The following is a 71792-nucleotide window of genomic DNA, read 5'->3' as shown; positions in this document are numbered from 1 at the left end:
CTGCTAAGATTTGCTTTCCCAAAATGCAGCACCTCGCATTTATCTGAATTAAACTCCATCTGCCACTTCTCAGCCCACCCATTGGCCCATCTGGTCCAGATCCTGTTGTAATCTGAGGTAACCCTCTTCACTGTCCACTATGCCTCCAATTTCGGTGTCATCTGCAAACTAACTAACTGTACTTCTTATGCTCGCATCCAAATCATTTATGTAAATGACAAAAAGTAGAGGGCCCAGCACCAATCCTTCTGGCACTCCACTGGTCACAGGCCTCCAGTCTGAAAAACAACCCTCCACCACCACCCTCTGTCTTCTACCTTTGAGCCAGATCTGTATCCAAATGACTAGTTCTCCCTGTATTCCGTGAGGTCTACCCTTTCTAATCAGTCTCCCATGGGGAACCTTGTTGAACGCCTTACTGAAGTCCATGTAGATGACATCAACCGCTCCGCCCTCATCAATCCTCTTTGTTACTTCTTCAAAAAACTCAATCAAGTTTGTGAGACATGATTTCCCATACACAAAGCCATGTTTACTGTCCCTAATCAGTCCTTGCCTTTCCAAATACATGTACATCCTGTTCCTCAGGATTCCCTCCAACAACTTGCCCACCACCGACGTCAGGTTCACTGGTCTATAGTTCCCTGGCTTGTCTTTACCACCCTTCTTAAATAGTGGCATCACGTTTGCCAACCTCCAGTCTTCCGGCACCTCACTTGTGACCATCGATGGTACATTCCCACCTCAGGCAACTGTCTGTGTGGAGTTTGCACATTTTTCGCGTGTCTGCGTGGGTTTCCTCCAGGTGCTCCAGTTTCCTCCCACAGTCCAAAAATGTGCAGGTTAGGTGAATTGGCCATGCTAAATTGCCCGCAGTGTTAGGTGAAAGGGTCAATGTAGGGGAATGGGTCTGGGTGTGTTGCTCTTCGGAGGGTCGGAATGGACTTGTTGGGCCGAAGGGCCTGTTTCCACACAGTAAGTAATGTAAAAAAATAGATACAAATATCTCAGCAAAAGGCCCAGCAATCACTTCTCTAGCTTCCCACAGAGTTCTCAGGTACACCTGATGAGGTCCTGGGGATTTATCCACCTTTACCCATTTCAAGACATCTAGCACTTCCTCCACTGTAATCTGAACATTTTTCAAGATGTCACCATCTATTTCCCTACAGTCTATATCTTCCATATCCTTTTCCATATGCAAAATACTCATTTAGTATCTCCGCAATTTTCTGCGACTCCACACAAAGGCCGCCTTGCTGATCTTTGAGGGGCCCTATTCTCTCCCTTGTTACCCTCTTGTCCTTAATGTATTTGTAAAATCCCTTTGGATTCTCCTTGCCCATTCTAAAAGATGAGGGACTTAACAAACAATCCAGGTCTTTTTCAATGTATCATTCCACACTCCAAAAATTTTTAGGCTAGATGAATTGGCCATGCTAAATTGCCTGTAGTGTTAGGTGAAGGGATAAATGTAGGGGAATGGGTCTGGGTGGGTTGCGCTTCGGCGGGTCAGTGTGGACTTGTTGGGCCAAAGGGCCTGTTTCCACACTGTAAATAATCTAATCTAAGTAATCTAATCTAATCTAATTTCAGTTACATCACACTGTAAACTTTTGCTATAAATTCTGTGTCCTATGTTCTTATACTCCACGAACACCTGATGAAGCAGCAGCGCTCCAAAAGCTAGTGCTTCTAAATAAACCTGTTGGATTATAACCTGTGTTGTGTGATTTTTAACTTTGTACATCTAAGTCATGACTACCATAATTGGCGATATAGTCAACAGTGAAGAACGTTATCTAAGATTACAAAGGGATCTTGATCAATTGGGCCAATAGGCTGAGGAGTGGCAAATGGATTTTTATTTGAATAAATGCAAGGCATTGCAGTTTGGTAAAACGAACAAGGGCAGAACTTATACAGTTAATGGTGGGGCCCTGGATAGTTTTGTTGAACAGAGAGACCTATGGAGTCAGGTGTATCGTTCTTTGAGAGTTGTGTTGCAGGTAGACAGGCTGGTTAAGAAGGCAGTTGAAACTTTATTGCTGGAACAGCACAGCAGGTCAGGCAGCATCCAGGGAACAGGAGATTCGACGTTTCGGGCACAGGCCCTTCTTCAGCCGTTTCCTGAAGAAGGGCCTGTGCCCGAAACGTCGAATCTCCTGTTCCCTGGATGCTGCCTGACCTGCTGTGCTGTTCCAGCAATAAAGTTTCAACTTTGATCTCCAGCATCTGCAGACCTCACTTTCTCCTGGTTAAGAAGGCACTTAGCATGCTTGCCTTCATTGGTCAGACCATTGAATATAGGAATTGGGATGTCATGTTGAGGTTGTACAAGATGTAAGTGAGGTCACGTTTGGAGTACTGCATACATTTCTACTGGCCCTGCTATCGGAAGAATGTTATTAAACTGGAGAGGGTTCGAAAAGATTTATCAGGATGCTTCTGGGACTGGAGGGTTTGATTTCTAAGGAGAGTCTGGATAGATTGGAATTTTCCCTGCAGTGTCAGGGGTTGAGGGGTGACCTTATAGAGGTTAATAAGATCATGAGGGGCACAGATAAGATGAATAGCAAAGGTCTTTTGCCTAGGGTAGCATAGTTTTAAGGTGAGTGGAGGAATTGAAAAGGGACTTGATGGGCAACTTCTTCACACAGAGGATGGCTTGTACGTGGAATTAACTGCCAGAGGAAGTGTTAGATGCAGGCACAATTACAATATTTAAAAGACTTTTGGACAGGTACATGATTGAAAAGGTTTAGAGGAATTTAGGCCAAATGCAGGCAAGTGGGACTAGTTCAGTTTAATAAGTGAAGGGGAGTAACGTGTGACTCCAGGGAGTTGCAAACTTCAGTAAAGAACTCCTCTGATCTTCTTCTGAAAACTCTAACTGCCAGAGGAAGTGTTAGATGCAGGCACAATTACAATATTTAAAAGACTTTTGGACAGGTACATGATTGAAAAGGTTTAGAGGAATTTAGGCCAAATGGAGGCAAGTGGGAGTAGTTCAGTTTGGGAAACGTGGTCAATATGGATGGGTTGGACCAAAGGATCTATTTCCGTATGACTCTAAGATTCAAATTAAAATTTAGAAACTATAATAGGAACATCCATAAATTGGTTATGGTTGAACGGAAAGAGATAAATTATTCCTCTATAGGGTTCAATACAGGAATCTTGTAGATAGCATCCATCTAGATACTATGGACCAGTAAGTCCAAATCCTAAGTTAACTGTTTAAGGAAAGTTCAGAAACGGGGCAAGGGATCCAAGACAAGCAATTCATTGCAGACCAAGGCCAGAGTTTTACCACTGTGCTGGAGGATCTTAAGGGCATTATTATCAAATTGATTGGAAAGTATAAGAGCATTTCTGATGAGCAAATTGAAACCATTTTTACAGGACCTACATTTTTTGTATTACACTATGGGGAAGGTGATGGCCTCATGGCATTGTCACTTGATTGTTAACCCAGAGACTCAGATAATATTCTGGGAACATGGGTTCAAATCTGGCCAAGGCAGATGGTGGAATTTGAATTCAATTTAAAAATATCTGGAATTAAGAGTCTAATGATGACCATAACCCAATTGTTGGGGGAAAAACCCACAATGTTTTACTAATGTCCTTTAGAAAAGGAAAGTGCCATGCTTACCTGGTCTGGCCTACATTTAAGTCCAGACCCACAGTAATGTGGTTAACTCTTAACTCCCTCTGAGCAATTAGGGATAGGCAATAAATGTTAGACATCTTCATTCTGGCATTGAATTTTTTTTAAAATTAAAAGAACAGAATTGTCTGGTTGAACCTGGTATACGATAAGACTCAAGGTTAGCAGAATGCTACAGAAAGCCTTTGGGAATCAGAAAGGATTAACAAAGTAGGACATAGAAGGGGGCATAGAATAAACAGATAAAGGTTGAATTACAGTATCAGGGATTGTCAGTCTGGGGTAATTCAAAAGGCTTTTCTTGGGTAAATACACTATGTATCTGAGATTGGTGACATTTTAATGTAATCCAGACTAGATTGGAACTCAAATAATGGAATGATTAAAAGGTATATGTAAATGACGAATTTCAGCAAAGTTTTGTTCTAGCTAGTCTAGAATAGACTCTCCCTCTGTTCTAGCTAGTCTAGAATAGACTCTCCCTCCATACCCTTGAATACACAATCATAAACCAGTACTGAAGACACCTGTGGTTAATCATTAGAAGTTACCAAATCATCAACAAAGCTTGAAGACCATTATGTAAATTGTGACAATGCTGTCACTGTAAAATGGTTTATTTTCTCTTTTTTTCCAAGAGAGGTCGTAAAGGCAGAGGTGCAGAACAAACTAGACTTTAACAGTTTAATAAGTGAAGGGGAGTAACGTGTGACTCCAGGGAGTTGCAAACTTCAGTAAAAAACTCCTCTGATCTTCTTCTGAAAACTCTTTGGATGTTTCCTCCCTGTAAGAATCTGTGTTTGAATTTAAATTTTTGCTAAGGTATATTTGTGGGATGTTACTATATCAGAATAGTTAATAGTTTCTGTATCAGGTTGGTTACATTTCCCAATAGTTAAGTTATTCCAAGTTCCGTTTTTTTTTTGGTTCATGTTTCAACAGTTCTGTTTTGCTTAAAGCTGAGTGGTTTGACCAGCTGCCTCACACTTGGAATATTCACATCACATCTGCCTTTAAAATAAGAAAAAGTTAGGGTCTTGGCTATCTTTTTAAAATATTTTGAGTGGGGTCTAGCCTGGTCCATAACAAAATGTATTGTCAGCAATGACCTGATGATTGGGATTAAGGGATCAATGTTTGCTATCAAAGCTGCTCTTAGAGGTTCTTGTAGTGTAGAGGTAGAGTTCAGACTCCTTAGACTGAGAGGCCCAGGTTCAAGCCCCACCAGCTCTGGAAAGTGAAGAAGTCAATGTTTCAGGAGAAGGTTCTTCACCAGAGATCCTGAAGATGGGTTATCCTGAAAACGTTAACTTCTCGATATCCTGATGCTGCCTGGCTTGCTGTGTTCTTCCAGCCTCCAATTTGTCTATTTCGGATTGCAGCATATGTAGCTTTTTTGTCTCCCAACATAAAACAGGTTGATTAGGAAAAATAGGTTAAATATGTTTAAGAAAGTAAAGATGCTCCTAACGAGTCCCTCATATGTGGTCTTTTTCAACTGGTATATGGACATGACATGAATGGACCACTCAAACTGATTAAAGAAAGAAAATGATAAACCAAGGCTCATTTCCAGACTCAGTTGAGTTTTAAAGAGAAACTAATCAAAGCATTGAAAATCACAAAGCAATAAACAATGAAAACTAAATAAGATAAAAAAGCTAAAGTTTAATGTTTTGTTGCTGGAGACAAGTTAGGTTTTTTTTGTTTACTCATGGGACATGGGCATTGCTTGCTGGGACAGCATTTACTGCACATCTCTAGTTGTTTTTGAATTGCTGCATTCCATGTGCAGTAAGGGTGGAGCCATGATTCTTGGTTTATGGCCCAGTAACTGTAAAGGAACAGTATTACATATTACATATAATTTCCAAGTCAGGATGGTGAATGGCTTGGAGGGGAACGTGCAGGTGGTAGTGCTCCGATGTATTTGCTGCCCTTCTCCTTCTAGATGGAACTAGTCATGGGTTCGGATGGTGCTGTCTCAGGAATTTTAGTGAATTACTGCATTCATTTTGTAGATAGCACACACACTGCTACTGAGCATCAGTGGTGGAGGCTATGGATGCTAGAGACTGTGCCAATCAAGTGGGTTGCTTTGTTCTGGATGGTGTCAAGCTTCATGAGTGCTGTTGGAGTTGCACTCATCCAGGCAAGTTGGGAGTACTGACACTCATGCTTTGTCCATTGTAGGCTTTGGGAATCAGGAAGTGAGTTACTCACTGCAGTATCCCGAGTGTCTGACCTGCATTTGTAGCCATTGTATTTATATGGCGAGTCCAGTTGAGACTCTGGTCAATGGTAACCCCCAGGATGTCGATATTAAGGGATTCAGTGATGATAATACAATTGAACGTCAAGAGGCAATGGTTAGATTGTCTTTAATGAAAATGGTCTTTGCTTGGCATTTGTGGAGTCTGAATGTCAGCGTGCAGGTTGTTGTTAAGCAGGTGCTGCTTGATAGCAATGTTGATGACATCTTCCATCACTTTATTGATGATCAAGAGTAGACTGATGAGGTAGCAATCGGGTAGGTTGGATTTGTTCTGATTTTTGTGTTCAGGACATACCTGTGCAATTTTCCACACTGTCCCCCAATTAGTAGCCAGTATCGTAGCTGAACTGGAACACTTTTGCCAGGGAGGTGGCAAGCTCTGGAACATAAATCTAAAGTACTATTGCTGGAATGTTGTCAGGGCCCATAGCCTTTACAGTATCCAATTCTTCCAACTATATCTTGATATCATGGAGTGAACGGAATTGGTTATAGACTGGTGATACTGGAGACCATTAGAGGAGGCCAAAATGGATCATTCACTCTGTCAGAAGATTGTTGCAAATGCTTCTGCCTTATCTTTTGCACTGATGTGCTGGGTTCTTCCATCCTTGAGGATGGAAATATTGTGGATGTAGGTTTTCTTGCTGAGCTAGAAGTTTAGTTTTCAGATGTTTCATCACATTACTGGGTAACATCATCAGTGAGCCTCCAGATGAAGCATTGGTGGTATGGTCCACTTTCTATTTGTATGTTTAGGGTTTCTTAGGTTGGTGGTGTCACTTCCTGTTCTTTTTCTCAGGAGGTGGTAAATAGGATCCAAGTCAATATGTTTGTTGATAGAGTTCCAATTGGAATGCATGCTTCTAGGAATTCTCATGTGTGTCTCTGTTTGGCGGGTCCTCGGATGGATGTGTTGTCCCAGTCAATAGGGATCTTGCAAGAACTGTAACAAGCACTACATTAGACAAACAGGCAGAAAACTAGCTACCAGGATACATGAACATCAACTAGCCACACAAAAACATGACCCACTCTGACTAGAATTCTTACATACAGATAAGTAAGGACAACACATCCATCCTAGGACAAGCCAAACAGAGACACGCACAAAAATTCCTAGAAGCATGACATTCCAAACAGAACTCTATCAATAAACATATTTACTTGGATCCCACTTACCACCTTCTGAGAAGAACAGGACATGACATCACCGCAGGAAATGACATTACCACAAGAAATGACATCACCAACCCAAGGAAACCTAAATACTTAAATAGAAAGTGGGCCATACCACCAGTGCTTCATCCAGAGGCTCACTGATGATGTTACCTCATATGGTAATGAAACACCTGAAAATGAACCTTCCAGCTCGGCAGGCAAACCTACATTCAGAACCTCAACCTGTGCTACAAATCTTCTCAAAACTCGCTAATGAAAATACTTGTGGAAACTCCTTCTCAAGTGCATTTTAAACGATGGCCAATCACGACTGAATGTAGCAGGACTGCAGATATTAGTTTTGATCTGTTGGTTGTGGGATTGCTTAGCTCTGTCTATCACTTGTTGTTTATACTGGTTCACATGCGAATATTATTTCGGGAATCAGTAAAAGCAAGATTAATTGGATTTTATCAAATCAAAAAGAAACTCAATTATGTACATTATGTAGCGAGCACTCCAGCCAGGAGGAGAAATAAGTATGACATCTTAATAGGTTAAAGAAATTCTATGTCAGGGAGGGTAGTCAGGAGGAAGGTGTAGTTGCAGTAGTAAAAGGTATAGGGAATGAAATGAAAATATCAGTAGTGCTGAAAAATAAATAAAATTAAAAATTAAAAGGTCAATCCTTCAGAAATCAAATTGGATAATATGAAGTTGCTTAAAAGATTAGATGGCATGATATTTTATCTTCCAGATAACTAATGAAATTTCTTACAAACACTATTGTAGGCTCATAGATCGATTTGTGTTAATAGGTCAAGAAAAACTTCTGTGGTTGGCCATGATGTCAATTTACATGTGTGACCTGTAAAACAAGATTTTTACAGACCTCATCCTTAGAAATCAGCTCAAGTAGGCATCAGATTAAATAATAAATTCAAATTCACAGTGATGTTATTGAACTGAGTAGTGATAGCTGAATCTTTCCCATCATGATGGTGCTGAAAGCAGATCAGTTGCAAAGATTTTATTTTGCTTATTGTGAGGTTAAAGTGGTAACAAAAGCAAAATCATATCCTATTCCAAAATTGGAGACTGGGTTGAAAGAATTAGACATGTAATTTGTCACCAAAATTGACTTCCTAAAATTATATTGGCAAGTTTCATTGATAGGGTAAGAGTAATATCAGCTTTTTTAACACTAGATGGACATTATAAATGCAAAGTATTGCTGTTTGGAATGTGAAATACACCAGTAATAGTTCAATAATAAACAATAACAATAAGCAAAAGTATTTTACCTGAGCCACATTGTTGCATATGGCCAATTATCATCTAGAGAAATCTAAAGGGCTATTTTGGATTTTTCCATGCCTTGAACAAAATGCAAAATGTTGTGATTAGATTCCCTACAGTATGGAAACAGGTCCTTCAGCCCAGCAAGCCCACACCGACCCTCCAAAGAGTAACCTACCCAGATCCATTCCCGTACCCTATACTTACCCCTGACCAATGAACCTAACACTATGGGCAATTTAGCATGGCCAATTCACCAGACCTGCATATCTTTAGATTGTGGGAGGAAACCGGAGCACTTGGAAGAATCCCACACAGACACGGGGAGAATGTGCAAACTCCACACAGTCGCTCGAGGCTGGTATCAAAGCTGGGTCCCTGACGCTGTGAGGCTGCAGTGTTAACCACTGAGCCACCATGCCACTCCCTCATATATTGACAGAAGTGGGTATTGTTAGTTTGTTTTGAACTTCAGCACAGTCGATAAATTTGTTAAAGAAAGGCAGAAAATTTGAAATGACACAAGAATGTCAGAGTGTCTTTGGCAAGTTGAAAATTGTGTTGACAGTGACAACCACACCAGTGTAGAAACACTAAATTATGAAAAGCCATTAAAATAGTCTGTGGACGCAGCAACATTAGTGCTAGTGCCATATTAATACAAGACGACAAATGGGGATCGAATGGCCTGCTGGTTATTTCTCAAAGAAACTGGGGTCACAAGTAGTTATAGTGTTTTTTTCCTCATGGAAAGATTTTTTCAGAGCAGTTAAAGGAATAAGCCTGACAAATGAATAGTTTCAAACTAGTGCAAGCCAGTCGAAACTGATGTCAGGAATTTCTATAAGCACCAAATGATTAATACTTAAAATACGCTTAGCAATGGCAATTAAGTGATAAATACTGGCCTAGCCAGTGTCAATCCAAATCCTATGAATAAGAAATTGTAATGTTGATTAATTGTTTGGGAATTGTTGAATGCTACGATGGAAGGAGGATCAATACTGCAAAACACTTCATCTATAATGGGCTGTAATACTAGTATTGTTATTTAAATACATTATAAATTATAGAGATTATTACTGGGTACATTTAGAGTTCATTTAAAATTCTCTTTGTACAAATTTTTTCTTAGATTAGATTACTTAGTGTGGAAACAGGCCCTTCAACCCAACAAGTCCACACCGACCCTCTAAAGAGCAACCCACTCAGATCCATTCCCCTACATTTACCCCTTCACCTAACACTACAGACAATTTAGCATGGCCAATTCACCTAACCTGCACATTTTTTGGACTGTGGGAGGAAACCGGAGAAAACCCACGCAGACACGGGGAGAATGTGCAGACTCCACACAGACAGTTGCCTGAGGCAAGATTTGAACACGAGTCTCTGACGCTGTGAGGCAGCAGTGCTAACCACTGTGCCGCCCATTTCTTAATGCACTTTGATGTATTTACGCAGGAAATTGGTTTGAAACATTTTCAACTTTAACAATATAACTTTTATCGAAATGACATAAAAACACATATGCCCCATGGAGCTTCATAGGGCGTGAAATAATTTATATTGTTGTACACATCATTTGAATCATTGTTCATTTATTTCAGATGGTATTTACAGAAACATTCACTTTAAATGATAAATATAAATTGATCTGAAGGTTGCCACATTGCAGTATATTATCTTCCAAATGGAGTTAAAATATGCAGCACTGTTCATTAAATACTCGACATGAAAGTTCATAGCTAGAAATCACGATAAGAAAAACGGTATTATACTCTTTGTACTATGTTGCAAACACTAAATTTCAAGTGGATTATAAAAGAAAACAGTTCCTTGCTGTTCACTGCATTCAAAGGTCATATATTGTCGTTTGCCAGAAAAATGACAAATGGATGTAATTTTTACCAAGTATGCATGTAGAAATTGTATTCATCTTTTCACATTTCTAAATCGAGCATAAACCCAAGCTTTACATTTTGAACTGCAACAATTTATAAAAACTGTTACCTATTGCAATTTTAAATATCCATCATATCTAGAGCACAACAACATTCAAAAATTTAAAAATGTGGAATTTCACAGCTTTCAAACTGCACATATTTTACTACTGCATTTTTATTCAGACGTAAGCAAACTGAATTTATAAGTCACATCACATAACATTGAAACGGAAAGACTAGCTTCTATTTTACAGCTTTTTAATGGAAAATACATTAAAATGAAATGTTAGCAATACATGGAATCATTAGCATTTCACTTATGGAAGTCTAATGCTTCACTGTATAATAATCCCAGAATAATAGTTTTGTTAAACAGCAGTGTAACAATTAAAATGCTTTCTGAATGTCTCTTTGGGTCAAGGTTCAACTCCTATTGCTGATAATCACTGCAGTCCTTTGACGTGAATATGATTCTGAATATTTCATTGTATTAGACAAGGAAAACTAAAGTACATTTCATCTAAAGACAATTTTTTTTTCTATGTACTGACTACAATAACACATTTCCCTTAATGTATTTTTCTCATCTCCTTGTCCTGCCCTCTTTAAGGAGCATTCATGATAATGAAAACTCAAAGCATTTACATTTAGTTAAGTGGAAATTGGGTATGTATTCAATCACCCTTAAGTCACAATATGTTTCAAAAAACCTCTGGTATTATCACTTTCATCTAGTTCTATGTAGAGCTAGAATTTCCACTAGAGTTCCCAGATTCACCAGTGTAGTTCTGGGGGAAAGAAAACTGAATAAATAGCATCAATGTTGTTGTGATGTTTTCATGGAAGTAATAGCATGAGAATAGAAGAATCCCTATGGAAATTCCAAGCAGTTTCAACTTGATGTAAAGCAGGGTAGTCTTCTCTCTGAGGGAAGGGCAGTAATGGTAGGAATCTGTTATACTCCACTCCCCCCCCGCCCCCACCAGATTTCCTATCCATTAAAGAAAATGGTCAGGCTGAAACTATTTGCCAGAAGCAAAATAACTCACGTTAAAGAAAGTTTTGCCTTTCTTTTATGCAGTTTTATTTCACAGTCTTTTTCTTTTTTTGTTAACGTGCATTAGAACCTATACAAATTTCACAAATATTCGAAAATAATTTCAGTGTATTTTAAGCATTTATAGTTTTAAAATACTAATGCTCAAATAAATACGAACCTTCCACAAATTTGAGCACAAACAAAATGATGCTGTCTTCATCTTAACACCTGGTGTTATTCAGCTGAGACCTTACGGTTCCTGTTCAACATTGGCTAAGTGAGAGGCAAAACCTTGGTTTAAAAACTTTCCACTTTTCAAACCATTCCATAACCTCACCTCTCCCCAATGTGCTCACCAACTGTTTTACAGCTCTTCAAATTTTTTCCATCCTCAATTCTGGCTTTTTACACATCTCTGATTTTCATCATTCCGTCACTGCCTAAGCCCTAAGCTCTGGAATTCTCTCCTTTATGATTCCACTTCTTTGTATTCCTTTAGGAAAGTCCTTAAAAGCTATTTTTAAGTTTCTGGCCACTTGCACTTACGCGTCTTGGTATCAAATTTTGTTTGATAACATCCCTGTGGAGCATTTGGAACACTTTAGTATGTTAAAGATGCTGTATAAATGCAAATTGCTACTGTAATTTGCAAAGAAGTAACACATTACAATTAGATTAATTGAAGTTTTTTAATTGCAACTTTCAGATGATTTTTTCAGGTTTTGAAAAGAAAAACTTTACATTGTTTTACAGTAAATACTGGTGCAGCCTGAAAGACTAGAGGCTCATTAGGATATTTAAGTGCCATTTTCATTGATTATGGTTATGCTGAATAATGGAACTACTCTACTTTTAATTGGTACAAAGAAGAAAGTAAGACGGGGAGAGCTATTTAAAGGTTCACTTGCAAAACTTCACATGCCACAGTCCTGCATGTGGTTTTTTTTGGTATTCTTGGATCTGGGAGATTTTTATGCTATTTTATTCCACAGTTTAATCCTTTCATTTGCAGAAGGAAGTATTTGGAAGAGGAACAAAATAATCCTTGTTATTTATTTGTGGATGGAGGAAGAAAAGAAGGAAAAGATGCAGCAGCAAGAGGAATCTGATGGATACCAATCATTACATCAAGCTTCTCCTTGAGCCAACAGGCAAATGATGTGCGGTTTGCAGCAATTACAGGGTTTCCTGGCTACAGGGAGCCAGTGACACAAATGTGACCATCAAGCTACCAGAAAAGCTAGCTTCATTCCTTAATAGGAAAAGGTACCACTCTTTAAAGAGTAAAAAGTATGCAACAACCATGGGAAAAATCACACTGCTATGTGTCTTGTTCCCTGGAAGCTATGATGCTGCATAGATATAGCCTGCCATACCTAATTGTGTGCAACTGGGAAGCAAAGTACACTATTTACCGACACTTTTCTGATACCTCTGTGGACGAATTGTGTGCTGGTGAACAAAGGGACACAGTGAGCCATGGCAGCACTAAATCAAATTGTTATGCTTAGGTAGGCTTGAAACTCTGGGGAAAATCAAGGTGAATTCCTCCTTTTGAGGCTATAAAGAATGCATTACATTGTTGAGATATCTCTCTAGCCTACACAATTTATCAGTTCACAGAAATCTGAAATAAAGATCCTTCCAACATTTGAAATGAGAGAGTTTGAGGTCAAGTAAGGAATGGGATGAAGTATGAGGAAGGCTGTACCTCACCAACAATAATTAGAGCTATGTTTCAGCTGATTGTACTGTACACCCACTCAAAGCCCATATTGACAATACTTGAACAAATCTATTTATTTGTACTCCATAAAATTAAATCTCCATCCATTAACACTAATGCCATCTATGACTGGTGCACACAGTACAGAACCCAGTGCTGGAATTTCTCTTTCGAAGACATCATCAGACAGGTTCAATTCCAGTTTGTGAAATCGCCTCTGTCATCAGCTTTGAGCAAGAATTTCCAGGGATGGGGTCTTAGTTGGCAGGGAGATGGATCTAGCCCGCAAGGTGGCAGACCCAAAGCTGGAGAGGAGACAGGCCAATTCCAGAGCAAGTAGGTTAAAAAAATTACCTCCATTCTGTTACTTCTCAGAAGAAGAAAATCCAGACCCAAGTCTTGGTTTGCCAGCATCAACATTTTGAAACTGGCAGAGATAATAGAACCAAGGGACTAATTGAAGCTCAAATTGGTGCCAATCAAAGCAACAAAAACTGGTGACACAGAATCCTGCTTATAGGTCTTGGCTGTAGTAACCACAAAGCTGAAAATGTGTTGCTGCAAAAGCGCAGCAGGTCAGGCAGCATCCAAGGAACAGGAGAATCGACGTTTCGGGCATAAGCCCTTCTTCAGGAATCCTTCCTGAAGAAGGGCTTATGCCCGAAACGTCGATTCTCCTGTTCTTTGGATGCTGCCTGACCTGCTGCGCTTTTCCAGCAACACATTTTCAGCTCTGATCTCCAGCATCTGCAGTCCTCACTTTCTCCTGTAGTAACCACAAAGGTAATCACATAGTCCACAGGAACTTGCAGAGTACTAATGTTCTACATGTTACATTTGTATTTCTCTATACTCAAGACATATTTTGGCAGGCTTCTTGTTAAGCACTTTTCTTTCGTTGGTTAAGCCTCTGAAATCAGCATCTTTATCCTTTACAAAAGAGCAAGTATGTGGGCTTCTCCCGTGGTGTGCCATCTCTTGAGGTCTTTTCATTAGAATAGAAGAACTAGGAATCAGCAATTCAACCCCTCAAGCCTGCTCAGTCATTTAATACAATTATGGCTGATCTCATCTCAGCCTCAAAGCCACTTTCTTGCCTGTTTCCCTGAACCTTTAATCCATTCCTAATTAAAAATCTGTCCTCCTTAAATTTATGCAATGTCTCAGTGTCCACTGCACTGGGGAATTCCAGAGTCATGACCCTTTGAGAGAAGTAATTTCTCCTCATCTCCACATCTACCACCCCCTGAGAAAAGGAACAGGAAGTGACTTCACCACAGGAAATAACATCACCAACCCAAAGAAACCCAAACATATAAATAGAAAGCAGGAATTCTCAGCAATGCTTTGCCTGAGGCCCACTGAAGATGTTACCTAGTAGGGTGATGAAACGTCTGGAAATGAGCCTTGCAGCTCAGTGAGCAAACCTACTTCCAAAACCACAACCTGAGCTACAAATCTTCTCAAACCTTGCTCCTTATCTCTGTTTTAAATCTGCCACCACTTAGCCGAAAACTATGACCTCTCATTCCAGATTGCCACAAAATGGAAAACATCCATTCCACATCTACTTTGTGAATCTACTTTAGAATCTTATCTACCTCCATTAGATCTTCTTCATTCTTCCAAGTTCCATTGAGTGTAGGCCTAAACTGCTGAATCTATCCTTTCATTTCTGGAATTCATCTGGTGAAGCTTTTTGTACTGCGTCCAAATCAATTACACCCTTTCTCAAGTAAGTGGACCAAAACTGTGTGTAATACTCCAAATACCGTCTCACCAATGCCTTACAGAGTCACTACAATACTTCCCTACTTTTATACTCCATTCCTTTTGCAATAAATACCAAAATTCTATTTGCTCTCCTCAATGCCTGCTGTACCTACACACTAACCTTCTGCGATTCTTGCTTGAGCATGCCCAGAGTCCACTGCACAAAAGCATTTAAGTTTCTCTCTACTTAGATAACTGCCTTTTTATTCTTCTGACCAAAATGGATAACCTCACACTTACCCACATTAAACTCCATTAGCTCCTGCAATTGCTCAGTTGTTTCATAAATCACCTTGAGCATTCCCTCCCAGCTGACCATTCATCCCAACTGGTGTCAACTTCCACACTGGTGTTTTTTTTTGGGTGGTGGGTTGGAAAGAGAGACTGATGTTGGATGCACTTATACTGGAACACTTATATTCCTTTGTATTCTCTCCTAGAATGTAAATATTAGGAAAACCTACTGATGGAGAGAAGTGTCAGCATCGTGTCAAAAGTTACATGGCAGCTGTATGGCAGCACTGGGCAGCCAGTAGGAAAGAGCTGGGGACCACTGCTTCCAAACCTATCATCACAGGTGTTCTTCAAGCTGTCTTCATTAAAGATTAGCATGGCTTTGTCCAACTGTGTTAAGGGGCTGAATGAAGGCAAATGATCTCTTCTGTGGTGAAGGTCGCTTTCCTTTCTAGCTCCACCTACAAAATGATTTGGAGTAATTTAGTGCGTGTTTTTTGTGAAGAGATGTGCAACCTGTTGAGGCATCTTTATCTCATGTCCCTATTGAAACAGAGAGTTATAGACAAAAGGACGGAGGCATTCATTTGCATGAGAGTAACTGGAGTGAGAAGTGTGGAAGTAACTGGCAGAGGCATGAAAAGCCTATATTTGTGATCAGGTGAACATTGACAGTTGTTTTATGCTATGCCTATTGGGATGGGAGCAGCAGCAGGAAGTGTAAGTATTATAAGGAGAAAGCTGGTATGGTTACCTGCTATAATTGGACAAGCTGCAAATGGAAAAGTAACGAATAACAGCTTGGAGTGCAAAGGACAGGCACAGAAGAATTTGTTACAAGGTCAAAGGAAGTGTAAGTATTATAAGGAGAAAGCTGGTATGGTTACCTGCTATAATTGGACAAGCTGCAAATGGAAAAGTAATGATAACAGCTTGGAGTGCAAAGGACAGGCACAGAAGAATTTGTTACAAGGTCAAATATGAGGAGGTAGGAGAGCATCAATCCCTTCCTAGGGGTCTTCGCCATTTAAATGAACTGTGGTACCAAATCTATATTCATAAGATGATGCTTACAAGCATTTGACAATTTCTGCCAAATAATTGTGGGTTTTTTTCCTGAGTTAGTTACTTGTTTTAAGGACCTTTTTGTCACTTGAAGGAAAGAAAACCTTCTGCCATGTATTCAGCTGCTCCATAAGGACCCCAAAACTGTGTCACTCAACCAGGGGATTCATGACTTTTATATTTTGTTCATTTTTAAAATTCACAGAACCAACCAAGTAAAAGGACATCACCCCTTATGAGGTATTTATTCTTCAAAATACTTTACATCAGTATGGATGTGATTTTTTTTTTTAAACACCCGGGTGGCCAGTGACAAACACTGCCCTTCACATCAAAGGGCAGTGCTGTGTGATCAAAACAGTGAAGGGGAGGGTAGGGACTAAATCAAAATAGAGTTGGAGGGAGAAATGATGCACTCCACTCCCTGCGGCGCCCATCTCTCCCTGAACAACTCCAGGGTGTTGGTCGACACCGCGTGCTCCTTCTCCAAGGACACCCGGGCCAGTACGGATGTGATTTTTTTTTTTCTTTTTCGGGTGGCCAGTGACAAACACTGCCCTTATCTCCTGTTTATTTTTTTTTCTCCTTTTTTTGTTTTGCACGAATCTTTATTCAAATTCCACCACCAGGAAGATAGGAAAACACCCGGGTGGCCAGTGACAAACACTGCCCTTCACATCAAAGGGCAGTGCTGTGTGATCAAAACAGTGAAGGGGAGGGGCGCTCCTGTTTTTTTTTCTTCTCTTTTTTTTAAATTTAGTATAGATGTGATAGCTGCTAATATATTGTTAAACCACTGATTACACATAAGTGGGACATTACCATCACAATTGGCCCAACTTTCTGCTCGAATCAACCGACTTGACCAATCATTATGTTCATCAGCTTTTGTAATCAATGTCTCTATTGGTAGTGCTCCACAGGCCAAATATCCACTACCAGCCTTGAATGCTAATGGAGTAGACCATTTGGTCCTTGAGTCAATCAACAAGATAATAATCTCAACTCCACTTTTCTACCTTTTTCAAATAACCATCAACTCCCTTGCAGATCAAAATTTGTCTAACTCAGCCATGAAAACATTCAATGACCCCCATTTCCATTGGAATTCTCTACTAAGAACAAGGATTAACAACAATCTGAAAGAAGAAATTCCTCCTAATTTCTCTTAAATAGGAGACCCTTCTTTTGAAACGATGCCCTCATTTCCAAATATACTCCTAATATCTATGCAATCAAGCACCCTCATGTTTTAAGACGACCATCATTCACAATTCTAAACTCAAATGGGTGTGAGAGCAGGACCAACTTGCTCAATCAAACCTCAATAGGTCATCCCTTCAACTTAGGGATCAATCTAACAAAGCTTTTCTGAACTGCCTCTAATTCAGAAATAAGTAGGGAAATTCATGTTTCATAATTAGTTTGTTCAGAATATATTAACCAATGAACCTGACAATATGTTATCTTGATTTAATTATAACCAATGTAGGGTTTTAATAATGTGACTGTTTAGTGTCACATCACAGGTTTTACCGAGAATAAACTGACAAACTCTGCAATGATTTAATGAGCAAATGACATTCTTTTAGATTCAAGTTGTTAGTAAGAATCTTGCACGATCAGCAGAGGAAAGAGATAACAGCTGTGATCTAGGTTTTTAATTTGTAGTGTTTGAAGTAGAAAAAAGTGTTGCATATTTTGCTAAACATATTTAGAGTTAACTTTTGTAAAAATGCATGATTAGTTTTGTGAGCAGCATAATTGTTCTGTTATGGAAGTTATATATTGATTTAATGTATGAAAATATTTCACTGTCTTAGTATTTATTCAATGTTTATCGTGCATTTATGTTTTATACACACTTTACATAACTTAAGTGTTACCTACTTTATGACCTTATGTATTAGTACTTAATAATTTTATGTAAGTTTATATTAAATAGTTATAAGCAACTTTTCTACAATGTTCCTTATTTTAAAATAATTTGTTACAAATATACATAACTGGGGAGAAAAAAACATATTAAGCAAATGGCCTCTAAAACAAAATCTTTGACAGGTGCTTGAATTTATGAGTGATTTATATCAGTTAAGCAAGATCTGAGACAATAAATGTGTGATATCATTCATGAGGACATTATAGCATATAACCCTCTATTATAAACAACTGGACAAGGAATGTACCATAAAATGTATTATTATCTCAGTGGTGAGCTACAAACCACATGAAATGATAGGTGAAGGTCTGCTGATTAGGATGACTCCACCACTGAATAAGACCTTAAAAGATCAATCAGTAGATTTTGGAGAATTTTTATGTTACCATTTGGAATATTTGGGATAGTAGTTAATCACGTAAGATGGTACTCCATGCACTTAGCAGACACACAAATTTGATTTACAGATATAATCTTATCCTGTAGAAATTGCTGAAAGGGTAAACGAAGAGGAACAAGCTGTTAATAAAGCGTTGATCTTATAAATTGATTGACATGTGAAAGAATTAAATCTTCAGGTTCTAGGAAGTGATACAACTAAAATGACCACAATTTTTAACGAAACCAATTGGAAATCAAAGATTGGCCATGAACTTTTCATGCATTATGCACATATCACCTAATCAATTATGTATCTAATTATGCAATATTGGAGTTCAGAGTCATTTCTGATATGGATTGTGATTTGGAAGGGATCAATAAGGCTGACTTTTCAATAGCTGTGTATGCAAAAATAAGAAAGTAGAAGAAAGAGGAGACATACTCCAGCCACCTGACAGGGTTGGTATTCATTGTGCAATGGCTGAGTCCATTGTCTGGTTGAGTGTCATTTCTGTTACTTGTTTTGATAACTTAATAAATTTGTAAATCTTATCTAAAGACAATTGTATCTGACATGGTCTCATACTTAGTCAGACCCTGAGTGTTACAGTAAAAATTAAGTTGGATTTTGGAATCCTAGATATATGCCTCCTTAAATAAGGAAACAAAAACAATATAGTTTTAGTTTCATCAATGCCCTGTAAAGCTGTAAAAAGATGTTTCTACATTTATACTTCATCCTCCTTGCAACACAAGACAACTTTCCATTTGATTTCCTTTCTGAACCTGTATGTTTGCATTGTTATTCATAAAGAAGGAGACCCAGATCCCTCTGTATCACAGCACTCTGTTTTCTCTCTGCATTCAAATAATATTCTGCTTACCTATCCTTCTTGACACAGTGAGCACCACCGGTCAAGGGTTTGTCCACTCATTTTAACGTAATTGTTTCTCTTTGCAGATGCACTATATCCTCCTCACAACTTTCTTTCCCACTTGTATTTGTTTCTTGAGCAAATCTGGCTAAAATGGAGTTGGTCCCTTCGTCCAAATCATTACAGACTGGATAGTTGAGGCCTGTGACACTCTACTAATTAGAGTTTGCCAACTGGAAATGACATTTATTCAGTCTCTGTTTCCTATTAGACAGCCATTTTTTTTTATCCATGCTATTATACAACTTCCAACTCCACAAGTTCTTAACGTTGGAGCTAAACATTTAAGTGGTATCTTATCAAATGCCTTTTGGAAATTCAAAATCACTACCTTTACTAGTTCCCTTGTTCCAACATGTTCAGGGAAATCTAATACATTTGTCAAACATTTGTCCTTTTCAGAAAATTATGTTAACTCTGTTTTATACCAAAGACAAAGGATTTGGTTTTGGTCAGTACTGTCGAATTGCTTTTTAACATTCTTTCCACGTTCCCATCTCTCGGGAAGTGAGGTGACACGATTTTAGGGAGAAAATAAATAACTAATTAAATTAAAATCAAATATAAATAATTGGAACTAAATAAAGAGCCAATTATCACCAATCAAAAACAGACATTACAATTAATTTTTCCAGGGATCCCTATTTCTGCTAAATTGAATCACTTGACAGTGAAACTCTGTCAAAGCCTTGGGCATTGGGGATACTTCCTCCCATATCGATCTGCGACTATGGTACACCTGTACCTCATCTGTGATTTCATCAGGAGCATAATCTCCACCTAAAATATAAATTTTGTCTGAAATCCCAACAGCCCCTGCATTAAAGCCGGCACACTCAAATGAGCCCTCACCTTTCCAAACACAAGTTTCTGGACAAAAACTGTAGACTTTGTAAGTAGAAAGGTCACAAATGTACAATGTGGAATTCACTGAGACAGCTTTCACAAGAGTAGCATGAAAAAACTGGCCAAATTCTGCAACAAGTTCTGACCACTGATCAGAGGACACATTGTATTTGAAGAAACAATCTAATGATGGATTGAAGACATCAGCTATTTCTACCTCCGATCCAAGGACATAGATAACGTCGTTGCAGGCACTTGCTTCTGGATAGTAAATTCCTCTTGGCAAGTGGCTCGCTGATCTCCATTCTTTGGTAAGAGGGTTGTAGGATTCAACATTTAAAAGACTTCGCATTTCTTGTGCTCCTCTGGTTTTCCCACCTATTACAAAAAGTTGCTTCATTGCGACAACTGATGAATGCATGGTCCGAGAGTTCTTCATTGATGAAACTGAAGTGAAATTGTTTGTTCTTGGACAGTAACACCATGTCTGGTCAGTCGCATCATGACATCGTTCTGCAATGTGCAATCGTATAGATTTACTGCAACTAATCTGACATCCTCCAGTAATAAATATTTTTTCTCCATAAACAACCAAACTTGACCCTGGAAAATCAATAATATTTGCAGCAGGCAACTCTTTCCAGGTATCAGTTTTAATGTTATAGCAAAAGGTATGCTTTATTGTACTATTTTCTTCTGTTTTATGAACAAATATGTAGCTTTCTATTGTGGATGGTCTTGCATCAGTTAAAAGCCCATTGTGCTCTTCAAATTTATCAAAAACATTACAAATTGATTCCATACATTCAGGATTATTTGCTAGCAAACCTTCAGATCTCATTAAGTTCTCCAGAGTTTCTTTGGATAGCTGATGCAATTTCACAAGATTAATCAGGCAAGGTAAATGTTTTTCTCTTGTCTCCACTTCATATTGAGTCCATTGAAGTACAGCATTCAGAACAGTGTCCTCATCAGGGACGTTCAAGGCATCTGCTTCAAGGCATTTTTCTAGCACTCCAACATTAATTTCTAAGAAATCATTTGACTTTGACAGAAGAAAGAAGTGCTTCACTAAAAATTGCAAAGCATGATTGTACAAATTGGTCGAACCATAACTCTCAGACAGAGACAAAATTTGGAAACAGTTTTTGACATCGATTTTTTTGATGAGATAATCACCGCAGCCTTTAGCTAACAGAGATACTTGAAGAAATGAAGACATCTGAAAATACATTTCAACATTGGTCTCACATATCCGTGCATATCCTTTGTAAGCAAAATCCAGAAATGCCTTCACAGCTTCCGGAGATAAATTAGTGATTTTTACACTTCCATCATCCCTTTCCCTCATGTGAACCTCAAACATGGCTCTGCAAGGAAAACAGCAACAGAACTTGTGTATTAACTAGGATAATAAAGAAACTGAGTCTTAAGTAATTATTGCAAGATTTACTACTGCCATTATTATCTGTGGTCCAGGTTACAATTTGCTAACTTACATTTTAGACAGGCTTTCTGCAAATACACAAATTTGAATGTTTTTGACCTAAAAATTCCAAGTACACTTAAATACACTAACCGTTTTCCTAGTACATGTTTAGAAAATTAAAATTACTGTCAATTCTAGTATGTGGAAAAATCAGATGGGGCCAAAGTAGTTTAGATTTTAGAAATTTATTGATTGTTATTGGGGCAATTTCTTAGACCAGCATGTTAGGGCACTAGCCAGAGAGCAGGCTATACTAGACCTGATTTTGACCAACAAGGTAAGATTAATTATAGACTTGTAGTGACAGTGTCTCTGGGTATCAGTGACTATTGCATAATTGAATTTTACACACAGTTTAAAGGAGAGAAGTTTGGGCCCAATACTGCAGGCAGAGCCAGCATGGGTTTGTCAAAAGAAAATAACGTTTAATTAATTTTTTGGAGATCTTTGAAGAAGTGCTGGGAAACTAGTGGATGCATTGTAATTTGATTTACAGAAGATATTTCATAGGGTCCCACATCAAAGCTTATTTTAGAAAATAAAATCGAATGTTTTTGGAGGTAATATATTGCTGTGAATGCAAGGTTAGCTGGCTAACAGCAAACAGAACATAGGAATAAATGTCTCTATTTCAGTCTGGCAGATGTTATGAGTGGTGTGCCACAGGTGTCGATGCTGGGGCATCAACTCTACATGATCTACATAAATAATTTGGATGAAGGAATTGAAGGTATGGTAGCTAAGTTTTCTGATGAAACAAAGATAGGTAGGAAAGTGAGTCGTGAAGAGGACATTAGGAGTCTACAAAAGGATATAGACAGGTTAAGTGGTTGGACAAACATCTGATAAATTAAGTATAATGTGGGAAAGTGGGAAATTGTCCATTTAAGCAGAAAGGATTTAAAAAAGGAGATAATCAAAATGGTGACAATACAGAACTCTGAATTGCAGAGAGATCTGGGCTTCCTACTGCAAGAATCACTGGAGATTAGTCTGCAGGTACAGTGAGCAATGATGTATTGTAAGGGGAACTGAATGCAACAGTAGGAAGGTTATGCTTCAGTTATACAGGGCATCTGAAGTACAGTACTAATCACCATACTTGCTAAAGAATGTTGATGTGTTGGAAGCAGTTCAGAGATGGTTAACTAGATTAAACCTGGAATGAGTAGATTGACGCATGAGGAAACGCTAAACAGGCTAGCCACGAATCCTCTAAGGTTATGAAGAGTCAGAGGTGACAACTGAAACATATAAGATCCTGAGGGGACCTGACCAGGTGGATGTGGAAAGGATAATTCCTCTTGCAGGAAAATCTAAAATCAGGGGTCACAGTTCAAAAATAGGTGGTCACTTAATTAAGACAGAGATGAGGGAAACAAATTTCTCAGAGGATTATGAGCCTTTGGAATTTCCTTCCTCAAAAGGCAGTGGTGCAGAATCTGTAAAAATGTTTAAGGCAGAGATTAATTGATTTTTGTTTAGAGATGAAAAATTATCAAAGGGTGTGTAGGAATGTAGAGTTGAAATTGAAATCAGAGCAGCCATCATTTTATTAAATGGCACAAGTGGCCCACTCAATCAGGAACTTCATATTCTATGAGGTCCACCTGGTTATAGAGTCATAGAGATGTATAGCATGGAAACAGACCCTTCAGTCCAACTTGTCCATGCCGACCAGATATCCCAACCCAATCTAGTCCCACCTGCCAGCACCTGGCCTATATCCCACCAAACCTTTCCTTTCAAATGCATTTTAAATGTTGCAATTGTACCAGCCTCCACCACTTCCTCTGGCAGCTCATTCCATACCCGTACCACCCTCTGCGTGAAAATGTTGCCCCTTAGGTCTCTTTTATATCTTTCCTCTCTCATCTTAAACCTATGCCTTCTAGTTCTGGACTCCCCGACCCCAGGGAAAAGACTTTGTCTATTTATCCTATCCATGCCCCTCATAATTTTGAAAATCTCGATAAGGTCACCCCTCAGCCTCCGACGCTCCAGAGAAAACAGCCCCAGCCTGTTCAGCCTCTCCCTATAGCTCAAATCCTCCAACCCTGGCAACATCCTTGTAAGTCTTTTCTGAACCCTTTCAAGTTTCATAACATCTTTCCGATAGGAAGGAGACCAGAATTGCACGCAATATTCCAACAGTGGCCTAACCAATGTCCTGTACAGCCGCAACATGACCTCCTAACCACTGTACTCAATACTCTAACCAATAAAGGAAAGCATACCAAATGCCTTCTTCACCATCCTATCTACCTGTGACTCCACTGCACTCCAAGGTCTCTTTGTTCAGCAACACTCCCTAGGACTGTTGTTTGTCACTTCTATAAACGATTTGGATGAGAATTTAGTTTGCAGATGACATCAAAATTACAAACAACTAACTTAATCATGTTCTGCTGAATTCTTATTCCAAAGTCCCTTATTCACTTACAAATTCAAAATTATTCCAAATGTTTGCATGCAAAATAATAATATAAATCAAAACCAAAGTTCAGCACTGTCATCATTCAGATTATCTCCTTTTTTTTTAAACCCTTTCTGCTTAAATGGATAATTTACCATTTTCCCACGTTATTTGTTGTTTGTCATATATGTAAACAATTTAGATGAGAGGTTAGGAGGCATGATTAGTAAGTTTGCAGATGACACCAAAATTAGTGATATAGTTGGTAGTGAAGAAGGTTATGTAAGGTTACAAAGGGATCTTGATCAATTGGGCCAATGGGCTGAGGAGTGGTCAACGGAGTTTAATTTGGATAAATGCGAGATATTGCATTTTGGTCAAACAAACAAGGGCAGGGCAGTAAAACAAATGTAGGACCTGGATAGTGTTATCGAACAGAGACATCTAGGGGTTCACGTGCATAGTTCTTTGGAAGTTGCATCACGGGTAGATAGGGTGATTAAGAAAGTATTTAGTGTGTTTGCCTACATTGCTCAGACTATTGAGTATAGGAGTTGGGATGTCATATTAAGGTTGTACTGGACGTTGGTGAGGCCACATTTGGGGTGCTGTATACAGTTCTAGTCGTCCTGCTATAGAAAGGATATTATAAAATTGGAGAGTGCTCAGAAAAGATTTACAAGGATGTTGCCAGGACTGGGGGGTTTGAATTACAGGGAGGCTGGATGGGCTGGGACTTTTTTTGTTTGAGTGTAGGAGGTTCAGGAATGATCTTATACAGGTTTAAAAAAAATCATGAGGGGCATAGATAAGATGAATAGCAAAGGACTTTTCCCTAGAGGGGACCTTCAAAACTAGGGGGGTGCATATTCTTAAGGTGAGGTGAATGATTTAAAAGAGTCTGAAGGGCAACCTTTTCACACAGAAGGTGGTTCATATGAGGAATATTTCAATGTTTATATGATTTCTTGTCAAAATTAAGGTGTGTGGATGACATTTGGGAAATGGTATGAACGAGGCATCACTGCTGGCTCCCTTTCATTTCAATTTATATTATTACTTTGCATGTAGACATACGGAATAATTTTGAATTTGCAGGTGAATTAGGGATTTTGGAATAAGAATGCAGCAGAACATGACTAAGTTAGTAGGAGTGGGCAGATAGATGACATTCCCTTGAATTCAGAAAAGTGTGAAATAGAATATTTTGGGTAAATTAACTGTGTAAATAAGCTCCACTTCACATCTAAGGAGGCAAGGAATCTAAGGAGGCAAGGGACAGAATAAAAATAAAAAAGGGATTCTAAAAATGCAAAGAAAATTTGGACCCCACAGAATGGGACAAATGCAAAAACCAACAAAGGACCACAAGGTGGTTTATAAGTATGGCTAAAAAGAATTATGGAAGGAAACTTGCAAGGAACATAAAAGAAAATAGGAAGAGATGTTATAGTTATATAACGAGAAAGTGGCTGGTTAAAAGTACAACTGGCCTACTGAAGGCTGCAGGGATATTGTCATGGGGGAAATGGCAGGCATGCTGAATGAATATTTTGATTCATATTCACAACAGTAAAGGAAAAGTGTTGCCGCAAATCCCAAAGAAATTAAGAGAGGATCAGAGACAGGGTCTAAATAAAATTAGCTTAAGTAATCATCAATAGTGGGGAAATTAATGGAACTGAAGAGTGGCAAATCCCCAAGATGTGATGGTTTCTATCCATGGATGTTAAAGGAGGTAGGAGAGTACACTGCTGATGCCCTAACAATAAACTAGCAGAGTTTCCTGGATTCGGGAACTGTACCCCTGGTTTGGAAATTTTCTCATGTCACTCTGCTGTTTAAGAAGGGAAACCAGGGAATTACAGATCAGTTAACTGGGAAATTGTTGGAGATCAAGGGTAGAGTATGTGGTTACCTTGTAAAATCTCCATTAATCAGGGAGATTTCATGGATTCAAGACAAATCTCAGAGTTTTTTTTTAAAGAGGTGATACTGCTGGTGGACAGAACCAAGTTAATGGATGCTGTTTATTGGACTTACATAAAGCTTTTGATAAATTCCTACACAAGAAACTGTTAACTAAAGTGGAAGCCAATGGAATTGGGGATTTACTGACATGGATAGGAAATTGGTTGAATAGCAGGAAATAGATAATGGGATAAGTACTCAATGGCAAGACATGACTAGTGATGTCCCACAGGGATCTGTGTTAGGGGGCTCAATTATTCACAATATTCACTAAATTACTTGGATAAAGAATAAAAAGTCAAATATATCCAAATTTGCTGACAATACAAAATTTGGCAACAATGTTAGATAGTGATGATGACAGCATAAAATTACAACAAGATATTGATAGATGAGGTGAATAGGCAAAGCTGTGACAGATGTATTTTAATATAAGCAAATGTGAGGGTACACAGTAGATCAAGATTTTTAGAATGCACAAAGTTAAATACAGTGGATGTCTAATGAGATTAGGGGTTCACGTACAAAGCTCTTTAAAATGTCAAGAACAGGTGCAGAAAATAGTTAAGAATGCTAATGGAATTTTGATCTTCATATTTAAAAGGATGGAGTACAGGGATGCAGATATTATCCTGCAATTATACAAAACCTTAGTTCGACCCCACCCTAGCACTGTGAGCAGACTTGGTCACCATACCTTGGGAAGGATGTCTTGGGCCTGGAGGGAGTTCAATACAGGTTTACAACTATGGATAGTAACAGGGAAAGACTAGATAGAGAAAGATAAACTATTTCCACTGGTTGACAATTCTACAACCAGGGGACATAGTCTAAGAATAGGGCCAGGCCATTCAGACGAGATGTTAGAAAGACTTTTACAAGTAAAGAGTACTGGAGGTGTGGCACTCTTTTCCTCAAAAATAGCAGTCAATGCTAATTCAATTGTTAAATTTTAATCTGAGATAGACAATTTTTTATTAAGCAAACGTATCAAGGGATATTGAATAGCAGAGCAGACTCGAGGACTGAATAGCCTACTCCTGTTCCTATGTTTCTAAGTTGTTGTCAGATGCCCCTCAGTTTGACATTAATGTCTATGCAAGGTTGTGGGTTTCTGTCAGTTGTCTTACAAAGAAGTGAGTTCTGTATGTGTTTGTCGATGTGTGGAGTCCTACCGGAGCATTCTGACACGGAGTGTCATACACCAAATTGATTGTCATGATCTCTTAAGTAGATTAAGTTAATTAAACGTTAGTTGCCATAATCCTCTGAATAAAAGGACAGCAAAATCATTTTAGTGCAGGGCTTTACTGGGGCTTTTCAAAGGAGAGTGTGATGAATGAATGCATTCTTGTATTCATCAGGGCAATGAAAATTTAGCTAGCATAATCTCCTTTTGGAAAAGAATTTTCTTTGCGCCAATTTCGTAGCTATTACCATTAGTTATTACCATACTGCATTTGAAACAGTGTCTAGCATAGGAGTGGTTAAGGGGAGGAAAAAAACAAGCTATTTTGAAATTATTGAAGTGCAGAAAGCTGGGAAAGGAGTGTTTCATTTGCATCTCCCAACTGAGGATTATTTTCAATCAACATTTGAAGGAAGTGGAGCATACTTAAAGTCTTCTTTCAGATGGTCATGGAGAAAGGCTAAGAAGGTGGAGGAATATCTATGACAACAATCCATGACTGTGCAGCACTGCTGCTTTTGCTAAATGCCTTCTTCCCCACCCTGTCTGCATGTGACACCACTTTCAAAGGCCTGCATCCCTTGGCCTTTCTGTTTGACAACACTCCCCAAGGCTCCACCATTAACTGTGTAAGTCGTGCCCTGGCTTGTCTTACCAAAATGCAACAGCACACATCTATCTGCATAAACTCCACCTGTCATTCCTAAGCCCATTGGCTGAGTTGATCAACATCCTATTGTTCTCTTAGATGACCTTTTTCACTGTTCACCATACCACCAATTTTGGTGTCATCCACAAACTTACTAACCATGCCTCCTGTATTCTCATCCAAATTGTTTCTATAAATGACGAACAACAGTGGACCCAGCACTGATCCTGGCATCACGCCACTGGTCACAGGCCACAGACACAAGCCTCTACCACTATCCTCTGTCACCTACTGTCCCATCAATTTTGTATCCAATTGTCTAGCTCTCCCTGGAATCCGTGTGATCTAACCTTACTAATCAGTCTACCATTGTACCTTGCTGAAGGCCTTGCTAAAGTCACATAATTATTGATGCAAAAGCCCTTGCTTCTTTTTATGGATGTCCAGAAATGTTTTCTATCACGTATAATGGGACTTTGTGCTTCAAAAGCTTGACAGAATGACAACTGTTGACACATCCATCTCTTCATACACAACTTCTGCAGCAAACACCTCCCTTGCATTTCTTTTTCATTATGGGATCTCACAAGGAGCCTCATTCTGCCACCTTGTTTTCACCTGTTACAAAAGCTTGTGGTAGTAGTAGCCATGAAGACAAATTCACCTCTCCATGGAAGACAGGCTGTTGGGACTCTGCACAAAATAATGCCGCATGTTGACACTATATGGGAACAGTCATATTAATTCACTACTTGTCATACTGTTACTATCTGTCATCTTACAAGTGATCAAGGAGTTTGGTCAATTTTCAAGAAATAAAAATGTACCATGTCCCCCACACAAGGAATTTCCACACAAATATACCAATACCGATTAAACAGATAATGATATATAGTAGCCGTTACACAATCACCTCTGTACAATAGCAATTGTTCTTCACTTAATTCATAGCACCTACATATGCTTTTACTTTAACCTGAGCAAATGGGCAGTCTGAAGCAAGTACAACAAAGATGATTGCAATCCTGCACTTCTTGTACCTGTTCCAAATACATTTGAGAACGAGCTTTATTTAGAATATTGCCTAAAAATATTTTGTGGGACCAGAATGCAACATGAGTTGCCAATCCTGTATTGTTTAGAGGAGCTTTAAATGTAGGTTAGGTGCTTGTTTTAAAGAATTCTATTTTCTTCTTTCAATTAATTAACGGGATGTGAGCAATGCAGGCTGGGCCATCACTAATTGCCTGTCTCTTGTTCCTCTTGAGGAGATGGTGGAGGTCTAGATTAGAGTGGTGTTGGAGTCTAATCTAGACTCTGATTTCCAGCATCTGCAGTACCCACTTCTGCCTTGAGAAGATGGTGGTGAACGGATTCTAATACCACTGCAGTCTATATGATGAAGATATATCCATAACGTCGTTTTGGAGGATGTTCCAGAATTCTGACCCAGTGATGGTGAAGGAACAGCAATAGTGTCTTTGAGGGAAACTTGCAATTGGTAGCTTTCCCTAGTAACTGCTGCCTTTCCAAGTGTGAGTGATCCTTGATTTGAAAGGTGCAATGGTAAATTTCTGCAGTGCATTTTGTGGATGGCACAAACTGCTGTCACTTTGCATTAGTGTTGGAGGGACTGAATTTTTGTGATGTCAAACAAGTGGGCTACTTTGTCCTGGATGATCATTGAAGTCTGCAGCATAGAATGTTCTTCTTGAGAGCTGTAAGAGCTGCACTTATCCAGGCAAGTGGGGAGTATTCCTGACGCGCCTTATAGGTGGTGGACAAGCTTGGGAAGTCAGATGGTGAGTAACTCACTACAGTATTCTTAGCCTTTGATCTGTTCTTACAGCCACCGTTTTTACATGGCTAGTCTTATTCAGTTTCTGCGCAATAGTAATGCCATGGATGCTGGTAACTGGGGGAATTCAGTAATGATGCCATTGAATGTCAAGAGACAATGGTTATTTTCTCTCTCATTAGAGATTACCATTGCCTGGCTGTGAAGCAAATGGTTCTTGCTACTTGTCAGTCAAAACCTGAATTATTTGGGAATGGACTATTTCAGTACCTGATAAGTCATGAATCATGCTGAACATTGTGCAATCATCAGCAAACATGTCCGCTTCTGACCTTACAATCATGAACTATTATTTAATCTTCCAGTCACATCCCATTCTTTGATGATGAAAAATGTCTTATTTTTGCTTATCTCTAAAGAGTGGTTTAATACAATCTGACATAAGATACATGTGGTCAGTGAAGGTGGTTGTAAGACTGCAGTGTCGAAGAAGGTGGGCAGAAAGACTATCATAACTTAAGATATCTTTAAGTGGGTAAATAAAATGTGTATTCCATTTACTACTATAATAGTACGCAAACAAAACTGTTCTGGCTATATCAGGTAAATGTCAAAAGCTGCCGAGAGACAGGCTATTTTAGTTTGAGAATTACGTAATACAAACTAATAATCTTGTCATAAAAGATCCTTTTGCATTACTTTTGAAGATAAGGTCATTAAACTTGAAGGAAAAGTGTTAAAATATGGAAAATTATTCAAGCATGAAGTGCAGATGAGCTGAATTGGAAAATACGTTAAAATATACAAGTGTATATGGGCAATGAACAGTAACTACACATTGCTCCAAACTGCAAAAATTCAAAAAGTCAACTGCGGCTGTTATAGGAGGTTAAGGATTGCATCAGATTATAAGAAAAGCTTATAAAGTTGGAGTAGTAAATAGTATAAAATCTGAAGACTGGATAGATTCTACAATACAGCAAAGGAGGACCAACAAAATTAAGGAAGGGAAGATTAGGATACGAATGCAATCAAGTAAAATCCATAAAAATGGGCTGTAAAAGTATCAACAGGTATGTAAAAACGTGTGTCAAGGGTGAATGTGAGTCTATTAAAAGCAGTGTCCGGAAAACTTATAATGGGAGAATAGAGAAATGGCAGAGAAACTAAAATATTACTTTGTGTGATGTTACAGATGTAAAAACTTTAATAACTGTTCATGAATCAAAGATAAACTGTAATATTCAAAAGCAGCAGTAATAATTTTGACTGGAATAAACTATTAAAAACAAGGGCAAACATATACAGGAATTGAAAGGAATTAGCCATGTCTAAAAGAAAGAATAGAGGCTACATGGACAAAGCTGCTTTGACACATGTTTAATAAACTGAATGCTTTATTCTCGCAAAGGACAAATGATTGCCCCACAGAAGAATTTAAAGAGCTAACTACAGGAAAGCTTTGTTTTCACACAGACTGTTAAGCCACGTAAAAAGGAATAAAGGATCTACTTCAAATATGAAGGCAAGCTACAAACCTACAGTAACTTGGATGAAAGGACTTTAAAAGCATCATCAACATATCTTATCACAGATCTGAAGGATGAAAATCTGTATAAGACCGGAACTGCACCAGAGAACTTTTAAGAAAAACATTGCATAAGGATCAAACCCTGGACACTTCCAGAGACAGACACTGCTGAAGAAGTCCTGGCCAGATTTCACCATTAATCAGGTAATAGCTAAATTGTGAGGCTTAACTTGCCTACACTAAGGGTTTTATTTTGATTGCTATATGTAATAACGTTTAAATAATTGTTTCACTACTTATTAATAAGTAGCTGAATTAAAGGTAACTTGTAGTGATTTATCCACAACATTTATGTTTGCATTCATTGAATATGATGCCATTTAATAATAGTAAAATATGAGGCTATCCAATTTGGTTGGATGAACAAATGTGCAGTTTTCTTTAAATGGTGAGATGATGGAAAGTGTAGATGTGTAAAGAGACTTGGGTATCCTTGTCAATAAGTCCCTGAAGGCTAATGTGCAGATGCAGCAAACTATTAAGAAGGCTGATAGAATGTTAGCCTTGATCGAGAGACCATTTGGGCATGTGAGTAGTGAAGTATTGTTTTAATTGTAAAGAAAATTGGTTAGACCACACCTGTGACCAATTTTGGTCTCCTTAACTCAGGAAAGATATTATTGGCACAGAGGGAGTGAAAAAAAGGTTTGCCAAACTTGTTCCCAGGATTGCGTATCTGACCTATGAAGATAGATTAGGTAAACTGGGTCTGTAATCTCTAGGGTTTAGAAGGATGAAAGGTGATTTCACTAAAATGTACAAAATACATAAAGGGACACATATGGTAGATGCAGGCAAGACGCTTCCCCCGGTTGGAGAGTCCACAATCAGGAGGCAGAATTTGAAAATAAATATATGGCATTTAATGCTGAGATGATCAGTTTTTTTTTAATTGAGAGGGTGGTGAATGTTTGAGCATATCTACAGTCTTTGAGTATATTTAAAATAGCAATTGATAGATTTCTGATTATCAATGGTGTAAAGGTTATAAAGATAGTTTGGTAAAAACCATTGAGTGTTCGATCAGCCATTATCATAAAAAATAGCAGAGCAAGCATGATGGGCTGAATGACCAACTCTTGCTCTTATATACCTGTTGCACACAGAATTCTGAACATTTTGTCCGCAATGGAATAAAGTGGTTACAAGCCAAACCAAATGACCTCACATGCTACTAGCTTGGTTCACCTCCAGAGAAGTTAAAGGAATAAATGTACTTAAGACTAATTGATGAGGGAAGTTGAGAAGGGAATTTGATCATTGCATTCATAGGTTACAATCAAGTGTGCAAATCTAAGGCAGTGCGAATTAACATCTATAAAAAGGGAGTCAAACACACAGTTTAAGAGATTGACATGGAATCCAAGGTAAAACTCAATTCAGAATGCTAACTGACAATAAACTTGTGCTTCCCTATCAGATTTTAGATTTTATAAATGATTAAGTACTGGGAGCAGATTAAGAGTATTGTTAAAGAAAGACCCAACTGCAGACAACAGGAATATGTCATTATGCAAATATCATTACAATTAAGAAACTTGTCACTCATAATAGGTTAGACAGACAGGAACTAGACAGTGCAAACATAATATAATCACAAAAGCAGAATTACGAGCAATTTGTTTTACAAATATAAAATACTTAGAATGTGAAATTCTGTGCATCAAACCTTTGTTGCTGCAGAGGTAATTTCTTAATTAATAGAAAATCTGTGATTATTAAAGGGCTAGAGATCAAATGATAAAGTGAAAATGGACTTGAGCTAGTTTGTGGAGAAGAGTCAGCATAAAGCTGTCAGATTTAGTGCTAAACACCCTCTGATTATATCTCACTATTCTACATGTAGTTAATTACATTACAATACCACTACTGGCAAATGATTAGATGAATTTGTTTACAGTCAACTGTATCCTGCACACTTTCCTTTTGAAAGTAACATGATTTTTAACTACCCCACATTCGCATAAGGTATTCACATCATCAACTACTTAATGGATAGCAATTTTATGAAGTTCACTTTAATATTTCAAAATTAATAAACAAGATTGAAAACTTCCATCTTAAAGAATAAGGTTTCTTTCAAATCTTGCTCTATGTCCAAGTAATTGCTTTCTTAAAACCAAATTGTGAAGAGATTTGGTCCTGGATTCTAACAGCATGAAAATGGCAGAAGAGTCCAAAAATCATAAGCCCGTCTCCCAATTACAGCACCTACCACGTTCACAGAGGCATACCATATTTTGTGCATCTACATTTCACTGAGTCAGCTGCTCACAGAAGTCCAGTATGGCTGATTTTGATGACCCAGATGGGTAAAACACAATGCGTACGGATTAGGTCTGGTAGCAGCAGATCTGACTTTTGTGGGTTCATTTGGATAGCAAGGGTATCCCTTAGCAGCCGTATGGTATACCTTCAGATATGGCCCCAGATATGGGAAAAGTAAGCTGCCTTTGGGAGAAGTCATGTACATTTTGGGAGACAGCAGGTGTACGTAAGACCATAAGATATCGGAGCAGAATTAGTCTGCTTTGTCATTCCGTCATGGATCAATGTTTCTCTACCCCATTGTCCTGCCTTCTTCCCATAACCTTTGATCATTTTACTAATCAATAATCTATCTATTTTTGTCTGAGATACACTTGATGACTTGGCCTCCACAGCCTCATGTGGTAATGAGTTCCACTTTCTGGTTGAAGAAATTTCTCCTCATCCCCATTCTGAAAGGGTTGTCTCTTCACTCTGAGGGTGTGCCCTTGATTCCTCATCTCTCCTAGCAGTGGAAATATACGTTCCGTGTCCCCTCTAGCTAGGTCTCTCAATACTCTAAGTTTTAACGAGACTCTCCCCACATCCTTTTAAACTCCATTGAATACAGACCCAGAGTTCCCAACCACTCCATACATGGCTTGCCCTTCATTCCCCGTATTATTCTTGTAAAAGTCCTCTGGACCCCATCAAAGGCCAGCACATCCTTTCAAAGTTATGGACCCAAAATTGCTCACAGTATGCCAAATATGGTCTGACCAGAGCCTGATACAGTTTCAACAGTACATCTCTGCTCTGGTATTCCAGGTCCTTTGAAATGAATGTTAAAATTGCATTTGCCCTCCTAACTGCTAAATGAACCTGCATATTAACCTTAACAGAATCCTGAACGAGGACACTTAAATCTCTTTGTGCTTCAGATTTCAAAAGCTTTCCCCATTTAGAAAAAGCTTATGCCTCCATTCACTTGTATTGGGCAAAATAATGGACTTATTAGGGATAGCCAGCATGGCTTTGTGTGGAGGGGGGTGTCTTGCTTCATAAATGCAATGGAGTACTTTGAGAAAGAGACGAACATAATTGATGAGGGCAAGGCAATCAATGTTGCCTACATGGATTTTACTAAAACATTTGATAGGTCATTTATGGTAGGCTGGTCTAGAAGATCAAATCACATGGAATCCATGGTGAATTGCTAAGTTGCATACAAAATTGGCTTGGTCATAGAGACAGAGGTTACTTGTGGAGGGATGTTTTTATGGCTGGAGCTCTGTGCCAGTGTGTTCCATAACGATCAGTTCTGGGACCTCTGTTTGTAATATAAAAAGATGATTTGGATGAAAATGTCAGTGGTCAGATTCATAAGTTTGCAGACGACATGGAAATTGATGGAGCTATGGTTAGTGAGGAAGGTTGCCAAAGGATACAGATCGGTTGGCGAATGGAGAAATTGATGGAGTGTAATTCAGACAAATTTGAGGTGATGCATTTTGAGGGTCAAATGCAAGAGGAAAGTATACAGTAAATGGCAGGACCCTTAGGAGCATTGATGTACAGTGAGATCTTGGAGTGTCACTCTGAAAGTGACAACACAATGGATAAGGTGGTAATGAAGGGGTACAGGAGGCTTGCCTCCATCAGTCAGGGCACTGAGTATATAAGTTGGCAAGTCATATTATAGCTGTATGAAACTCTAGTTAGGCCAGATTTGGCCGTATTGTGTGCAGTTCTGATCGTCAAGGATGAGGACACTGCAGAGGGTGTAGAAGAGGTTTATCAGGATGTTGCCTGGATTGCAATGTGTTAGCCATAACAGAAGGTTGGACAAACCTGGATTGTTTTCACTATAGCTTAAGAGGTTGAAGAGTTTCTTGATGGAATTATATAAAATTATAAGAGGCATGGATAGGATGGATAGTTGGCATCTTTTTCCCCCAAGGTGAGGGGAAGAGTTTAAAGGAGATACGCAAGGCAGGCTATTTTTACACAGAGGGTAACACATTGCCAGAGGAGGTGGTAGAAGCAGATACAATAGCAAGGTTTAACAGGCATTCAGACAGACACATGAACAGGCAGGAAATAGAGGGATACAGACTATGCACTGCAATTAGAATTAGTGTAGAATGTAATCATGGTCAGCAGAGACATTGTGAGCCAAAGGGCTTGTTCCTGTGTTGTACTATTCTATACTTCCTACCAAAGTACATAACTTCACACTTTCCCATATTGTATTCCATCTGTCACTTCTTTGCCCACTCTCCTACTCTGTCCAAGTCCCTCTGCAGCCTTCCTGTCTCATCAATTTTATCTGTCTCTCACCTATCTTTAAGTCCTTTGGAATTGTTAAAAGTTGGCATGGACATGTGTAAATGTGCATAAAATCACTGGAAGTGTGAAGTTCATTGCAACTATCACAAGTGTTAAGAGGAACAGTGAAAAGAAACTGTCAAATCATTTAAAACTCTTCCCTTGAACTATTTGGACAAACATGTCAGGTAAAGGAAAATCAATGTCTGCTGGTTCACTCTGTGACACAAGACTGGGGATTTCCATTACTAGATTAGTGCTGCATAATTGCTGTCACAACTTTCCAAAAATCACAGATGGGTGCTGTCATTTCAAGAGTTTGATTCACACCTCCAAGTGCTTATGGACAATTCGAAATGGAGCCATTAATTTGAAAGGTTCTTTTTAATGAGCGATTATGCACTTGAATGAATTGTCTGTTGTTATAGGAATATATAGTTGAAGGAACACAGAAATAGATTTCTACAAATGGAAATGTTTTGTTTTAAAAAAATAAAATCTGCAATAGTCACAAAGAACTTTATTTAATCTCAGTATGGAACATGAGCTCTGTCCTCAGTGGATACTGAATGAATCAGAGCTGTACAGCATGGAAACAGACCCTTTTGTCAAACTCATCCATGCCGACCAGATATCCTAAATTAAGCTAGTCCCATTTGCCAGAAATTGGTCCATATCCTTCGAAACCTTTCTTATTCATATACCTATCTAGATGCCTTTTAAATGTTGTAATTTCACCAGCCTCCACCACTTCCTCTGCCGGCTAATTTCGTACATGCACCACCTTCTGCATGAAAAGATTGCCTCTAAGGTCTCTTTTAAATCTTTTCCCTTTCATCTTAAACCTATGGCCTCTAGTTTTGGACTCCCCCACCCTAGAGAAAATACCTTGGCTACTCAACCTATCTATGCCCCTAATGACTTTATAAAACCCTATAAGATCACCCCTCAGCCTCCGATGCTTCAGCCTATTCAACCTCTTCCAATAGCTCAAACCCTCCAACCCTGGCAACATCCTTGTCAATCTTTTCCGATTTTCAATTTTCACAACATCCTTCCTACAGCAGGGAGATCAGAATTGCACACATGTAAGGGCAAATCGTGATGGGGGCCGGGGGGGTGGGGGGGGAAGGCATAGATTGCCAGTAACATAGGATATGAAAGACAAAGGGAGTAGATACAAGGCACAGTTTGATATGGGAGATATGAGGAACTATATGGGAAGAAGGGTATAGGATGGCTCTGAGGCTACGAAGGGTCATTGGGTGGGTGGGGGAGGGGGTGAGGAGGCACATGTGTATGGTTTTTAGGAATGCGAGGAGTGAGAGCTACTTTGTCTGCACACTAGCACCAGCTTCACATGTTCCAGGGTCATGTAATCAAACTCCCTGAGAACCCCTCCACCCTGAAAGAAAATCCCAACTTTTGGGGCATTTTCTCCCCGATTGGACTTGCAGAGCCCCCAACTTACAGCAAACATTCAGACCTGAATTTGCCAGAGTAATGCTTCAGTCCAAGGCAAAACACTTCTTCAATTGGACGTTCTTGTAAAGAGGAAGACTGATAATAAACTTAATTTGCTGAGCATTTTAAATTGTACTTTTGATATTTGGTAGCCTTTTATGATTCATAACAAAGCTAGTGGAATGTCAGAAAATAAATCTAAGTAAATAGAATGCCTGATGTTCCTTCAGGTATGCAATTTTACAAACGCAGGTTACAAAAAAGGTAGTTTCTATATGCTAAGGGGCAAATGCTGCTTATTGAAACCATTGTCATCAAGAGGAAATATGTAACTCCAGGCATCATCCAAATCCACTGAGAATGCAAAGTGCAGCAGAAATAGCCAGAAGAAGCTCCTTTATCTACTACACTAAATTGATGTCGAGAGTGTGGTGGTAGAAAAAAAACAGCAAGTCAGGCAGCATCTGAGGAGCAGGAGAGTCGACGTTTCAGGCAAAAGCCATTCCTGATGAAGGGCTTTTGCCCAAAACATCGACTCTCCTGCTCCTCAGATGCTGCCTGACCTGCTGTGCTTTGCGGGAACCACACTCTCAACTTTAATCTCCAGCATCTACAGTTCTCGTTTTCTCCTATATTAAATCAATGACAGCGCAGCACTACTTCAATTAGCTGGTTATGGCAACTCTAAATTATCCCGCAGTTTATACATTACATCACAAACATACATTCACTTACAATATTTGCTATAATGTTATTGAACCAAAGGGATTCAGAGATGCATACTGTTTTACAGTTGACAATACAAACAATATCTAAAAGCTACCCAGTTAATTGATAGTACCTGAAGAAATCACTGCATGCAGCAAGAATGCACCTATGACATTGAAACTTTTCTTCTTTGACAAATATAGTGAAGTCAAAGAACATGTTTTGCTCCCGGAAGTTCTGAAGTGTATTCAAAACCTGCTCGCCGTGGTTCTCAGACCGTATAAAGACTAGCCTTCTTTCCGCCATTCCATTGAAAGAAATCCTAGAAACTGAATCCATGATTGAATTGGTTCACGTTTCAAATCTGCAAAGACAAAATATTCTGTACATTTTTCTCACAAACACATTTCTTACTTTCAATAGCCGAATACAATTTAAATCTTCAGTCAAATCGTGATACATTTAGTAAAAACAAGGTTATCAAAATAGAAATATTTTACTTAAATTATCCAGATTTTGTGCAAGCAAACATTTTAAAAGGAAATTATAGGAACGTTTACTTACTTTTAAAAAAATTTAGTCTGACCTATATGAGCTGCCAGAGGATGTGGTGGAGGCTGGTACAATTGCAACACTAACTCCCCCTCCCACTCCACCAAGGACATGCAGCTCCTTGGCCTCCTCCATCGCTAGACCCTGACCACACGACCCCTGGAGGAAGAGCGCCTCATCTTCTGCCTAGGAACCCTCCAAACACACGGGATGAATATAGATTTCTCCGGCTTCCTCATTTCCCCTCCCCCCACCTTATCTCAGTCCCAATCCCCGGATTCAGCACCACCCTCTTGATCTGCAATCTTCTTCCCGACTTCTCTGCCCCCACCCCCTCCATTTGGATGGGTATATGAATAGGAAGGGTTTGGAGGGATATGGGCCGGGCGCTGGCAGGTGTGACTAGATTGGGTTGGGATATCTGGTCGGCATGGAAGGGTTGGACCGAAGGGTCTGTTTCCATGCTGTACATCTCTATAACTCTATGTTACAATTATTAGGTTTACAATATTGTTATGTTTTGGGACTGTGTCTTTAAGGTAAAATTAAGGGGCTCATGTGATCTGTTCTGCAGTTTGCCTAACAGCAAGCCTGCGCACTTTGAGATCAAAGTAAGGAATCAAAGACGGCCCAGATTACTGGGACGAATATGCAAAGCATTTATGCTTAGAAACAATTGCAGTAACTTGTGCACTAACTGATCTCCAAAATCCCACAAAATTATTGAGAATGCCAGATTATAAGCAGCTATTAACTTGAAGCTTAAGTATTTTAAAAAAACTATTAGAGACTATGGAGTTTGTAAAACTTCAATTACTTACTTTACTAAATTGTTTATATTGAATATGACTGAGAAAACATACAACACTAAGTTATAGTCCAACAGGTTTATTTGGAAGCACTAGCTTTTGGAACACTGCTCCTTCATCAGGAAGCTGTGCAGGAGGACCATAAGGTACAGAATTTATAGCAAAAGATTACTGTGTCATGCAACTGAAATGATATATTGAACAAACCTAGGTTGGTCCTGCTCTTGTGTGGTTTTTAACTTTGTCCACACCAATCCAACACCAGCTCCTCCACATCGAGAAAATATACAAGGAACCTACTCTTAAACATTGTCATCACAAGCAAGTTTCCAAGATGTTTGTTTATTTTAGACAATTGCCCCTTAGTGATCATTAAAGTGCTACATGGCAACATTAAACATAGTATCACAGTCAACTATTGAAGAAATGCCAGTCACACCCCAAAATGAAGGAACAGTCAGATAATTAAGCTTTTTTTAGACAACTCACATTTCTGTGACTTGAAGAAAGGTCAGGGAAGAGTAGAGGCATAACCCTAGGAGAATCTAAAGGGATAAAACAAAATTAAAAAGTAGTCTGTAAAATATGAATAACCATTTAAATCTATGGAAATGCTTAAAAGATATGCTAGTATTACCCAGTGTTTACTTATGTAGTAAAAGGCTCAATCATCTAAATATTTTGAAGCATACTTCTTGGATAAATAGACTTAAAAATACCATTAACAGACCAACACATTCTATTGAATAGTTCTTCATTGCACTGGCAACAGGTATTCAAGGCAATTAATCAGAAAGTTGCAAATGAATGCTACTTGGATAAACAAAATATCATGTCTGTTGCTATAAACATCTGAAGACACATTACTAATGTGTGGAGCTGCAGAAAGAGGGTATTTTAATTAATATTGATGGACATTTTGTAGTTCAGGAAAACCATGTGAGTGAGTGATATAATCCCAGATGAATCCTCCAAATTTTAATATGGTCCTGCATCAAACTGGCAAATTTATACTATGATCTTAGCTGAGACCATTAAACTGTGTTATGATTTGATTATGGACCAGTAAACTTTATTTTTAAAGTAGTCAAAATGTGAGATTCTGGAGACTCAATAAGTGAATAAAGCCTCAAGATTCCACAGTTTTGAGCAAACAACAATACTATACCAGTTAGAACAGTAATCCAATCTACAATACATATACAGCTTATTTGACACCATGGCAGATTAATTAATAAAGTTACGTCACATGGGATTCAGGGTGAGCTTGCCAATTGGATACATAATTTGCAGGAGACAGCGTGCTGGGCGGGGTTGTTTTACAGACTGGAACACTGTCACCAGTGGTGTTCCACAAGGACTAGTTCTGAGACCTGTTTTGTTTGTCATTTATATAAGTGATTTGAGTGAGAATATAGACAGCACAGTTAATAAGTTTGATGAGGACACCAAAACTGGTTGCATAGTAGAGACTGGAGGTTTTCTAAGATTACAAATGGATCTTAATCAAATAGGTCAATAGGCTGAAAAATGGCAGATGGAGTCATGTTGAGGTTGTACAGGACATTGATGAGGCCTCTTCTGGAGTATTGTGTCCAGTTCTGGTCGTTCAGTTATTAAGTTGGAGAGGTTTCTGAAGAGATTTACCAGGATGCTGGGTATGGAAGGTTTGAGTTATAAAGAAAGGCTGGATAGGCTGAGACTTTTTTCACTGGAGCGTAGGAGGTTGAGAGGTGACCTTATAAAATCATGAGGGGCATAGATCGGGTTAAATGTTACATGTCTTTTCCTTAAGATTGGGGAATTTCAAGAGTCGGGGGTACGTTTTCACGAAGAGGAGAGAGATTTAAAACAGACATAAGGGGCACAGAGGGTGGTTCACATGTGGAATTAACTTCCTGAGGAAGTGGCAGATGTGGGCACAATTATAACATTCAAAACACATTTGGATAAATACATAAATAGGAAAGATTTGGAGAGATATGGGCCAGGAGCAGCTAGGGGCGGGAGGGAGTTTAGTTTGGGATTATGCTTGGCATGGTTTAGTTGTATTGAAGGGTCTGTTTCTGTGCTGTATGACTTTATGATTTTAAGTAATATGCAGTAAACAAGGGTAATGGACTGTGATTGAACCCCCTGCAGTACACATCAATTAGCAGATGGACCATGACAGATCCCACAGATTTCTCAGCAATTCTCCCATATATTAAGGACATGGTGGGTTAGCAAGTCTCACCAAACTTCACCAGGGATTAAGATTCATCACATTTGTTGATCTGGGCCTAAACTTATTTCCATGAGTCACTATTATGGACAGTCTCAATGATTGAGCCTATTCTAGTTGATAACACTCCTTTCCTGTATCTATGCTCATCTCAACTCCAAAACTGCACACTAGTACTTATTCACAAGTATAACTCAAGCTCTTCTCTGAACGCTAGTTTCACCAAGCCAAATAGGTCTGTTGGTTTTCCCTGAGCTCGTAATCTTGCTCAGTTGTATGAAACAAATCTGCTACGAGTTTTTCAAACCCCACTCTCTCAGCTATTGTGAAGTATTAAAGCTCATTGGCTCTTCTGAGCCCCTCAGATCTTTCCTCAACATACAGCCAGTGAACTTTCCACTTTCGTCATACACCTGGGTGTTTTCTGAATTCTGATTCCAATTCTTAGTTAAGTGCTTTTAAAAAATATGTTCATGGGATGTGGGCACTGCCAGAATTTATTGCCTCTCCCTAATTGCCCAGAGGTGGGGGCATTAAGAGTCAACTGTGCACAGGTAGATAAGACCAAGTAAGGATAGAACATTTTGTTCTTTAAAGAGCATTTTTGAACCAGAGGTTTTATTTTACAATAACCAGCAGTGATTGCATGGTCACCTATAGGCTGGCCTTTTATTCTAGTTTCCAAATTCATGATAGGATTCCAACATGTTAGCCTGGAGATCTGGAATACTAGTCCAGTGAGACTCTCTCTACATCACCGCCTCCCCTGCAAATTCCTAGAACTTCTTCCTGAATTTGTTCTAGCAGCTCAAGGCAATCTAACTGCTCTTGACCCCCTTCCCTGAAAGGCAGCTAAACACCAGTAATCCTGGAATGGAATCCATCCCAGTTTGTTGCTTTCTCTAACTTTGTCCCCACAGCAGCTGTTCAGCGACCCCAGAAACATCCTGAGCGACCTACTGAAACACTTGCAATACTCCATCGTGTATCTTATCGTGGTACAGAAGTAAATGGTGCCACCTAACAATCCTGGATTGAGTGTATCATAAAATGATACATTTCACAAAGAAAGCGGTCTTCCTTGGTTACAATTGGACACATGGGAAATGTTTTATTCACTCGTAGGACATAGGTGTTGCTAGCTGAACCAGTATTTATTGCCCATCTCTAGCTGTCCTTGAGGAGGAGGTGATGAGTGGCCTTCTTAAACCGCTGCAATCCATGTGCTATAGGTGAACCCAAAGTGCCATCAGGAAGGGAATTTTAGGATTGTGACCCAGTGATAGTGAAGAAATGGTGATATATTTTGAGGTCTGAATGGTGAGTGGCTGGGAGGGGAACTTGCAGGTGGTGTTCCCATGTATCTACTAGCCTTGTCCTTCTAGTTGGAAGTGATCATGGGTTTGGAAGATGCTGTCTGATCTTTGGCAAATTTCTGCAGGGCATCTTGTACATAGTATACAGTGATGTGACCAAGTGTCAGTGATGGACAAAGTGGGTGCTTGTGGATGTGGTATCAATCAAATAAGCTGCTTTTCTTGGATAGCATCAAGGTTTTTGGCTGTTGTTGGAGCTGCACTCATCCAAGCGAGTGAGGAAAATTCCATCGCATTCCTGACTTGTGCTTTGTAGATGGTGGATTGGTTTTAGGGAGTCAGGAGATGAGTTACACATTGCAGTATTCCTAGCCTCTGACATGCTGTTGTAGCCACTGTGTTTATATGGTGAGTCAAGTTGAGTTTCTGGTCAATGGTAACGTCAAGGAGTTTATGATGGAGAATTCAGTGATGGTAACACTATTGAATATCAAGATGTGGTGATTAGGTCATCTCTTATTGGTGATGTTCAATGCCTCGTATTTGTGTAGTGCAAATGTTAATTGCCACTTGTTAGCCCCAGCCTGGATACTGTCCAGATCCTGTTGCATTTGGAAAGGGACTGCTTCAGTACCTGCAGAGTTAGAAATAGTGCTACATATTTGTGCAAACATCAGTGAACATCCTTATCACTACTCTTACGATGGAAGGAAGATCATAGATGAAGCAGCTGAAGATACTTGGGCCTAGTACACTAGCCTGAGTTAATTCTTGCAGAGACATCCTACAGCTGAGGTGACTGACCTCCAACAACCATAATCATCTTCCTATGGGCCAGGCATGCTCCATCAGTAGAGAGTTTTCCCGCTGACATCCATTGATTCCAGTTTTGCTCAAACTCCTTGATGTCACACTTGGTTAAATGCAGTCTTAATGTTAAGGGCTGTCATTCTTACCTCAACTGTGGAATTCAGCTCTTTTGTCCAATGTTTCTCAGCTATGCTATAATGAGATCATGAGCTGAGCGGCTATTGTGGAACCCAAAATGGATTTCATCATTGAGTAATATCTGGGGAAATACATTTTTTAACTCATTTTACTGCACATGTTGACACTAATAACCGAAATCAACATAAAATCATGACAATGCTCAGAAATATGGAACTATACAAATTAACAGGTGACACAGCACATTTTTGGAAAAGCTAACAACTAGTTAGATTGGTCAACTTAGTTCTTAAAGCAAGTGCAAGGTCAGCAACAGAGCCACATTTGAAATCTTGAATGAGCATGTGACAAAACGATGGCTTTAAGTGTGCTTTGTCCTTTTTTTCTGAAGAGAGGTTGAGATAGAGGTGATGAGCATGCTGCTTCAAGCCAATAAAGTGAACAGTTTGTGAGACTTGGGTTGCTTTTTAAAGTTGGAATCGCAGGAGCAGCCTGAATGGGCTAACTCCGACAGAACCATAATTTTATTTTTAGTTTTATGAAGCACTGGCTGGGGTCTTAAAGCTGGATGTGGAAGCTCTTCTTCCTCTTTCTGTTACAGCTAAAAGCTGGGGTTCTCTTCCTGCTGCTAGAATTGCATGTGAGACAGTTTATTTTTACTGACTTTGCTTTTGCCAAGGGTGTGTTCATGGGATGTCACTATATTTAATTATTAAATAACATCTGTTCCAATAATCTATTATTGTTAAGTTTTTCAACCCTTTACTTTGCTTGTATTTTAACCACAATACGTAAATAAAGTGTGTTTTGCTTCAAGCCTGTATTTTGGCCAACTGAATTGCATCTAGCACACATTGCCTGCCATTTGCCTTTAAAATAAGCCTACACCCCAAGCTTTTCTATCTCCTTGACATGTTTTCAGGGGGTTTGGACTGGTCCATGACAGAGAGCAACCAGTCATATTTCGATAGGTGAATGGCAAATTTGTCAACCTTATCCAAACGCTGTACATCTTCCTCTAATTTATTTTTTTCAGAGTACAACTTTGAAGCACATTTTATTTTAATAGTTAACGTACTGTCACTGGGATTACACAAACAGAACTGAATCTTCTACCCAATTATAAATTCTCTGAAAAATGATTAATCTCAAGCTATGATAACATACTAAATAAGAGCAATTCATGTGGTTTAAATGAAACTTATGTAATTCTTTGGATAGTTGGTCTTGGAATGAATGAAACTTCCAATGCTAACTTAATTGACATAATAGATTTTAAACCATTATAACTTCACTGTCGAGAACAGCCAAAAGCTACTCAATCAAGATACTGATACAGCTGGAAAGCTCCACCCAATCTCGCTGCATTGATGCTGACACTGGTTCATGCAGCTTAATCTGCGTTTACCAACCGATACAAGACATAATGCAGCCCCCACTTTCAGCGGAGCGCAAAATTTACGCTTCGCTTTTATATTTTCGATGAGACACCAAGATGCACGGTGTGCTCCATTCTGATTCCTGAGCTCAACCTAATTCCCCCAATATCTGTATCAGATAGTTTCTCAGGTGATTTTATTCGCAGCATCCATCGGGGTCCCAAACCCAGCCCAACACACTGATCCCACCTTCATTTCCCGCTCATGATACTTTCTCTGAAGAAATGTCAGTTGCACTGTAAAGATAAATCGCGCAACCCAAATCGACCCAAGTATTGCTCATTCTGACAGAAACTCACCGCAGACAATCACCTCACAATACCATGGTGACGAGACAGGAAAGAAGCCCGTATTCTGACGGATGTGACGTTTACGGTCTAGCACCATCTTGAAGACAAATAGAAAGTCCTGGCAAAAGGGCGCTGCCTGTACTGTAATTGAAACAGTTGGCAGCATTGCGCTCCTGGCTTTTATTGAGCTCCGAGTGTTGAAACTTCTGCAACTACATCTTTTTTTTTGCACATACTGCCAATCTCTCATTCCGGGTTGAAATGCAAATGAGATGTTAAAGATAATAATAAACGCTGCTTATTGCATACTTATGAGGTTGAGTGTGACCAAGTGAGCTCCGACATTTACTAACGTGTTCTGAATCTTTCTGACAATGATGTGGCGTTCATTCTTTTATTTATTAATGGGGTGTGAGCATCACTGGTTCGGCTAGAATTAAAAAAGTAAAGACCCCATATTCCTATCAGCTGACACAACTGCTCTCTAATAGAGCCAACTATTGGTTTAACCTGATGGCTCACTACAATTCAGGCAAAGGGAGAGCTTGAGAAAGAATTGTTTATGCATGTTAAAGTTGGCACACATTGCTGCTTCTGTGCACTAGAGGTGGTGAGAGTGAACTTTGAAGGTGTCGCGGATGGTGTTGGGTTCCTTAAGTGTTTTTGGAGCTACACTTATCAAGGCAAGAAACAGAGTATCCCATCACACTCCTCATTTGTGACTTGTTAAGTGGTGAGCAGGCATTGGGGAAACAGGCTGTGACGTGAGTTACTAGCCATAGAAATCCTTGCTTCTGACTTGCTCTTTAGCCACAGTATTATTTATTTGGCTCGTCAGCTCAGTTCCTGGTCAATGGTGTAGCTGCATATTAGGCTGCAAAAGTACAGGTTGCTAACTTGGTCAAATAAGATGGGATGCTGAGTATGCTGGCCAAGTAAAACTCTGAAGTCACAAAACCTAGATACCAGACACAGTGCAAACACAGCACCCAGGTGCTAATGACATTAGCATAATGTAAAAAATATCCTGGACAGACATATTCGCCAACAATTTATTCACCAAACAAAGGAAAGAAAAAAAACAAAGAAACAAACAGTATCAAGCTATCCAAATGATTGTGAATGCTTCAAACTATTAAATGAGCCTCCCTGATTGGCCACAACTATAGACACTTCCAGAAAACCTTCCAAAAAGCTATACATACAGGATTCACCTACAGACCAATCTCTTGGACCATCTGAAGAGATCAGCCATGGCAAAAAAGCAGAGACCTATGTTATGGAGAAAATATAGAGAACCACCAGGAGACGCGGAGAGTTCTTCAAGAAGTAGTTCTTTTATTTGCAAACAAAAAAACGTGACACTGAGAAAGCAGATCCTCAAATGCCCACGAACCTCAGGGTCCGTGGATTTTTATATCTTTTTTAACATGTTTCTGTTAGCATATCAGCATGTCCAATTATATTACTCAAAGTACCTCACTCTAGCTACGCAATAAACCAGTGATGTTAGTTCCCATTATCTCTTTAGTTGTACATTCTAATTGATGTTATTCTAATGCCACGGTTGGATATTTATTGCTAACTTTGCTATAATGGTCTTTCATTGCAGGCTAACCTACCATGATAGATATTTAGCTATTCCATCTATTACAATAGTCTCTTGTCTCAAGCTGACTCTACTAACTATTAATTAGATATTTTAATGTCATGTCCCAAATATTTACGGTCCCAATCCTGTCATAATAACACAACAGAGAAACTTGCTTTATTACTTGTGTTATCTCATCACGCCATAGTGACCTTTCAGCCTTAACCTTACTCTGCTAATTGTTGTAAGAATGTTCCACTATGGCTATCCCATCCTGCTTTCCACAGAACACAGATTCCCAATGGTCTTCATGCTTTAACCCTTTCCATGCTTTCAGGTTCTTTATTTTCCATACCTGCTGATATGGAATATATGGAAGTTAATTTGGCAGTTATGTAGTTAACTTAGTGGTGTGATGCATGCATAGGGTTATGTTACAGGGCTCAGTTAACAGATAATGGTAGCACACTTTGATAGGTTAGTTAAATCACATGATAGATGAGCAATGGTGGTGTAATGTGATAGGTTAAGTGTAAGCAGTAGACTAGGGTGGCAGAAGATGGTTAGTTTAGAAAGACAAAGTAAGGTAGGTTATGCTAATGCTCCCAGATCTTTCCACAACACTGACCATCCAAAGAGACAGAGAGAGAGGAAAAGGGAAAGTAAGTTTGCATGCACAGAGAGAGAGAGTAGCTGTACAAATTTATGAGAGGTTCGGGAAGTATTGTAAGTTTAAGGGGCCGAATAGGATTAGAGATGGTATCGTTTTGAAATAAAAGTTATTGTAACTTGTTTTCTAATAAAGCTGGGACTGTTTTGATATGAAATTTCTATTGGACACTGTTGATGAACTGTTACTAACCCAATCCATGTTAGGATATTGGAAACACATCCCATCAGTACTACCCTACAATTTTCTAACCTTATTGCAAATTTGTTCATCTATACCTTTCTAATTTGTGGCCGAAAGAACACACCCAAGTAATGGAATCTATTGTAAATCTATTCTCTGCAAACTCTATTCAAATAGATTCTGTCTTGGACTTCTCACTGACAACCTTTCTTCCCAGCACTGTAATGCTTTCCTTAATATTTTTTCTTCCTTCCTTATCCTTCCAGACCACTTTTCATTTAGTACACAGTCCTCCCCTTTTTTGGCAATACACATCACAGTCCAGAAGTTTATATGCATGCACAGTAATCTTATTTGAACCTTATTATGTTCCTTCTTGTTCTGACTCCACCCATACTTTATTATTTCCTATTTTAAAACCAGTTCTCCGTTCACTTTGTTTTGTTCCCCCCTCTAATGTGATCTCGCAGATCCCCAACAAATTTATTTGAATTCTCCCCAGTAACATGGGATAGGTATCACCCTGGAAGGAAATTTATCCAGCTTTGTAAGTCTCAAATGGCCATGGGTCTTGACAATATTTGCGAGAGAGTACTACAGACTTGTGCTCCAAAATTTATAGTCCCCTTCGCCAAGCTTATAACGCTGAAGCATTCACAGCAATCCTTAGCCAGAAATACCAAGTGGATGCTCCATCTCAGCCTCCTCCAGTGATCCTCAGCATTACAGATGGCAGTCTTCAGCCAATTTGATTCACTCCACAAGAAATGGTTGGAGGCACTGGATACTGCAAATACTATGGACTCAGATAATACTCTAGCAATATAGGCCTTCATAAAATTAGAGCGAGAGTACTGTCGACATGTTCCCCAGAACTTGCCACTCCCCTAGCCTAGTTCTTCCAATAAAGTTACAACTCTGGCATCTACCTGAAAGTGTGGAAAATTGCCAGGTATATCCTATACTTAAAAAGCAAAACTCCTCCAGCCCAGCCAATTATTGCCCCATCAATCAACTCATGATCATGTGTAAAGTGAAGTGCCATCAAGAGTGCTATCATGTAACATCTGCTCATGGATGTTCAATTTGGGTTCTGCCAGGACTACTCAACCCCGATCTCATTATGGCCTGGGTTCAAACATGGACAAAACAGCTGAATTCCAGAAGTGAGGTGAGAGTGACAGCCCTTGATATCAAGGAGCACCAGCAAAACTGGAATCAATGGGTATTGGGAGTAAACTTACCACTGATTGGAGTTACATCTGGCACACAGAAAAATAGTTGTGGTTTTTGGAGGTCAATCACCTCAGCTCCAGGATATTTCTGCAGGAGTTCCTCAGGGTAGTGTCCTAAGCCCAACCATCTTCATCAATGACGTTCCCTTCATCATAAGGTCAGACGAGGGAATGTTCGCTGATGACTGCACAATGGTCAGCACTTTTGCAACTCCTCAGGTAGTGAAGCAGTTCATGTTCAAACGCAATAAGATCTAGTCAATATCAAGATTTGGGCTATCAAGTGGCAAGTTACATTCGTGCCACACAAATGTGAGGTAATGACTATTTCTGACCCAGGACATCTCTGCAGGAGTTCCTAAGGGGAATGTTCTAGGCCCAACCATCTTCAGCTACTTCATTAATGACCATTACACCATCATAAAATTTAGATGTGGGGATGTTCCCTGATAATTGCACAATGTTCAGCACCATTTGCAATTCCTCAGATATTGAAGCAGTCCATGTCCAAATACACCGAGTTGGATGATTTTCAAACTAGGCCTGACAAGGACCAAGTATCATTTACACTGCCCATGTGCCAAACAATGCCTATCTCCAATGAGAGAATCTAACCATTCGCTCTTCACACTCAATACAATTACAAGTGCCAAATCCTCCACTATCAATATCCTGGAGGTAACTATTGACCAGAATCTGACTGGACTTGCCATATAAATACTCTGGCTAAAAAAGCAGGTCAAAGGCTAGAAATCCTGCTAATTCACCTCTCAACTTCATAATGCCTATTTACACATATTTCATCATCATCATCTCTCAGCATCAACCCTGTCAAGCCCCCTCAGAATCTTATGTTTCAGTAAGGTCATCCTTCATTCTTCGAAACTCCAATTTAGAGTACAAGTCTAACTATTAAACCTTTCCTCATAAATCTCTAACTTTATTATTTCTTTTAGTAACCTTTTGTTTTTTTTAAAAAAAGAAATTGCCCTATCCTCTGTTTTACCACTAATCTTTGGCACTTTGTATTTATTCTTTCCATTTGATACTATTCTTAACCTTCTTGGTAAAGCATAGTTGGTTAATCCAGTTCCTAGAATCTTTCTTCTTCAAAGATGAAAGAACAGAGATGAGTGAAATATACCATTTTAAAAGTTGGTTTCAAGTATTTCACTGGTATAGTTAAGACTTAAAATGCTGCATCAAGCAATCAGACCAGGAGGCATTCGCTTAAAACAAAAGGGACCAACAATGGGGACTGTAAAAGAACTAAACTGGTGGGTGGCACGGTGGCACAGTGGTTAGCACTGTTGCCTCACAGCACCAGAGACACGGGTTCAATTCCCGCCTCAGGTGACTGACTGTGTGGAGTTTGCACATTCTCCCCGTGTCTGCGTGGGTTTCCTCCGGGTGCTCCGGTTTCCTCCCACAATCCAAAAAATGTGCAGGTTAGGCGAATTGGCCATGCTAAATTGCCCGTAGTGTTAGGTGAAGGGGTAAATGTAGGGGAATGGGTCTGGGTGGGTTACGCTTCGGCGGGTCGGTGTGGACTTGTTGGGCCGAAGGGCCTGTTTCCACACTGTAAGTAATCTAACCTAATCTAAATGTGTAGTGAGCATGCTGTCAACATCACTATTCTTTTGGAATAAGGTGGTAGAGCTCTGTAACTTCCTCTGGATGGTGAAAGGATTTGTATTTCATCAGATCTTGCTGTTTAAATAACAAGCATTCTATTTTCAATTTTTAACAATAAAAACAGAAAAAGTCATGTCTAAGTTCTGAACAGAATGTGAAGATACAGCAAGCATAACAGCATTTATTTAGAATTATGCCAGGAAAATTAAAATGTTGAAACATACAATAATATCCATTTAATGTTCAGTAATAAAACAAGTATAACATACCACAGTGTTGCTATGCAGTACATATTTCTCAAAGGCTGTTCTACAATAAGTTTAAATGCCATGAGAAAAATCATAATTTCCAAGTATCAATGATTTTGAATTGGTAGCATTTATACCTTTTTACATATTAACATCCTTCCCTTCATTAGTATTTGTTCAGAATACCCAAATCTTCATTGATTTTGCTGCACATCACCTACTCCAAATCTACACACTTGAACGTCAGTAACATCCTTCAAATAGATATGCATAGACTAAAACATTTAAATTAACTTCATGTCATTGAAGCAACTGTAAATATAGTCTAATAGCTCTGACAGGTAGTGGACAGCAACATTAAATTCTACTATAATTCAATTGAAACTTGAGCTTTCATTTATGAATTGCCCCTCTCAATAGATTATTTTTATTGTGGAAGGGAAGGGGAGTGTAAAGGGGGGAAAAAACAAGTAATTTGCATTAGATAGTACCATTCAAGTTTTACAAATGAATCTTAGTGATTACTACGTAGGCAAACAAGACACCATCTTGAACACAAGATTCCACACACTGCAATATGATTGACAATTGAATCTATTTTGTGGCATTGGATGAAAGAAGAATGTTGCTATGAACAACTTTTCTTTAAAATTGTGTCACAGAGTCTTCAATCATGTAGAAACCACCCAACCAGTCCAAGTGAACCATTGCAACAGAGTGTATTGGATCAACTAAAGATCATAATCCCTAACAAAGAAACATGTCTTCATTACTATATTGGGGTAGAAGCCATAATTATTTTAGAAAAGGAATGTTACCAAATATATGCATCCAAATATCAGAATGCTATCATCTGAATCACATGTTAGCTGTGGTAGAGTATGAAGCAATTCTCTTTGTTTCCCCAGTTGAAGTAAGATAGTAGCAGGAAACATTATACGTAGGCCTTAAAAAAGGGTAAACTGAACGGAAATAAAACCTGTGTAAATGCTGCATAATTTTAATATAATTTAAATATAATGCTATTCATATTTTAATTTAGCATCTTCTAAAAACATCACCATAGAAAATAGGTAGAAAAGCAGGAGGCTGGGAGAACACAGCAAGCTAGGCAGCATTAGGAGGCGAAGTTGACGTTTCGGGTGTAACCCTTCTTCAGGATGGAGCAGGCATATGCCTTGTAATATCATACACCCACACACTCCCCCTATTCTTGGCATCTTTAGCTTCGAGAAATCTATTTCTTCCTAAAACATATTCAGTGACTTGGCACTCCTTGACCAAGGTAAACATCACCCCTATATCCAAGTCTGCCAACCCTGTCAGAATTATAAATGTTTCAATGAAACCCCTTCTCATTCTAATAAATTCCAGTGAATACATACCGAATGCTTTAATCTCTCTTCATATGACAAAGTGCCACTCAAGGAATCAGTCAGTCAGCCTAGTGAACCTTCACTGCACTCCCTCTATGACAAGTATATATTCTCTCATGTAAGGAAACTACATTTCACACAATACTCCAGGTGTGGTCTCTTCATGGACCTGTACAGCTATGGTAGATCTTCCTTGTTATTGTACACAAACCCTCTATCAACAAAGGAGAAAGTGAGGACTGCAGATGCTGGAGATCAGAGTCGAGAGAGTGTGGAGCTGGAAAAGCACAGCTGGTCAGGCAGCATCCAAGGAGCAGGAGAATCGACATTTTGGGCAAAAGCCTTTCATCAGGAATGAGAATTATTCCTGATTCTCATCCTCATTTCTGATGAAGGGCTTTTGCCCAAAACATCGATTCTCCTGCTCCGTGGATGCTCCCTGACCTGCTGAGTTTATCCAGCACCACACTCTTGACTCTGTCAATAGAGACCAACATACCAGTTGCCTTCCTAATTGCTTGTTATTCCAAATAAATCATATATATTGGTTTTCTCTCATCTAATCTGCTGGTTACCTCCTCAAAACACTCCAGTAGGTTTGTCAAACATTATTTTCCTTTCATAAATTCATGTTGTCATGCATCTGGTATTATTTCAATGTTCTGTTATTACATCTTTGACAATAGACTCTTGCATTTTCCATATTATTGATGTCTTGCTAAATAGTCTGTAATTCCTAGTTTCCTTTCTCCCACTGTTTTTAAAAATGTGAGGCTACATTTGGCATCCTCCAAACTGCTATGATTGTTCCAGAAACTGCAGCATTTTACAAACTAATAATTATCACGTTTACTGTTTCGATGCCTATCTCCTGTAATACCTTAGAATGTGGATTATAGGCCTTGAGAATTTATCAACTTCCACTCCCATTAATATTACCAGCACTTTGTAAACAAATACTAATGTTCTTTAATAGCTCATTCCTAAGTGTCACTTCCTTCCTTGGCATCTCTGCGAAGCTGAGTGTAGCTTCTGTAAAGATAGAAGTATAATTGGTCTGTCATTTTCTTGTTCTCCATCATCAAACCTAGGGTTTCAATCTGTAAGGTGTCACACTTGTCTTCACTAATCTTTTACTTTTTACATATTTAACAAAGCTCTTACTGCCACTTTTATGTTTTTTGCAATATTATTGCCATACTCATTTTTTCCCTCTTAATGAACTACTTGGTCTTCCTTTGCTAGATTCCAAAATGCTGCCAGTCCTCAGACTTTCAACCTTTTCTAGCAACTTTGTATAACTCCTCTTTGGATCTAATAAACTTCTTAATATTTTTTTATTAGCCATGATTGGGTCACTTTTCCTGTTGTGTTCTTTCATTTGAAAGAAATGCACAACTGCTGCAATGCATTCATTAGTTCCTTTAATATTAACCATCACCTATCCTTTGTAATGAAGTTAATGAAGTTACTGAGCCTATTGCAACCAATGTATTCCACTTAACTTTGTAGTGCGTTTTGTTTAGATTTAACACCTTAGTTTTGAATTTGAGGGGTACTTCACCTTCTATTAATAAAGAATTCTATCATGTCATGGTCATGTTTTCATAAAGGACCTCTCACAAGAAGATAATTAATTAACCTCTTGTCATTGGACAAAACCAAGTCAAAGAAAGCTTGCCCAGAGTTGGTTCTTCAACATTCAAACAAATATGAACTTAAAACATAGATACTCTGCTGCTAGGCTGATAAGTGGAGAAATATCTATTATGGAAGATAAATGTGAAATTAAATAGTATTTAAAAACAATAAATCTACATTTTTCAAAATTAAAGAAACTGAGATCTGTACATTATACAAGTACCTAAGCATCCAATAAAAGTTATTGCACAACATTGCAAAGTCCAAATTCATACACAAACTGAGTAAAATAATTTAATCTGTACTCTCTTACAAGTCTTAAGGATGATTTTAATTGAATCCACCTAGTGTAAATACATGGGCCCATAACACAGCCAGCTTTTCTCTTTTGAACCCAATGGGTGCCACATAAACATAGTCGACTACTAATGAACAACTGGAGGCCAGGCTCCGCTGTCTGAACCTACAACATTCAAGCATAATACCGGAAGCAAGTGTTCATTTAATATACCACTGGTAATGAAAGACTTTGGAATTAGTACTGGATGCAGAGTATACTTTCACAATTAACAAAACAATGTGTTAAAGAATAATATACCTTATGAACATTAAATGGATGCATATTTTGATGTTGGTCCAACATAACCAGCTATATTTTGATTAAATACTGAGTGGAACATGAAACAAAGACTGCCCATGAGAATTGACAACTAATGAATAAAATTTGAACGATGGTCTTAATGTTTCCAAGGTCATCCCTTGCATTCCACATTAATTGAATTGTAATTTGATGAAATTACTCAAATATATGAATTCAAGTTGTAAGAACATGAATAATCTTTTTGGTAATAACTTAGTTAATTCATTAATTTAAACTTTAGTTTAAGTAATAAAATATAATTGAGAATGACTGACTTTATAATTCAAGAAAACGGGTTTTCTGAATGAAAGACAAAGCCTGATGGTTTGAGGAAAGTTTTACTTGAAAAGATCTAAGAATTCTAACTCCATCTTTTACATTTACTAGAAATCAAATTCTGAGCACTTAAAAACTCAATTCTTCCACTATAATTAATGATAGGAAAGATTGTTAATGTTAATAGGACAGTAGAAACAGAAATATGACTTCATGTAATTGTCCCATTAGCTTTATCGTAAAGTCATAGAACTCCTATTCCCTTAATTCAAATAAATTTAAACAGTGATCTCTCTGTTCCGGCAGCCGGGATGATTTTAATTTTACCCACCCTGTGGAAAATGCAAGTGTTCATATAGATCACCTGCTTTAAATTCAGCTTGATTTTTAAATCCGTTACGATGTAGACCAAATGCCCTAGCAAATTCTTTGCCAGGAAGTGGGCCAAATTAAAATTACATTTCAATAAAAAAACAACTTGACCTATAGCTTACGTTCTTGAAACTCCCTTACCTTCTTACAATATTCCAAACATTTCTCTGTAACATGCTTTAATTTAATATTTTTTCATTTGTTTATAAAAGTACTATTAGAGTTAGATACATCTGCAAATAATAAGTTTTAATACTAAATTCAAGAACAAGGAAACTTAAAAGACGTGCTTACTTCTAGAGTTGAATATGAAGTAGAAATAATATTTTATTGACTTCACATCCACACACTTTCCAATTTCAAGTGTTTTGTTATAAAGGTGAACACATGAGTGGGGGGCACGGTGGCTAGCACTGCTGCCTCACAGCACCAGAGACCTGGGATCAGTTCCCGCCTCAGGTGACTGACTGTGTGGAGTTTGCACATTCTCCCCGTGTCTGCGTGGGTTTCCTCCGGGTGCTCCGGTTTCCTCCCACAATCCAAAGATGTCCAGGTTGGGTGAATTGGCCATGCTAAATTGCCCGTAGTGTTAGGTGAAGGGGTAAATGTAAGGATATGGGTCTGGGTGGGTTGCGCTTCGGCGGATCGGTGTGGACTTGTTGGGCCGAAGGGCCTGTTTCCACACTGTAAGTAATCTAAATAATCTAATCTAAACATACATGTAATAAGAAGAATGAAGTCACTAGAACAAGCACAGCAATGTTTTAAGCATAATTAGATGCAAACTTTATGTAAGAGAAGTTTCATTCAGAATATCTCCTCAGTTAGTACTTAAGCTTTCTGAAATAGTCTCATTTCTGAAGTGACCCCAAAATGAATGACATCATTCTGGAACTAGACAAAACGTGGATAATATATTACCTGTTATGCTGTCATTTAATATAGCAGCAAGTTGAGAGATTCTTTTCCAATGTTTCATCACCGAACCTCCATCACTAAGGCCTCAGTACAAACTCCATATGCATTCATGCATAGATACAAACAATGATGCACATTTCTGAGCATTATTCCCTTTACATACTAAGTGGTGAATTGATCATTTTCAAATCAGCAAATGAAGAGGCTATTGCTTGGTTCTGAAGTTGTGCATTTGCTAAATAAAATAAACTGCAGATTGAAGAGATTTGTTTCGATCATTGTTATTAAATAAAATTCACAGTATCCGCATTATTAATATGGTTATACTCTTAACATTCTACTAAAATATTAATACTGTGGTCCTTACTAATATACTGTAGGCAACAAACAAATTACAATTCCAAAACAAATTATTTTTGAACCATATCAGGAGGATCCAATTATTAACACCTAACTGGATTTAAATACATTTATTTGCACTAGTAAAAACTTACACTTCAATCCCATCTACACAGGGGCTGAGTGTGGGAGTTGTTATTGAGTGAGGTGGAAAGCAATAAATAATAAGCATTAGTACTCCATTAAGAATCTTATATTTAGTATAATGGTGAATGAGATATGAGGGCAAAATGAAGTATGTACAGGCTGCTTCAAAACAAAGCTACAAGCAATTCAACAGCAACATTTTCATTAAAGAGGATTTGTTTTGTAGGAAAGAGGAAAGACAATGTATCATTTCTAATATTATATTCACAGATGAGATGTGGTTGTATTTAAACACATATAATTTTACACCATGATTTTAGAAATAAAAATATTCACGTAACTGATTCCCTATTTAGGAATTTCACAATATTTTAACCAAATGTCCTCCAGCTACTGATTTTTACATAACATTTTTGTTTGTATCTGTATGTTATAATCGGAATAACAATGCTGGAAAAGTTACTTTTTATCCATTCTGACCCAGACATATCTGTTGATTAGATATGGCGCAGAATCACAAAATTTTCCATATTCCAGTTCAGAAAAAAATTAAGCAAACATCCATCGTGCGCACTCTACTGCACATCTGTATGTCCAATAACATTTATTCTGCATATTAATAAAATTATTGTTAACCATTGTCAAATTGTAGAATATATTTTATGCCAAGAGCAGACAAACTACTTGCCATGAAAATTTCAAAACAAAGATGTCAAAATAGCTTATTATTACTCTTCCTAATCTACAGACAACCAAAGTACAATTGTGTAGGTCCTTTAGTTACCCATAATTATTGGGCTATTAAAATTACCAAATATATAGTTTAATCCTATTAAAATGGCATTTGTGCATATGGTTATGAAAAATGCACTATTCGTTTGATCAAAATACATTCTTCCATAGTAAGTAATGCCTGCAAATTTGTTAAGATCATGATAAAAGCTCTGAACAAACATTATTACATAACTACCATCTAACAGCATTACAAAGCACAACAAAAGTACAGCTTATCTGTGCTGATGTAAGAAAACAATAAAAAAATAGAGAAGTCTCTTCCATTGATTAGATTGTAACACTCCACACTGCCACAATATGAGCAAGTGTTTATGGAGAATACTTCCAGTGTTCATGTAATGTTTAGCATGTGTAGTCCTTTTACGGCACCAAATGGAGAACTATTATACTTAAAGTAAAGCATGCATACAGTCACCATGGTCATCAAATATGCTGGTTGTGATCAAGGCTGTGATTTAACTTCAGTTTCTTAAAATCAGTTCACACACAAGTACAGAGATGAAGCAGTGACATGACTTATGGCAAGATCAAGATTTACAGATTAATTAGATTTTCTGAAGCTGCGAAACGGGGGCATAGGATCATGTCTGGGTTCTGAAGCTGCTTTATAATCCGCTTGTGAAACTTTTCTCGAACACGATTAAATTCCATTATATCAAGTGGATCCTCTTCAATCCAAAATTTGTGAAACTGGTGCATCAGATAGCCTGTATGGATCACAGAAAAGACAAATTTTAACATTTAACAGGAAAATTGTGTAATAGCTAAATACTTAATTATATTATAACTTAATTTGTTCAATTAACTGAAAAACAAAAGCAAAGCAAGCTAAATTACAATGCTTCCACTTGAAGGGATTTAGAAAATTACTTTGGACAAGAAAAGGGTGAGTTTTCAACATCTGTAACAGAAGTAAAGGACTCACTTATTCAGTACTGTTGGCTGCTCACAGCACAGAAAAACTGGGATAAATTACAATTAATGCGAGGAAGGAAAACTGTAATTTTTTTGCATTCCAGTACATACACTGGACATTGATTTTGCAAGTGATGGCCAATTTTACGTGAACTTTTGTATATTTTAGGGAATTTGAAGGTAGTGTTGTATTAGAACTGGTAAATCTTTCTCTTCTTTCTCCATTTTAAAAGTTTAAAATTCAGTAGTCTAGTTAAAGATTATTAAGGTTGCTGATTGAGGGACAGTTATCATTAGTCAATCACTTAGAGTCATAGAGATGTACAGCATGGAAACAGACTCTTGGGTTCAACCCATCCAAGCCGACCAGATATCCCAACCCAATCTAGTCCCACCTGCCAGCACCCGGCCCATATCCCTCCAAACCCTTTCTATTCATATACCCATCCAAATGCCTCTTAAATGTTGCAATTGTACCAGCCTCTACCACCTCCTCTGGCAGCTCATTCCATACACGTACCACCCTCTGCGTGAAAATGTTGCCCCTTAAGTCTCTTTTATATCTTTCCCCTCTCACCCAAAACCTATGCCCTCTAGTGCTGGACTTCCTCACCCCAGGGAAAAGACTTTATCTATTTACCCTATCCATGTTCCTCATAATTTTGTAAACCTCTATAAGGTCACCCCTCAGCCTCCGACACTCCAAGGAAAACAGCCCCAGCCTGTTCAGCCTCTCCCTATAGCTTAAATCCTCCAATCCTGGCAACATCCTTGTAATTCTTTTCTGAACCCTTTCAACTTTCACAACGTCTTTCCGATAGGAAGGAGACCAGAATTGCAATATTCCAACAGTGGCCTAACCAATATCCTGTACAGCTGCAACATGAAATCCCAACTCCTGGACTCAATACTTGAAGCCTGAACAGGGCCTCAAAAGATGTTGATTACTTTTCAAGCCTAACTAATGAGAGACATCTGAGCTCACCTCAGCTCTGCCTGGTGAAAGTGCATGACCTATAAGCTGTGCACAACCAGGAAGGAGAGATAACATCTGGAATGAAACATAGTCCAAGTGAATTGGAGGTAGTGTGGGAATTTGGTACAAATGGAAAGAGGTGCTTTAGGATCACTTTTTTGGAAAGTACTTATAAGAACGATTCAACAGGATAAATTGAAGCCCAGGATCACGGCCCAGCATACAAAGAAGAGTGACATCACAGGAAGACTGTACATTTATTGGTTGGCAATAGCTACAAATTTGACTAGTATAGATTACTTTCAGATTTAATGTAAATAAAGGAAATATTTACAGGTTATAAAGGAAATATTTACAGGTTATACATGACAATACCAGGAGGAAATTTTTAAAAACCTAGTTAAAAATGACAAAAACAAAATGGTGATACAAGGCCAGGTGACATCTCGTACCTGCATAATGTGGGATATGGTGGACCCCATTGTGGTTCGCAGTGACCACATCTGTACCAAGTGTTGGTTGTTTGGGTAACTGGCTCAAAGTTGTTGAGCAGTGGTCTGAACTTCAAACACTGCATTACATTGGGGAGAGGAAACAGTTACCTCGACAGTGTTTCAAGAAACAGTCCCATTCCTTAGATTAACTACCATGAATTGGGTTAGTGGTTGGGGCAGTAGAATGTGACTACTGGCAAGGCAGGTAGAGGGCTCCAGGAGGCAGTGCAGAAGGAGTCTCAGCCCTTGAGGTTGCCTAACAAGTTTGGGATTCTTGCTCCGTGTGTTAATGAGAGCAAGTCTATAGGGAGAATGAATAAACTGACCATACCACCATGGTACAAGGAAAAGATGAAATATGAGACCAAGCTAGCTAGTAATAAAAGATGATTGCAAGAGTGTTTTTAGTTATGTTAAAAATAAGAGAGAGTAAAGACTGGACATTGGGCTGTTGGAAAAAGAGGCTAGAGAAGTCGTAATGCGGAACAAAGAAATAGCTAAGGAACTGGATAGGTACTTGGTATCAATTTTCACAGTGGAAGACACCAGCAGCATAACAGTTTATGTTAAGAAAAGTCAGGGGCAGAGGTGAGTGTAGCGATCATCATGAAGGAGGAAATGTTGGGAGATAAATCACATGGACCACACCCCAGAGTTCTGAAGTAAAGAGCTCAGGAGTTAGAGGCATTGCTGCTAATCTTTCAGGAATCACTGGAGTGAGGGAGAGTCCCAGAGGATTGGAAACCAGCTGATTGAACACCTCTTATTAAGGAGGCAGAATAAAAGAAATTTTAGGCTATTTAATCCTGGTCATTGGTAACATTTTAGAGCCCATTATTAAGAATAAGATTGCAGAGTACTTGGAAGTGCATGGTAAAAAGAACTGAGTCGGCATGGATTCATCAAGGGGAGGTCATGTCTGACAGATGTCAAAGTGCTTTGAGAAGGTAATGAGCAAGTTAAACAAAAGAGAGCTAGTGGACAAAGACTTCCATAAGGTCTGTGCCAAGGTGCTGCATAGTAGGATGCCACAGTGTTTGGGGCAATGTACTGGCAGATAGACGATTGACTGACTGGCAGAAAGTGGGGAAAAGGGTCTTATCTAAGAATGGCAGCCGGTGACCAGTGGAGTTCCACAGGGGTCAGTGTGGGACCACAGCAATTCACGTTATACATTAACAATCCGGACAAAGGGACTGTGGGGAGTGTTGCCAAGTTTACTAATGACCACAAATATAAGTGGAGGGAGTAGTAGTGTTGAGTAAATGGTGAGGCTGCAGAAGGACATGGACAGGCCAGGAGAGCGGGCAAAGAAATGGCAGATGCAAAACAGTATAGGAAAGTGTGAGCTTATGTACTTGGCAGGAGGAATAGAGGCGTAGGCTATTTTCTAAATGGGGAAAGGCTTCAGAAATCTGAAGCATAAAGTGACTTAGGAGTCCTAGTTCAGGATTCGCTTAAGGTTAACAAGTAGGTTCAGTTGGCAGTTAGGAAAGCAAATATGATCTTAATGGTCATTTCAAGAGGGTGAGAATCCAAGAGCAGAGATGTAGTACTGAGGCTGTATAAAGCTTTGGTCAGACCGCTTGTAAGACCAAAATACATAGGAGCAGAAATTAAGCCATTCAGCCCATTGAGCCTGCTCTGCCATTCAATCGTGGCTGAAAAGTTTCTCAACACCCATTCTCCAGCTTTGTCGCTATAATGCTTGACAATCAAGAACCTAACTATCTCCATCTTAAATATATTCAATGACCTGGCCTCCACAGCCTTCTGTGGCAGCAAATTCCATAGATTCACCACTCTCTGGCTGTAGAAGTTTCTCTTTATCGCCGTTCTAAAACGCCTTCCCTTAACTATAAGCCTGTGCCCTCAGGTCCTTGTCTCTCCTATCACTGGAAACCTCTTCCCAACATCCACTTTGTCCAGGCCATTCAGTATTCTGTAAGTTTCAATTAGATTCCACTACCCCCCCCACCCCCAACCCTTCTAAACTCCATTGAGCATAGACACAGAATCCTCAAACATTCTTCATATGTTAAGCTTTTTATTCCTAGAACCATTCTTGTGAACTTCCTCTGAACACGCTCCAGGGCCAGTACATCCTTCCTGAGATATGGGGCCCAAAACTGCACTCAATACTCCAAATGTGGTCTGACCAGACCCTTCGAAGTATATCCCAGCTTTTAAATTCAAGTCCTCTCAAAATGAATGCCAACATTGCATTTGCCTTCCTAATTACTGACTCAACCGACAAGATCACCTTGAGAGAATCCTGGACTAGAACTCCCAAGTCTCCTTGCACTTCAGATTTCTGAATTTTCTTCCCATTTAGAAAATAGTCCATGCCTCTATTCTTCCTACCAAAGTGCATGACCTCACGCTTTTCCACACTGTACTCAACTGCTACTTCTTTGCCCATTCTCCTAACCTGTCCAAATCCTTCTGCAGTCTCCCTGCCTCCTCAATACTACCTGTCCCTCTCTCTTTCTTTGTATCATCTGCAAACTTGGCCAGAATGCCCATAGTTCCTTCATCTAGATTATTCATGTATAAAGTGAAAAATTGTCGTCTCAACACTGAGCCTTGTGGAACACCATTTGTCACCGGCTGCCATCCTGAGAAAAACCCTTTTATCCCCATTCTCTACTTTCTGCTAGACAGCCAATCTTCTATCCCTGCTAGCAACTTGTCTCTAACCCCATGGGCCCTTATCTTATTCAGCAGCCTCCTGTGCGGCCCCTTGTCAAAGGCCTTCTTGAAGTCCAGGTAGATAACATTTGAATTAGTGAGAGCAGTCATGGACCATATATTTAAGGAAGGATGTGCTGTCATTGGAGGGGGTCCACAGCAGGTTTGCAAGAATGATCCCAGGGATGAAGGGCTTGTCACATGTTTCAGGACTCTGGGTCTGTACTTGAAGTTTAGAAGAATGAGAAGGAGAACATGATTGAAACTGACAAAATACTGAGAGGCCTTGATTAAATGGATATGGAGAAGATGTTTCCTTTAGAAGGAGAGACTAGGATGTGGGGGGGTCAGCCTCAGTGAAGGGTGACCCTTACAGCCGAGATAAAGATGAATTTCTTCAGCCAGACAGTAGTGAATCGGTGGAACTCATTGCCACAGAAGGCTGTGGAGGCCAAGTCATTGAATGTATTCAAAACAGAGAAAGACAAGCTCTTCATTATTTAGGGGATCAAGTGTTATGGGGAGAAAGGAGGAAAACGGGTTTGGGAAACATCAACCATGTTTGAACGGCGTAGCCGACTCGATGCGTCCAATGGCCCAATTCTGCTCTGATGTCTTATGATCTTCTACAATAGTCACAGGTTCCCAGACTTTACATATCTGGACCAGAGTTTGAAATGATAGTTGAACAGCAAAATATTATGAACTATTACAAATTGTTCATGCCCATATTTGAAGTTAAGATTGATGCATATTAAAATGTTTATGTCTGGAAGATCACCATTTCAATACAAATTTTTCAAAAACGTGTCTGGAAGCTACTTACAGAAGATTTTGTGGAAATGAAAAAGTGATGGTGCTTCAGGGGCAACATTGTACAAATGGGTTTTCAATGCCCCACTTACTAGCAGAGTATATGAAAGGTCAGTGATGTTAATTCCCACTATAGCAAAGGAGAATCTGTAATTGAGAGAGTAAATCAAAATAAAAACAAGTAAGATTTGAATATTCTTCTGCATATTTAGAACTGTAATAAAATTAATGGCTTTAGAATGTGCAAAAAAACCTCAGTAGAGAGACTATTAACACACAAAATATCATTTGAACACTTAGCAATTAGCTGGAAGAACTATGCCATGAGGCAAAAAAAAGCAAATTTAATGTATTAAATAACAAAACAAGCAATTCTAACTTAACACTTGTTTCTCAAAACTTGGAATATAAATCCTGATCTCCTTCTCCTTAATTCCAACCAATTTTTTCCTTATATATTCAGTGAAACATTTATTGAGGGTTCACTTACTTCTTTTGGAATTAAACCAAGTATGGCATAGTTCTCCAGAATTCACTATGATTCCTCCTCAGGGGATCCAGCTAATCAGTTACGTGATTCTACAACTTCTTTTGCTCATAAATGAAAACTTTGTTGCTTGAACTTAGGCCACACTGCATTCATGCTGAATAATTTAAAACTCAGGAACATCGCTAGGTTCGTAGTTGCCACTATACCGATTATACTGAACAGACAGAAAAAAACTGCTTTTCAGTGCCTTGCATTTTTTTCCTCTCTCCCTCTTTCTCCAGATGTTCTCAAATTGAACTGCTTGTAAAAATGTGAAAAACACCATATTACATTAAATATACAAAGGACTCCTTCCCCTGTATAACTGATCTCCATAGATATATGGCATTTATGAGATACTCAAATTCAAAAGTAAATTATCTTTTATCTCCTTAACAGTTTGATTCTGTGGGTGTGGGTGGCACAAATAATTTACATTTTATGGAGTTAACGACCCATTTACTAGAATCCCCTTGTATACAACAGTTCTTCTTTGATCTGGGAGCCACTTTAATATTCTAATCCTTACTGAAATAATTGTAGATCTCTTGTCCATACCAAAAGCTCAGAGGTGGTTCACCAGTTGCTTAAGTTTCCTCACTCCTAACCATGACTTCATTACATGAACATAGTTTATTCTTTGAATTGTAATTACGTTGGATTTGTTATCAGTTCTGCCACCATTGTCTCAATTTATCTACCTTTTTAAATCTAAGTTTGAAATTAAAAGGTCATTTATTAAAACAATTGAATTATGAAATGAGTCATGAGCAATAATTTTCCTCAGTTAAACAGGTTTGCCAAATAAATGCAGCAAATGAGGCAATGGGAAAAAAGAATGACATCATCCAAGAATTATCACATATGTCATGTGGGTTTCAGAATGCTAGAGTTAACACTAAGATGATATTAATATTCTTTGCATTGGAAATATACATTCCAAGGAGCCAAGAAATGTCAGAAATGTGCATAACAGACTGGCAACAACTCCCAATTTTCTTTGACTGGACCAGATATTAATGATGAGATATAGCAATTACCTTATAAAATGTCTGCTCCTGGGAGAAAGAAAACTAGCAGATCATCATGGTAATTAGCGATCATTAAAAGATCACTTACATAAATTTGAATTAGAGGTAATTTTTTGATCTGCATGTGATGTAAGCATTGTTGGGAAAGGTCAGCATTAACTGCCCTCAAAGTCATGGACAATGTTCTTGAACTGTTGCAGTCACTGTGATGTAGATACGCCATAACTGCAGTTCAGAAGCAAGTACCAGGATTTAAATCTGTCGAATATGGCGAAGAAACAGATATTTCCAAGTTAGGCTGCTATGTGATTCAGAGGGGTATTTGGAGTTGTATATTCCCATGTACTTGCTGTCCTTCTTTTCTCAGCAGAGGTCACAGGTTTAAAATGTGCTGTAAAAGAAGCCATGAAGAGTTGTTGCAGTGCATCTTGTAGATAGTACACACTACTATCATGGTGTACCAGTTCTGGAGGAAAGCAAATGATTAAGGAAGTGGACAGATGCCAGTCAAGAGGAATATTTTGCCCTTGTGGCTGTCAAGTTTCTTATTGGCGATACAGTCATTCAAGCCAGTGAAGACTACTACATCACATGTCCAACTTATGCCACCTACAATGCAAAAAGTCTCAGATTCAGAGGTGAATGACTCACTGTAGCATGCAGCCTCAGACCGCAGGTAGCTCCATTAACTGGATTTCTGGTCAACAGTGACTCCCAGGATGTTGATGTGGGGAAGTTCAATAATGGCAATCCCATTGAAGATCAAGAAGACGTGGTTAGAATCTCTCTTAATAGGGATGATCATTAGCTAAACTTGTGTTATCTACTATTTATCAACCTAAACCTGAATGGTGTCCCAGTCTTAATTGAAGCAGTCCATGTCTGTATGTAGCATCCAACAAATTGTGAATGGAACTGAACAGTGTAGTAATTGTCAATAAATATTCCCAGTTATGATATAATAATGAAGGAAAAATCATTATTGAAACATCTGAAGATAGTGGAGCCTGGAAGATTGCCTTGAAGAATTCTAGCAGTGATGTCCTGGAACTAAGATGATTGGCCTTCAACAATTACAATTATCTTTCTCTGTTGTAGATTTTACTTTAGTTAATAGAGAGATTTCCATTCAATTCCATTGACTTGAAATTTGCAGACGTTGGTGCTATTCCTGAAAAGGGCTTATGCCCGAAACGTCGATTCTCTTGTTCCTTTGACGCTGCCTGACCTGCTGCGATTTTCCAGCTACACATTTTTAAGCTCTGATCTCCAGCATCTGCAGTCCTCCCTTTCTCCCAGATGTTGGTGCTAGGCTTGCCAAATGTTACCTCTATGTCAGGGCTTGATGGTACTCTCTAACACTTTGAGTGATGATTGAAAGTAGAGTGTTGGGGTAGTAATTCGTCTGACTAGATTTGGCAATACTTTTTGTGCTCACAATGCATTGGGCAATTTTCCATTTTGCCAGTTAGGTGAGTGTGTTGAAATTGTACTGGAACATCTTGGTTTAAGGCAGACTACTTCTGAAGTGCACATCTTCAATGACACAGCTAGGATATTATCATGGCAGTGACGGTAGCCAGTGCTTTCAAACTTTTTATGATGTCAGGTAGAATATTCAAAAGAAGATCATTTCTGCAGATTATTGTTGCCAGAAGAGACAGTTTTTCAAAGTTTTGCTCAATGCATAGCACAAATTTCACAGATCTAATTTTCTTTTCAATAAAAACTCAAAAATAAAATTCTAACAATAAAAAGAAGTCCAAAAAAAAACATTTTTGAAGCAAGTATGTCAATTCTGAATCAACAGATTGAAATGAATTGATGAAAAATTCTTAAAAGCTGACTGTATATTTTGTGGAGAAAGTGAGGTCTGCAGATGCTGGAGATCAGAGCTGAAAATGTGTTGCTGGAAAAGCGCAGCAGGTCAGGCAGCATCCAGGGAACAGGAGAATCGACGTTTCGGGCATAAGCCCTTCTTCAGGGCTTATGCCCGAAACGTCGATTCTCCTGTTCCCTGGATGCTGCCTGATCTGTATATTTTGTGGAACTTACATGGTAGAAAAGAGCTCAAAAGTGTTGTACCTTCTGGGTCCAAAAAAAGACTGCTACTTTAGTTTGGGTTCCTACACAACAGCATTGCAATTTGCTTTACTTTGAGAAAGGGATCATTTTTGCTGCCATGGAGTTGTTCTTAAAAGCCAAATTTTCTAAGCAGTGATCACACGTTTCCAAACAAATGACCTTCTCTCAAAGTCTAAGTGGGGTCAAGGGAGACAATTATAGGATTGAGTTAATTTTCAATAATTAATAACTTTGATTTCATCATGCAAGTGAATTATATATTACTGAATCGTGGTTAGTTCTACACTGTTCCATATGGAAGAAAGCCTAGGTCAAAAGTCAGGTTTGTAGTTCTATTGCTGTTTTATGACTCAATCTAATGTAATGCAAACTCGGCTAACGTGTGGAAATGTTTTTGGGTGAAATGTTTTTACACAAAGACACAGCTGTTGCAAAGCTAAATGATTTTAAAATAAAGTATGCAAAAAGCCTCTGGGTATATATGTGTTATGTTGGAATTAGATTCTGAATTTTCTAGTCTTGTAGTCATTTGACCTTTTGAGATACAAGTTTCAACATTTGGGATATTAGTTAATCACTAGGAGGTGGCACTATGTAGTCTAAGCAGGCACAATGGCCTCATTGGTGCTATCTTGTCTTGGATAAGATCTATGGAGTGGGTAAACTATGAGGGACAAGCTGTTATGCAAGGGATGATCTTATAAAATGATTGGCATGTCAGATTGAACTAGGAGTCAGCAGAAACAATATCACAAAGGTGGCCATTATTTTTAAAGAAACCAATCTGAATTAGGCACATATTATTCATGTAATCAAAGACTGACAATGAACTGTCCGTGCACTAATAAGCCAATTAGAATTAGAATTTGATCATAAAAAGGGGATAGCAGCAAGAATGGGTTGAATGATTAAGTTTTTAGTGGTTTGATCAACAAGAATGAAAGCTGAAGTGAGAGAGACCATAGCCTCAATCTTATTGTTTTTTGACAAAGTGCAATTTGCTTTGGGTTTTTTTTGGATGGTGATAGAGTCAGAGTCACACAGCACAGATACAGGTCCTTCAGTTTACCATGTCCATGCCAACCAACAAACATCAAACTACGGTTATACCATTTACCTGCATTTGTTTCATAGCATATATGCCCTGGCATTTAAATGCTCATCCAAGAGAGTACTTGCCTCCACCACCCCCTCAGGAAGCACGTTCCATACATCTATGACCCTCTCGTTGAAAAAGAATTTCCTGAGATCTCCTCTAATCTACTTTCTCCTCACCTTAAAGTTACACCATTGGGTCTTAGACATGTCTGCCATGGGAAGAGATTTTTATGATGTCCTCTGTCTATGCCTCTCAATTTATACTTCAAAAAGATCCCCCCCTTAGTCTCCTCTGCTCGAAGAAAAACAATCCCAGCCTATCCACTCTCTCCTCATAATGGAGATTCTTCCATCATGGCAAAATCATGGTGAATCTCCTCTTCACTCTCTCCGGTGCAATCACATTCTTTCGATAATATGGCGAACAAAAGTGCGCACAGCATTCCATCAGTGGCCTAACACGTTTTATAAAGTTGTGCCAAGACATTCGTGCTCCGATACATTTTGCCCTGGCTAATGAAGACAAGCATCCTGCAAGCCGCCTTGACCATCATGTCTAGCTGTCCTGGTACCTTCATGAATCTATGGGCATGTACACTAAGATCCCTTTATTCCTCAGTCCTCCCTAAGGGGCTGCAATATAGATTTTGTATATCCTTCCCCTATTATACCTCCCAAAATGCTTCACCTTACATTTACTGAACTTAGTAATGAAGTGGGAGATGGCACGGGGCAGGGTGACACGAGGCACACAGACACACAAGATGGCCACTGAACCATAATTTGGCAGCCAGATCACAAGACGGAGAGAGACAGCAGAGCAAACAGATACTGCTAGGGGGCACCAGAATGCCAGCACAATGCACTCAACCTAGTTGATTAGATTAAGGCAGGTGGGGGAGAGAATATACATGAGTAGCATATGCTGCCTTCTGAAGTGTCTGGGTCCAGCCAGCACCTTTGATGGAAATGCTAACAGTTTGATACAGACCCAATACAAAGTGCTAATAGCCAGGGCTGCAGTAATCACCCTCCTCATTGAAATGGAATGTCTGCGCTGAAACTGACATCGACTGTGCTGAAATTAACAAAGGCTGCGCTGGAACTGACAATGACTGCACCAAAACTATCAACGATTCTGCAATGTTTACAACAAACAAAATTTATAACAGAGACAATAACCTCATCACTGATCTATTATATCACACAATGTATAAGAATAACTTGACAATGCTCTGGGTTGAGAGAAGAATCACAGTTGACCACTGTGCTGTTGGTGTCTTTCTCTCCCTGGAGCTCTGGTATTTCCTCGTATAATGACTCTGACTTTGAACCCTGACTCCAAGGTTGGTGATTTGCCTCACAGCAGTAATTCTACCTTCTACATTTGCATCTGAGTCATTAATGTACATAACAACCAGAGAGTGTCCCAGCACCAAATTCTGTGGCTTCTAATTACAAAAACAACCTCCATCATCACTCTTTGCCTCCAATTTGTAAGCCATTTTTGGATGCAGTTTGCCAACTTACCTTGGATTCCATAGGTTCTTCCCTTTTGGACCAGCCTTCTATGTGGGACCTTGTCAAAGGCTCTCCTTAAGTCCATGTAAATCATACCCCCTCCTCATCAATATATATTTGTCACCTTTTCAAAAAAACTTAATTAAATTAGTCAGACAGGAACTCCCTCTAACAAATCTATTCTAAAAATCCCTGATCAATCCCTACCTTTCCAAGTATTGAATAACTCTGTCCTTCAGAATGTTTCCCAATACTTGCACTACCATGGATGTTAGACTAACTGGTCTGTAATCACCTGGTCTATCCCTACTGCCCTTCTTGAACAAAGCAGCATTAACTGTCCTCCAGTCATCTGGCACTTCACCTGTGGCCAGTATTAAAGCAATATTAAATGTATCTACCAAGATCCCAACAATCTCCTCCCTTGCCTCCCATAGAAGCCTGGGATACATCTCATCAAGGCCTGGGAATTTACACATCTGATGCTCACTAAAATATCCAAACTTCCTGCTTATTAATCTGGTGTTCGAGAACCTCACCATCCCAACTGAAATCCCCAGCTACAACATCCTTTTTTGTGAATACAGATGAGGAGTATTCATTTGAGATCTCACCCATGATCATTGGTTCCATGCAGAGGTTGCCCTTTTGGACTCTAATAGGTACCACTCTTTCCCTGGTAATCCTCTTACTCATAATACAGAGGAACCTTGATTATCCGAATAGCAATTATCCGAATTTTGGATTATCCGAAGAAGATCTCAAGGTCCCACAGAAACGTTACATCAATGAGGTAAGTGTATTCGGATTACCTGTATTGGTGAACATGCTAAAATAATGGCAAAAACAAAAGCACAAGCACCTCAAGCATCAGCGACTGGATACTGTTTAGGTAAGGGTTAGTTACACAGCGCTTACCAAAAGTAATTGCTTTACAGGGTATTCCTGTCACTTTACTGGGCCGGTCATGAAAAGAATGGCTGAGAAAGTAAATGCATATACGAGGTGGTGCTTCCGTCTTTGAGATAAGGGAGGACAATTGAGTTGCACATCAACTTTCTCTGTTCTTTTATAAGTTCTCTGTGAATGTCAGTCTGTAGAAGTTTCATACCTTTTTAAAAAAGATATGAAAAAAATGGCCGAGCAAGTAAATGCATGCGTGAGGCGGTGCTTCTGTCTTTCTGTTGTGACACTGAGTTCACAGAAACTGACAAATGCTCGTGATCATAGAAGCTGTTCGGGACTTTGCTTAATGCTTGGATTTCATATATTTTTGTGACGGTAAGGGTTTAGATCTTCTCAATTTAATCTGCAATTTGGCGAATGCAAAGATTAATTTGTTTAAATAGCAGACTCATCTAAATTATAGATTTAAACAAACTCTCCAGTAGAGCACAGCGTTACATCAGTATGGTTTCCCTTATTTAAGGTCAAATTGATTATCCAAATAATCAATTATCCAAACGAAATAGTGCCCACCCATCTTGTTCAGATAATCGAGTTTTCTATGTATAATTAGAAAAAGCCTTGGGCTTCCTTGATTCCAACCCCCAAAGATATTTTGGGGCCCATCTTTGCCATCCTAAACTCCTTTCTAAGCAATCTTCTACACACTCTATACTTTTGAAGAACCTTCCCAGCTATGAAGCCTCAAGATTTCTCACCATCTCTTACCCAACTCATTTTGCCCACCATTTGCCCAACCAGTGGCGATCTTCATGTTCAAATCTAGCCGTGGAATGGCTTGCCACTAAGTAGATACTTGCTGAAATCCCTTGCATCCATGCAACTCTTAAAAGCCTGTTGTGCACCCAGATAGGCACCATTAGTCCAGAGCTACTCTGTGTGGTTTC

General features: G+C 38.8%; 2 protein-coding genes across 4 annotated transcripts in view; both read right to left on the bottom strand.

Moving 5' to 3' along the window:
• Positions 1-16878: 16878 nt before the first annotated feature.
• On the bottom strand, positions 16879-45832 carry kbtbd3 (kelch repeat and BTB (POZ) domain containing 3). Of its 2 annotated transcripts, XM_043691837.1 has the most exons (5): positions 45730-45777; positions 44000-44112; positions 39993-40048; positions 38276-38506; positions 16879-21662 (listed from the first exon to the last, which is right to left on the bottom strand). In XM_043691837.1, the coding sequence occupies exons 4-5, from the start codon at positions 38479-38481 to the stop codon at positions 20069-20071; spliced, it is 1800 nt and encodes a 599-aa protein (XP_043547772.1). In that variant the 5' UTR covers positions 38482-38506; positions 39993-40048; positions 44000-44112; positions 45730-45777; the 3' UTR covers positions 16879-20068. The 2 variants fall into 2 exon arrangements, with proteins under 2 accessions (XP_043547772.1, XP_043547773.1); XM_043691838.1 differs by lacking the exon at positions 44000-44112 and having other exon boundaries at positions 45730-45832.
• A 10399-nt stretch (positions 45833-56231) lies between these two features.
• elmod1 (ELMO/CED-12 domain containing 1) overlaps positions 56232-71792 on the bottom strand; it is a 78901-nt gene continuing 63340 nt past the window's right edge. For both annotated transcript variants that reach the window (XM_043691835.1, XM_043691836.1), the window contains 2 exons: positions 63689-63822; positions 56232-58493 (listed from right to left, as the gene is read on the bottom strand). In XM_043691835.1, coding sequence (XP_043547770.1) covers positions 58321-58493; positions 63689-63822 — 307 coding nt within the window. In that variant the 3' untranslated portion in view covers positions 56232-58320. The remainder of the gene's footprint in view (positions 58494-63688; positions 63823-71792) is intronic.

Source organism: Chiloscyllium plagiosum, chromosome 6, assembly GCF_004010195.1.
Source record: "Chiloscyllium plagiosum isolate BGI_BamShark_2017 chromosome 6, ASM401019v2, whole genome shotgun sequence".
Taxonomy (NCBI): domain Eukaryota; kingdom Metazoa; phylum Chordata; class Chondrichthyes; order Orectolobiformes; family Hemiscylliidae; genus Chiloscyllium; species Chiloscyllium plagiosum.
Note: the sequence above shows the minus strand (reverse complement) of the source record. Positions and strands in the feature narration are given on the sequence as shown.

Coding starts and splice junctions, on each gene's coding strand:
- kbtbd3 (XM_043691838.1), bottom strand. CDS start 38,481: ATGGATTCAGTTTCTAGGATTTCTTTCAATGGAATGGCGGAAAGAAGG. Junction 21,663..38,275: donor GCATGCAGTGATTTCTTCAG/GTACTATCAATT, acceptor TTTTCCTTGCAG/AGCCATGTTTGAGGTTCACA.